General features: G+C 37.2%; 3 protein-coding genes and 1 non-coding gene across 4 annotated transcripts in view; 3 read left to right on the top strand and 1 right to left on the bottom strand.

Moving 5' to 3' along the window:
• Window positions 1–11,065, bottom strand: part of LOC145772575 (fibrinogen-like protein 1) — a 17,898-nt gene extending 6,833 nt beyond the window's left edge. Inside the window, exons 1-2 of the mRNA XM_082584437.1 lie at window positions 11,012–11,065; window positions 10,370–10,487 (exon numbers count right to left, since the gene is read on the bottom strand). Of these exons, the coding sequence (XP_082440563.1) occupies window positions 10,370–10,487; window positions 11,012–11,065 (172 nt within the window). The remainder of the gene's footprint in view (window positions 1–10,369; window positions 10,488–11,011) is intronic.
• Window positions 11,066–27,680: 16,615 nt separating this feature from the next.
• On the top strand, window positions 27,681–51,032 carry LOC145772761 (heparanase-like). Its single transcript, XM_082584638.1, has 13 exons — window positions 27,681–27,803; window positions 29,941–30,050; window positions 30,603–30,745; window positions 35,391–35,534; window positions 37,185–37,352; window positions 37,810–37,984; window positions 39,954–40,001; window positions 40,503–40,578; window positions 41,098–41,222; window positions 41,459–41,579; window positions 41,702–41,844; window positions 45,278–45,427; window positions 50,755–51,032. Exons 1-13 carry the CDS (start codon window positions 27,720–27,722, stop codon window positions 50,930–50,932), a joined length of 1,665 nt encoding a protein of 554 aa, XP_082440764.1. The 5' UTR covers window positions 27,681–27,719; the 3' UTR covers window positions 50,933–51,032.
• Window positions 46,341–46,447, top strand: LOC145773061 (U6 spliceosomal RNA). Its single transcript, XR_014289479.1, has one exon. It is a non-coding gene; the product is annotated as a U6 spliceosomal RNA (small nuclear RNA).
• Window positions 51,033–58,272: 7,240 nt separating the features above from the next.
• On the top strand, window positions 58,273–64,914 carry LOC145771951 (uncharacterized). The gene is made up of 5 exons (XM_082583725.1): window positions 58,273–58,459; window positions 59,608–59,764; window positions 59,987–60,060; window positions 60,655–60,803; window positions 61,622–64,914. Exons 1-5 carry the CDS (start codon window positions 58,324–58,326, stop codon window positions 61,841–61,843), a joined length of 738 nt encoding a protein of 245 aa, XP_082439851.1. The 5' UTR covers window positions 58,273–58,323; the 3' UTR covers window positions 61,844–64,914.
• The last annotated feature ends 7,175 nt before the right edge of the window (window positions 64,915–72,089 follow it).

Below are 72,089 nucleotides of genomic sequence, written 5' to 3'. Positions count from 1 at the left end.
TTTATAAGTTTATAACACAAGATTCACTTTAGTTATAACTTAAGATTCACTTTAGTTTCCTTGTTGACTTGCGTAAGTAACTAATCAATGTTGTTTTATGAACTTTCATGCAGGTTGCTGTTTCGTTAGGGTTCTTCAGTTTTATAAAGTTCAGTGCTTAAACTGTTTTGTAATTATATTTAACCTAATATGTAACCTCTAACAAATATTCCAAACTATTTTATCACATTGAAAGATGTTTTTCTAGTAACCCATTGTTTTATACGTTCTATATGCCTCTAACTTTATGTAATGATTTTTCCACATCTAGCCTACTTATAACCTAATTTCATTGAGGTAAGGTATATTTAAACCAACAACTTTCTATGAGTATCAATCCACAACTTAATTTTTTCACTTCAATTCATTGCTGGGTGAAAGCACACAAGCAGATCTCGGAAACAAAAGATTATTTTATACCAATCCTATTACATTGTCTTGTATTCATCCAAACTTCAAAATTTATCTGTTACACTGATTGATTTGTATAAAAACGAACCCATAGTTTTTTAATTCCTATCAAATTCGTCTAACGAAGTGGATCTTACAACTTAATCACTTCCCTTAATTGGATGACACCCTTTAATAAACTGCTAGCATCTCCTGTTTGAAAAGCTTAGGCACCTGCTATGGCACATAATTTCATGATCACGAGTTTTCACAGTTGAATTATGACTTAAACGTCTTTGTTTTATCATAGTCAAAACATTTTTTAAATGAAATTGCAATAAACTGTTTTATGGTGTTCAAAACAGACGTAATATAACAATGTTTAGTTTGGTCATGCGTACTGAACACTAAGTTAAGGTGTTGATCTTAAAAACCAATGAACTAGAGTCCGCGTGGGATCGAATCCCACATCTAGTATTTCGATTTTGGGTTAATGTTTAGCACTAACTTCTGTTTGTTTTGTTTCTTAACCTCACGTCAGTTGCTTGTACACACGGTTGTGGTTTTTCTTAATCACAAAACGATTCACTTTTTCACATAAAAGACATAGAAATCTAAAAATTTGCCAATAAATCCCTTTTGTTTGCTCAGATACCAACATAAATAGATGAAAAATCGCTTTACCTTTGATCTGTTTTACTATTTTCTGACAAACAATCAGGTTTTAGCAACACTTTTGCAACAACTTATTAGGTTTTTACGTGTTTTCTGGATACAATCTACTTATCACGAGTTTACTTATAATAAAAACGGCGGATAAAAATAAAGAAACTCAAGTTAGAATGATGTAACCTTCGGGATTTGCGATAATTTTGTGCCTACAAAATGTCAATTTTGAAACTGAACCAAAGTTAAACACATATAACGATAACATTTTACTTGTTTATATACAGAAATACCAAAAGTATTAATTATTTCCAACCATATAACGCCATACATTCGTTTAGAATCGACATAACCCATTTGTTTAAACAAGTCTGAACACGATTTATATGAAATTAGCGGTTTATTTTAAATCGATCACAATATCGTTTCGAATTGATTTTGTGGCAATTAAGATTTTACTTTAGTTTTCGGTAAGTGTTTATTTATTTACATGATGTAAAGGTATGATTTTGTTTTTTCATTTTACTGTGTTATTGCTTGGTAAATTTTTGTTAGTATCTGAGCCTTTTGTGTAATTTTAAGTGTTTTATATGATCTAAACAAAAACCAAGCAATATGATACATTTCATGGTAACTTTTGAACAAGTCTAAACCGCTTTTGATGAAAATATGCTTGAAAACACATGATGATGCTTTATTAAATGACCCACGTGTATCACCACGAGCCAAACAAGTTGCAATAATTTTGTTTCACGACATCAAAAAGCTTTGTGTTCGTAGATTTTAATAATTGTTTGGTCTGTAATTGACTTAACCGGTTTGTTTACCATCAACTTACGTTTAAACATAAGAAAATTACTTGAACGCTCTACTTGGATACATAGTACTATAGCGTTTAAGCGTGATGATTACTTTTAACAACTGCAAACCAATGATGCCAATTTATTCTACAGATCCATTAAGTAAAGATTTGTTTATCATTATCCGGAACTATTTCTATTGTCTTTTCACCATTGAATCAGTTCCTTGGACTTTTTTTTTTGTCGTATGTTGTGTAATGTTTAATTCTTAAAAATATGTTATTTGAACATTTTCCGCTTTTATGCTTATCCTCATCTCAAACAGATTGCTTGTGAAGACCGTAGATTTTAATAGTTTCCATATTTTAGTAAAAATTTCCATGTTTCATTTAACTCTTTTATCTTGTTCCTACATCTAAACTTATTGTTTGGTTCCTCCTGAACTGTCTTTTGGTCACATGTTCCTGGTGCTTCATCTTTATTACCCTATCTCACTTAGAATACACTGGTTTGTGGTTAGTCTATGTAATACCGACGTATACACTTTGTACTCGCTTTTACTTCCAGACAGTAGATTTATCCTCTTTATCTTCACTTAATCTTACAGTATAACTGCTTTAATTTCTTCCAAACACCTCTTCTTTGGTATTTCTCTGATCATATTGGACCAAAACTTAATAAGTTTACCAACTAGTTTTTCTGTCTTTACATATCCATCGTATTTTACCACCACTCGTATGTTTTTTCACAGATATTAATCCAAAGGTAAAGATTTAATTTTGTGTAACATTTTCAAAATAACCTCAAACGATTATTTAAGACATGTACAAAATATCATAAAATTATCTTTCAACCTAAAAACAAGAAAGAAAGAACAAAAATGTATGTCTATGCAATACTTTTCACTAAACACAGATGCAAAATTGTTAAATCACTCAGTTTTGATGATCACTGTCTGTTACACAATAACAATATATCTTTTGCTTGAGAAAAACGTTTTTTTCTTTTAGATAAGTCACATATCTGTACACACCTTTCCACAGTGATTGTCTAACAAAGTGGTGCTCCTTCCACAACACTTACTCGAGATGTTTGTGGTGATGTACTTGTATTTAATATGATTAGGTTATGCTAACTGTAAGCCATCAAACAAATTCTAAGACAATGTAAGACTTTCACCAAAGCGTATTTGTCAAGAAAAACTAGAATATACTATATAGAAAAATACTTTATGTATTCTATATAATTTTTATAGGTATAATATGATATAATAGGTATAATATGGTATAATATGATATATATGTAATAATAATACAATAGAAAGATATAATTTTATAGGATAATTTAGTTATAACATTTTTCTGCAAATACGCTTTGGTGAAAGTCTTACATTGTCTTAGAATTTGTTTGATGGCTTACAGTTAGCATAACCTAATCATATTAAATACAAGTACATCACCACAAACATCTCGAGTAAGTGTTGTGGAAGGAGCACCACTTTGTTAGACAATCACTGTGGAAAGGTGTGTACAGATATGTGACTTATCTAAAAGAAAAAAACGTTTTTCTCAAGCAAAAGATATATTGTTATTGTGTAACAGACAGTGATCATCAAAACTGAGTGATTTAACAATTTTGCATCTGTGTTTAGTGAAAAGTATTGCATAGACATACATTTTTGTTCTTTCTTTCTTGTTTTTAGGTTGAAAGATAATTTTATGATATTTTGTACATGTCTTAAATAATCGTTTGAGGTTATTTTGAAAATGTTACACAAAATTAAATCTTTACCTTTGGATTAATATCTGTGAAAAAACATACGAGTGGTGGTAAAATACGATGGATATGTAAAGACAGAAAAACTAGTTGGTAAACTTATTAAGTTTTGGTCCAATATGATCAGAGAAATACCAAAGAAGAGGTGTTTGGAAGAAATTAAAGCAGTTATACTGTAAGATTAAGTGAAGATAAAGAGGATAAATCTACTGTCTGGAAGTAAAAGCGAGTACAAAGTGTATACGTCGGTATTACATAGACTAACCACAAACCAGTGTATTCTAAGTGAGATAGGGTAATAAAGATGAAGCACCAGGAACATGTGACCAAAAGACAGTTCAGGAGGAACCAAACAATAAGTTTAGATGTAGGAACAAGATAAAAGAGTTAAATGAAACATGGAAATTTTTACTAAAATATGGAAACTATTAAAATCTACGGTCTTCACAAGCAATCTGTTTGAGATGAGGATAAGCATAAAAGCGGAAAATGTTCAAATAACATATTTTTAAGAATTAAACATTACACAACATACGACAAAAAAAAAAAGTCCAAGGAACTGATTCAATGGTGAAAAGACAATAGAAATAGTTCCGGATAATGATAAACAAATCTTTACTTAATGGATCTGTAGAATAAATTGGCATCATTGGTTTGCAGTTGTTAAAAGTAATCATCACGCTTAAACGCTATAGTACTATGTATCCAAGTAGAGCGTTCAAGTAATTTTCTTATGTTTAAACGTAAGTTGATGGTAAACAAACCGGTTAAGTCAATTACAGACCAAACAATTATTAAAATCTACGAACACAAAGCTTTTTGATGTCGTGAAACAAAATTATTGCAACTTGTTTGGCTCGTGGTGATACACGTGGGTCATTTAATAAAGCATCATCATGTGTTTTCAAGCATATTTTCATCAAAAGCGGTTTAGACTTGTTCAAAAGTTACCATGAAATGTATCATATTGCTTGGTTTTTGTTTAGATCATATAAAACACTTAAAATTACACAAAAGGCTCAGATACTAACAAAAATTTACCAAGCAATAACACAGTAAAATGAAAAAACAAAATCATACCTTTACATCATGTAAATAAATAAACACTTACCGAAAACTAAAGTAAAATCTTAATTGCCACAAAATCAATTCGAAACGATATTGTGATCGATTTAAAATAAACCGCTAATTTCATATAAATCGTGTTCAGACTTGTTTAAACAAATGGGTTATGTCGATTCTAAACGAATGTATGGCGTTATATGGTTGGAAATAATTAATACTTTTGGTATTTCTGTATATAAACAAGTAAAATGTTATCGTTATATGTGTTTAACTTTGGTTCAGTTTCAAAATTGACATTTTGTAGGCACAAAATTATCGCAAATCCCGAAGGTTACATCATTCTAACTTGAGTTTCTTTATTTTTATCCGCCGTTTTTATTATAAGTAAACTCGTGATAAGTAGATTGTATCCAGAAAACACGTAAAAACCTAATAAGTTGTTGCAAAAGTGTTGCTAAAACCTGATTGTTTGTCAGAAAATAGTAAAACAGATCAAAGGTAAAGCGATTTTTCATCTATTTATGTTGGTATCTGAGCAAACAAAAGGGATTTATTGGCAAATTTTTAGATTTCTATGTCTTTTATGTGAAAAAGTGAATCGTTTTGTGATTAAGAAAAACCACAACCGTGTGTACAAGCAACTGACGTGAGGTTAAGAAACAAAACAAACAGAAGTTAGTGCTAAACATTAACCCAAAATCGAAATACTAGATGTGGGATTCGATCCCACGCGGACTCTAGTTCATTGGTTTTTAAGATCAACACCTTAACTTAGTGTTCAGTACGCATGACCAAACTAAACATTGTTATATTACGTCTGTTTTGAACACCATAAAACAGTTTATTGCAATTTCATTTAAAAAATGTTTTGACTATGATAAAACAAAGACGTTTAAGTCATAATTCAACTGTGAAAACTCGTGATCATGAAATTATGTGCCATAGCAGGTGCCTAAGCTTTTCAAACAGGAGATGCTAGCAGTTTATTAAAGGGTGTCATCCAATTAAGGGAAGTGATTAAGTTGTAAGATCCACTTCGTTAGACGAATTTGATAGGAATTAAAAAACTATGGGTTCGTTTTTATACAAATCAATCAGTGTAACAGATAAATTTTGAAGTTTGGATGAATACAAGACAATGTAATAGGATTGGTATAAAATAATCTTTTGTTTCCGAGATCTGCTTGTGTGCTTTCACCCAGCAATGAATTGAAGTGAAAAAATTAAGTTGTGGATTGATACTCATAGAAAGTTGTTGGTTTAAATATACCTTACCTCAATGAAATTAGGTTATAAGTAGGCTAGATGTGGAAAAATCATTACATAAAGTTAGAGGCATATAGAACGTATAAAACAATGGGTTACTAGAAAAACATCTTTCAATGTGATAAAATAGTTTGGAATATTTGTTAGAGGTTACATATTAGGTTAAATATAATTACAAAACAGTTTAAGCACTGAACTTTATAAAACTGAAGAACCCTAACGAAACAGCAACCTGCATGAAAGTTCATAAAACAACATTGATTAGTTACTTACGCAAGTCAACAAGGAAACTAAAGTGAATCTTAAGTTATAACTAAAGTGAATCTTGTGTTATAAACTTATAAACTACCAACCCTTGAATGGTAAATTTACGTCAATACTACAAAAGTTTTACCCGTCAAAGCATATCATCAAAACAATGCAACTCCGTGACTTCTTCTGTTTCTTAAACAATCTTGTGCAGTGGTTCTAGAGTTTGCAAAATGCAACGCCTATGTAGCCTACCAAAGACGTTTTTAATAAAACAGCATTAAGACTGATTTATGCAATACAACTTACCACGATTCAAAAATATTGTGTTGTTACTTCAAAACAGTTAGTTATAGGTAATCATTATCTTTACAGATGAATTGTACTTATGGAATAGGAAGAATATACATAAGTAATCTCTAAATCGCTAAGAATGAATGTGAAATTAAATTCCAGTTGTAGCAGGTAGAAAATATAAATCACTTTAAGTAATATGCTTCATAAAACTACTAGTATAAAATTTTTAGCATCTACAAAGTAAACCATGCGTGTGTTTAACAAAAATAACAGTGGTTGAAAATGTGAAAAAAATACTTGTGACCATAGTATAAACAAGACACTAATCCGTTTTAAAAATGTAAGCGTGGGATTGATCACGGATCCAACAGCTCAACAATAAAACCTTCAGAACCGAATGGAGGTGAAACCCTAAGTAAACAGTGTTGTCATTCAAAAGTCTCATGTGTGACACATCAAAAGTGTTTTATGCTTTTTAGATTAATATTATAAAAACAATTTAAGAGTTTGCAAATCATAAGTGTGCTTTAAGTTGCTGGAAATACGCTTAAGGTTGCTGGGAGTAAGCTTATGGCTGCTGGAAATACCTCATCTTAAAAAAAAAAAGAATATATAAGCAGATGTATTATTCTTGAGAGAAATAAAAAATTATTTCAACAAACAGTACACTAAAACTTTTTAAAACATTACCACGAAAACAAAATTAAGAAATTAAAAAGGTTAGTTCTGTAACTTACAAAACTGAAAAAAAAAAAAAAATTTAATATATCATAAACTTTTCATTGCAAACACCAACAACTAAAAAATACTTTTAACAAACTACAAACTTTTAAGTTCCATAATTTAAAACTGTAAACTAAAACTTTTTAAAACATTAGCACGAAAAAAAAATAGTTAAGTTTTGTTTTACAAACTAAAAAGTAGTTTTGACAAATTGTAAACTGAAAGTTTTGTTCTAATAACATATACACGAAAAATTTATCACAAACATAACTTTTATTAAACTGAAAAATACTTTTAACAAACTACAAACTTTTAAGTTCCATAATTTAAAACTGAAAACAAAATTATTTCAACAAACTGTAAGCTAAAACTTTTTAAAACATTAGCACGAAAAAAAAAATTTAAGAAATTAAAAAATGTTAGTTCTGCAACTTACAAAACTGAAAAAAATGATTTTAATAAATCATAAAGTTTTATTCTATTAACATAAACACGAAAAATTATTTTAAATAAAAAAAAAATAGTTAAGTATTGTTTTACAAACTAAAAAGTAGTTTTGACAAATCGTAAACTAAAAACTTTTATTCTAACAACATACACATGAAAAATTATTTTAAATAAAAAAAATAGTTAAGTTTTGTTTTACAAACTAAAAAGTAGTTTTGACAAATTGTAAACTGAAAGTTTACCTCTGAAAACATACACATGAAAAATTATGTTAAGTCACAAACTTAAGTTTTCTTTTACAAACTTAAAAAATATTTTTAACAAATTGCAATTTTATTTTTACAAGCTTAAGAAACTCCAACAAAATATCACAAGTTTCTGTTGCATAATTTGTAACGTTAAAATCTGTGTTCGGAGATTTGTTTCTGTGTTTTTATCAGCAGGTGTCATTACGTGTTGCAAAATTTGAGCTCTCATTCTGCAGGTTTGTATTTTTTCATGCTTGTCTTAAGGTAACAATTTGTGATATAGATTGTGCTAGGTTTGTTGATTTTTTTCCAGTCCTCCGATTGTAGAAGTATATGTTGTAACAATTTGCTCTATAGCTGTTCATTTGGTGTTCTCATTGTAAAAAAGAAATGTTGATTGTTTAGCTGGTATTAGTCCTCCGATTGTAGAAGTATATGTTGTAACAATTTGCTCTATAGCTGTTCATTTGGTGTTCTCATTGTAAAAAAGAAATGTTGATTGTTTAGCTGGTATTAGCATTCTCTAAAATAAAAATATAAAATTTATTCCTGCATGATAAACCTAAAGTTACGTTGTTTTAACCAAGCCATTATTCTTACAATCTTTAAGCGATACTATATCAACAAAAATAATTTCCAAGTTAGCTGTATTTATCAAAATTATTATCAATGATAAGATACATGGGTTTAAACTGAACACAACTAAAACAGGAGGTTCTACATGTCTTAATTTAGTGGCTGTGTATTGAGTTGTATCGTCATGTCATTATCATAGAGTGTGGTTTAGTTGTAATAAGCATCATAACACACAATCGTAACTGTTATTCCTGTATGATAAACCTAAAGTTACGTTGTTTTGACCAAGCTATTACTCCAGGTTATAGTTACATGTATCAAACGTTACTATAAAGGTTTAGCTGAAACCACTGTTTTAGCGAAACGTAGACCTAAAGAAATAAAGGTTTACCGAAACTAACATAAACCGAAACGAAGATTAACCGAAAAGATGAAAAAATGCAGTATTTATTATTGTTCAAGATGATTAAATGCAGTATTTGTTAAGGTTTTTGGACAAGTCATAGATTATAATAATTATAACCAACCCTTTGATCATTTGCCGTACAATGAACTAAAACCGATCCACAGATCAAAAAACTCATCAAAGTACAACGAAATCTTCAATCAACCTAAACATTCGAAACAACAGTGAAACCTCATATACCAATAAAATTACCAAAAGATCCCACCAATCAATGACAAGTTATGAAACTCGAAAGATCTACTGCCCATAAAAATGAAACACAGTATTTGGAAAGACCTGGAATCGAACCAGTAGACCTACTTACCAGAATCAATAGTGAAAACTCTATTCCTGCAAGCAAACAGCTTCACGAAAAAACATGGCTGCAACCAAACCGATAAAAAATTAACAAAACATACAGACACATACAGAACATATACAAAACATATACATACAGACAGACAGTTTGCTAACTTACACGCGATAAGTTCCCACTACGTATTGTACGAGAAGAAAAACCAACATTCGTTTATGGTATTGCGTTGTAATAAATTTGTTGAAGAGTCATGATCAGTAAGGGAGCCAATACTTTTTTTTATTTCTAGGTTCGCTTTTTGGTTAATGAATTGGATGTAAGTTTAAATAATTAAAAAACCGCCTGTTGAAATTTTTTATAAAGAATATACCTATCCACTTCATAAACTTTACAAAATGGAGCCCTCTGTAAGTAACATACCAATCAAATTAAAAAAAAATGAACAAAACAACTTACCATGATCATTTTTGACAGATGTGAATTCTACTTCTCACTAACTTTAACAGCTATCACACATAAAATAACTCGCTGGCTTTTTAATGAAATTAGCTAAACCAAAACCGCTATTCTTTCTAACCTTCTTTTTATACTAATTCAACATCTAATTAAAATCAACTTTGGGGATATGTTTCAGCTTTAATTATTCCATATCCAACTCATTCTTAAACTTTGCTAACATATTTCAGTACAAATTATCACATCTAAACTTTACTAACATACTCTGACAATCTAACAACACAAGAAAAACTAGATAATGTTAACTGGCTAAGAGTGCATTGTACCAACCGCTTGCTAGGCTAGTTTAAAAAAGTCAGTACAGGAAGCAGGCTGAGTTCGTGCATCCACAACAAAACTGCTTATGATAGACAAATCTCTGTTTAGTGGACTTTAAACCTACTGGGTTATGAGAGTTTTTACCACCAACAGCTGTGTAGAACAAAGCGGTTTCATTAATATCACTCTTAACAGATTCGAAAAATAAGAAAGGTACACATTTCAAAGACAATTATTATTTATCATATTTAAAAAAATACTTTCATAGAATGATGTCACGCGCCGAATATACCTATATAATATGTCAATACCCTATCTGTGGTGATACCACTTCCGTCTGTACCACTTCCGGTGATACCCTGCTTATGGTGATACCCGTCTGTACCTGGTGATACCACATCCGGTGATACCTGAGGCAATAAGTCAACATGATTAACTACTAACGTATAAAACTGACGGACAGAAATGTTTGCGTATAGCTGTTTGTTTGTTTGTTTGTTTTATTATCTTTATCCTGCATTGCGGGAAAGCGGACTTGAGCGCTATGCATCGGTGTACGCCTTCCGACGTACACCTGACCCACGCTGCAGCCGACGACAATGTCTGTTTCCGGTTGTCTACTCTACTTATGACTTAAATTTGGTACTACCCATTACTCGAAATCGATCACTGGGTAGAGGCAATTATCGTAAAGTTTCTTGCCCAGAGAAACAACAGCAAGTGCGGGTGGCTGGAGTCGAACATGCAGGCTCTCGACTGCGAGCCCAACGCGCTAACCACTCGGCCACTATTCTTGCTGAATCAACAAATAATGCAATGCTGTGCTATTTAAACCTACAGCTAGAAAAAAGTCCTGTTTTGTGACGTTGAAATAGAAACGTTATAGTTGCATCAGTAAGTCGTTCGTTAACGTAGATGCCATCTATGACGCAACCATGTAATCCAGTAGAGTAATCCAGTAGAGTAATCCATCACCAGAGTAATCCATGACGCAACAGATCTGGCACAATAAATTCATTCACACGCAAGTAATACTCAACAAGCACTGAAACAACGTTATGTCAATATGAACAATGCACATGGCTTTCGTTTGCAACAATTCATCAATTGGAAAGAATCAGATAACTCAGGTTATTTTTGATGCCTTGAAAGTTAAAAATAGTACAATTCTAGAAATACTGTCGCCAGTTTATGACTAAAAGGGCGCATAGACTCCCTTTAGTCTGAAAACCGTCAAATGTTAATAGACTTGTTTTTTCCTGGCATTGCAGACAAAGGAAAAAGTACGACCAATCACACTCAGGGCCGGATTTAGCTGATGGGGGCCCCCCCCCGTGCAAAAAATGTTTTCGCGCCTCCGGCGCGAAAAGCCACCTCTACGTCTACAGTAGCATCAGTCCAGTACTGCACAGCGTTTTGCAGAAACTTTAAAGGCCAAAAGGAAAAAAATAACACAAAATCACATTTTTTCCACATAGGGGGGCCCTTCAAAAGTCGGGGGGCCCGGGGCAACTGCCCCCTCTGCCCCCCCTAAATCCGGGCCTGATCACACTTGTTTGTTTGCAAAAGTGATGTTACAAGCAGTATTACTAAACTGCGTGTCAGCGTCTGGTTATTCAACAACACAAAATAGGCATTTCAAAATTTACACCACCAGCAATAACACTAGTAGGCTAAGCTACTATTGTTAGCGCCTGAAAGAAGTCTAGTTATTCAACAATAAAGTCAACTGTCAGACCGAAACTTTTCCTGCAACCTGGTTAAGATAACAGGCACACCTGTTTCACACTAAAAACTATCAAAAAAGTCTCGTGCCTTTGTACCAAACGGTCTATTTAAAAAAAAATGCTGTAACAAACCTCCTACTTTCAATACCTCCAGTATTAGCCAAACACTTTTTCCTTCAACAAAGGCTTAAACCACCTCCGCAGGTGGCTTATATCTTTTGGCTTTTAAGCCGAGTACCGTATAAGCATGGACTTCTAAATATTTAGAAGTTCATGGTATAAGCCTTGCTAAAGCGTAAGTCTGCTTTCTGAATCGCAAAATCGACGCTCAACGCCGACTTTTGTCCAACCAGACTTAAGCCGCCTTAAGTCTGGTTTCTGAATTCCGCCCTATGTCTCCCAAACAAAAAAGTATATCAAAATTTTTTTTCGAAAAATCTAATACTTAAACACTAAAGAAGCACCAAAAAAAATTTAATTTTTCATTTCAGGTCTCTTTTAATATGTTTTGTAGAGGCTGTTACTTAGCCTTGATAGCTGCCATAGCACAAACATATCAACAGCCACCGTTTGTTAACGTTAAATCTTACCGGTTGGTTATCTGAAGAAAATGAGCTCGTTATTTCATTTCAAATACTTTTGCGCCGCAGCTGCGTGCTACTACTGTAACCTATGCCTTTTATTTTGTATTTTTCTTTTTTTTTGTGTGTGTGTGTGTGTGTGATTTGAATATGGACATTCTTGTCTGATGCAAATAAATAATAAAATATAAATAGGTTATTTTGCCATACAGATTTTAATGCTGTACGAGTGTAGGGTATTAGGCTACAAAACAGCTACTATAATAAACTTAAATTGTTATTTGGACTTTGTCGTACATTTGCTTTGAATAAAGAATTTCCCCGCTTTGCACCCTTTGGATCCATAATTCAGCTTCTCTCTTGCACCGGTTGGACTGGGCGTGCAGTTGTTCTCCAGTAGGCCTACGTTGAATTGCCTACCTCATTACAGCTGTGTATTTTTGAATTTTAAATTTAGGCCTATTCATTTATTGTTTGTTGGCTGTAACTGTATAATAGGCCTAGATAGAAAAATCTGCAACCACAGGTATAAATTGATTTGCCAACCTTCATGCATCTGCCCACAATTAACAGTAAAAAAGCTTTAAGTCCCTGGCCACTTCAAGTTTAGCTGAGTTATACCAAGATCTTATGCTCGTGTTTTTGATTTTTCCTTTTTTGTACCGTATTGGTTGTGAGGTTCAGTCGTCCCCGCTTAGCTTCATCAACTGTCAGACCTCCAGTTGCTTTGGGTATGTGGAGCCAACTGATTCTTTCAACTAATTCATCTATTTTAAACTGTTAGGTTTGGTGGCCGTGCTTAACTTTACTTTCATCGACGTATGTTTAAATTTACATCGCATGCACGTTTTAAACTTCTGTGGTTTTGCCGCCGTTTCCTTTTGGTGGTTTGTTCCCGTAAACTATTAGCAACTTTATCATTGCTGTTGTTTTCAGACAAAGAAAAATAAATTGAATTGAATTAACAAGATGAGACAACCATTTGTCGAACTTTTAGTTCAGTTTTCCTCGATTTCAAATGGCAACATGAATTACCATGGCAATTGTTAGTGCCTCCTTCCTTTTCAAGTTGCAAATTCAAACATGCAATGCTTGCTGAGTTGCAGGTCTATGACATAACAGCATGCATAGACATATATGGAGGGAATCCAGTTAACTAGGGTACAGTATAAGTGAAGGAAAGGAAATGTCGTTGCTTGGCTTTTGCCTCACCAGTTGGCCTATCTATACATATAGCCTACATAGCCAAGACAACGATTAGCCAACGCTTCTGAAGAAAATTGTGCCCACAGGAATGCTCTAACTATAATAAATAAGTGTAGCTTATTTGGCAGTCAATTAATTTATAGTATTTTTATTAGCTTGCTGCATTTATAACCTTTATAACCAAACCAACCGTAACCTTGTCTGAACTGCCTCTTGTTATCTTTTATTTCGGATGTTCGGATGTCTTTTATTTGCTGGTCATTCATTTAAACCTGATTGTGTATTACGTTTTATTCACCGCAAATTTGAAAAAAAATGCTTAACAGTTTTATGTTGCAGTTACTTGAGAAAAATTGTTAATTAAAATCAAAAGCTGGCCTAATTGTGTTTAAACAAACCCCAAAAATGACCTGATATAAACGTGCTATACAGTAATGTTACTTGTTAGGTTGTTGGTTATTGCGGGAAAACTTTAATTGCCTGATACAAAGTTCATCATTTCCAAGAATCCGGTCATCTTTCTCCAGTTCTTGAGACAAATAAAATATCTTAAAAACAAATAGATTAAAAACCTCCATTGTTGAAAAAAAGATCTCCACGGTAAAAATTACCGACTTAGCGTTGCCAGATATCTCCAAAGCAGTCTACAATGTTTCGTTTGATTGCAATGAAAGCAATTGCATCGTCAAACACTGTTTTTGAGACCGATTGATTTATAGCTCATTTAGGTTTACTGGAAGATAATCTGAAGGTGTATAAGCTTATTACAACCATTCAGTTTATCAGTGTTAGGCTGCATGATTTCGGTTGTTCTCAAGCACGTCTTGACCTTTGCTCTGTTGACGGGCAGTGACGTACGCAACGCATGATTCTTTTGAATAAAACTCATCCTTTGAATCAAATTAAGTTTCACCTCATTTTGCTTGCTCGCTTTTCTTAAATTTAAAAGTATAAAAAATCAAATTTTATATGGCCAACTCATTAGCAAAATACTAAACACTACATCATAGCAAATCTGGCATCTCTGGTACGAAAACTGCCATTGGCCGTAATTTCAACTTTCATTATGTTTTTGGTAGTATTTTGACGTTTTTTTATTGCTGTCATCCAAAAAACAGCCAAGTCGTCAGTTTAAAATTTAATGACTTAAAATAAATTGAACATAGGGGAGATAGACAATGCCAGTGTACGCTGCTGGTGATACTGTGTTGTTTGTTTTCGCTGTGATGGTCCGAAATAAAAACAGCTAAACTAAATATTTCCTTTTTCCAAGATCTCTATTTAAAAAACACTGCAGGCTAACTTTGCATAAAAAGCATGGGCAACAATTGGAGTACCGAAACAAACAAAGAAAAGGAACGAGGTGATTTTATTGAAACATCTGATGGCGTTAAAATATCTTCAAGTCTACTTAACAAATTGATGATTGAGGGCTTACAGTCAAAACTTCCAAGTAAGGTGCCGGATCAAAACCGTTTTCGGAATGAAAAAATTCGAAATATGAAAGCAGAAGATGCAATAAAGTTTGCTGAAGATTGCCAAGCTATCTTGGACGCTCGTGAAAAGCAATTGTTGCTCTTGCGGGACAAATGGAGGAAAGAAATTGAGAATGAACGCGCAAAACATAAACATTTTTATGATTTGTCGGTAGAAGAATTTGAAAAAGCGGCTAAAGATGCCGAGAATAAGTTTTCGAAACCTTGTTTAAAACCTGTTTGTGCAAGCTTACAACGTTTATTGGTAGAGTGCTACAAAAGTAATCCTGGTAAACTACTACATTGCACACAACATGTCGAAAACTTTCAAAAGTGTGTAGATGATACTAAACAAGCGTATCTAAGACATTCTGAAGTACGGTATCGCAACTGAATTATAATATTTTAAAAACTAGTTTTGTGTTTATGAATATTTTTGCCTTACTTTGCTTAGTTTCTGTATAGGCTGTTTTATTTTTTATTTTCTACTTTTATCCTGTCCAACTCTCTCTATGCTGGAACAAGAGACGTTAAATTGTAGGAATAGAGATTTGATTTGGGTTCAAGGAACAAGATTAGTAGCCACAAAATAGGCACTTCAAATATGAGGTAAAGTCTCTGGGAAAGAAGGCATCAAAATAGTCTTGCTACGTTGCAGCGGCTGACGACAAACGTCATATGTGACGTCAAACGTCATATGTGATGTCATGTGGAGAATGTTTAAAATAGCAAGAAATTGGTGTCATACAGAATGTTTGAACAACCAACAGCCTCAAGCTGCGACAAACTATAGTAGACTATTTGCATTGGCCTACTACCGAGGATCATTGACTTGCTACATAATTGTTTTTGTGCAAAAGTTTGTTTTGAAAGAAACTAAACTCGCCATTGGGGTGTCGGTAAATACTTCTATAACTTAATACTTTTTTCCGTTGGCTGACTAATTTCTATACACATGTTTTCACAATCAACTTTTATAATTTTTAAGTCGATTCTATTGGAAATTGAAAGATTGTGCACAGTGTTGGGCGCGATAACTCATTTTTCAGTTAAGCGATAACGATAATCGATAAACGAAAAGTGCCTAAAGCGATAACGATAAACGATAAATCAAAAAAAAGTTAAGCGATAACGATAAACGATAAATTATCGCCGATAATGTCCGATAACGATAATTTTTTTTCTTGATTCGCGCTGCCCCATCCCATGCAGCACGAACTGTTTTCATCAACATGACGAAAAATCGAACATAATATACTGTAAAGGGACAAAACTTTTTGTAAGTTATGCATGAATAGAATCGCAACAGCGGCAGTAGGTATCGAATCTTCAACCTCTTGGTCCAAAATCAAACCACTGAGGTAACCGCCGTGCTTATAATTATACCTTCAGATACCAGTTGGATGCTTTTATCAATTGAGTTACAACGCCGCTTACGTGCAGTAGGCAAAATAATAAAATCAAATGAAAATACCATAAAAAATTCCAAACTTTGGATTTTGTTTTCTACGGGCTGTTTACAGCAAAGTCAGCAATAATTGAAAAAATTCCAAAAAACGCAAAATGCTTGAAAATTTATCAGTAATCTTAAGCGTTATTGGTAGTAAAAATGTGCATACTGTGAAATCCATCAAGCTTGTCAAATTAGTCGTGTTTGTTCAAGAACAATAACATATAATTATCGTAATTTACTGATAATTTCAGATAAATTTTTTCTGTTTTTTTTGTGAACACCATCATTAAAGCAATGGCAGAACGCTGAGTTGTGGAGATAAGAATTACAATATAGGCACTGTATTATTAGTGGGAATAAAGATATTTGATTGAGCGTTAGCTATGTCGCATAGGTAAATCGTCGTCGTATCCAGGCTTACGCCCGGTGGTTGAAGATTTAGATCAGGGGTTCCCAACCTGGGGGCCATGGCCTCCTAGTGGGCCATGAGCCTTTTTCAAGGGGGCCATGAAAAATTTAAAAAATAATAAATTTTTTAATTTGTCATCTCTAAGTCCACTCCATCATCATCATAACTATCACATTAACTGCATATGTAATAACTAATTAATGTACTGTCATGTTTATTATGTGTTGTATTTATACCATTATATCCTTTTAACTACCGGTTGTATACTGTATAAACAAGTTTTTTAGTTAAAATGACGTTTCTTAATTTTTTCAAAAGGTTGAAAAAATAGGGGGGCCATTGATTTTTCAAACTTTTCAAAGGGGGCCACGGTTTAAAAAAGGTTGGGAACCCCTGATTTACATTAAGTAGATGGGAAGGCAAGGAAGCCAATCTTCTTGTCCACTTTCAGGCATGCCTTTAAGTGTCCTGCGAAAGACAGTGTCCTGCCCTTTCGATTGCCGTTCCAGCGCTCTCACCACTCGGCTATGCAGCATAGGTAAATGAGAAAGGTTATACTGTATTTAGCATAATTTTACCACGCAACTCGATGCGCCTATTGTTATGCAAAAACTACTACAAGATGCAAAAAGTGTGAGGTCGGTCTGTATGTCAAATGCTTGAAGCAATATCGTATTCTGCAATGACTTGTTTCAGTGATGGTGGCGCGAAAGACCATGTTTCCGATGCAAAAGCGGCCTCGTATTGCGACAGTTTCATAAACCACTTTCTTTCGCTTCGCTTCAAAGGAATCTGTACCGCCTGTGCGCTTACATTTCAATTGTAAAATTCACTCACGATTGCCGATTGCAGCAAAACAACAAAAGACTTGTTGCATGCATTTCATTGCATTGCAATTTGCAACTCTAAAAATTATTGTGTTGTCAGGGCCGTCGCTGCAGGGGGCGTGCTCCTCCCATGACAACGACCTGTGCACACACACTTCAGGCACTGAAGAAGAACTGGTTTTAATTTTAGTTTCATGAACTAGGTGGCTAGTAAAAATATTAATTTTCATGGTCTTTCCACTTTTCCACTTAAAATTTATCGGCGATTAATTATCAGCGATAATCAAATATTGCCTTTGGCGATAACGATAAACGATAACTGAAAAATAATTAAGCGATAACGATAAGCGATAAAAATTTATCGCCGATAATTATCGCCGATAAATTATCGCCGATAATGCCCATCACTGATTGTGCATTACGAAGAGAGCTACGCCACCAGAATTAGTTTCAGAGTCTCTAAGATGGAGGGGTGATACTTTTGGGAATGGTGCAATTATAATGTACAATGAATTTGATTAGATTGTAGTTTCGGTAATGAGAATTATTGTTATTTATTTTCATCAAGCAAAGCTGTCCATATCCAAAACAACGAAATAATACGCAAACTGCAAATGCACAAAGAATCATTTTTGATGTCGTCAGTTTATGAGCTCACTGAACGTCTGTTGTTACAAATTCCAATACTGTGCATTATTAACAATGAGAGTTAGAAGAATTGAAAGTATTCAGAACGATAAAAACAATCAGATAACATAAGGTCTGATATGAAGCAATTTGAGGAGTGAATGCAACGGTGGATAAATGAAAACATGTTTTTCCTCAACAAAGCATCAAATGTTGTTGCGACATAGGTTATTCAATTTCTTTAAAAATGTCGTCTAGGCAGAGTTTATTTTTTCTCAGACTGCGGGTATTGGGTTTAGTGTTTTTCAACGGATTGCTTGCTTCTTGTACCAAAAAAAGTTGAATGTGGTTTCCCTTTGATTGGAAGCGAGGAGTTGCCAGCCTTTCTGATGAACTAATTGCACGATGCTTTTTAGAGGTCAGCGGAGAAATCAGGTCATTCCATAAATAAACCAAAATTTGATATAGGCTATAAAAACTAGCTGATATGTTCTTACGCAATACGAATGCATGCACGAGGAATAAACCACATGACAGGATACAGACAATACAAACAAAACAAAAGAGGACATATAAAAGTATATTTTACGAGTGACAAATGTGCGTACGGTACCACAAATAGTGGCGAACGCATGATTTTCTCAAGGAGGGGGCACCCGAAAAAAAATTTTCGAATTGAAATGAAAACGAATTGAAAAAACACCCATTTGCCAATAATTAACCAGTAGGCTAAGTCATATTGTGTAAGATTATCTTACCATAGCCTACTCAGCTTGCATTGATGGTAATTTTTTAGCTTGCACCAGCTAGTTTACTCATTTGGATAGATTTTGTATTGAAAAAAAAAAAGATGTGATATAACAGTCGACGTCGCATATAATGTTTTACGCATAGACGACGTAGCCTAGTTAGCTTACTCAACCGAATGAACCACTCGTAGACCTAAACGGATTAATAAAACTGTAATAATTCAATTGCCAGGAGTTGGTTAGCGCGTGACTTCGTGAACGAAAAAGCTTCAAGATCAATAGGGGCGCTGGTTCGACTGTCGGGGTGTGCGCTTGATCAACGCATTTTAAAGACTGCTCTCCATTCAGCGGCACCTAATGGATGGAATAATTTTCCGGCAACAAGACTTCAACAATCGGAAACTTCACTCTGTCAATCTCAGTAACCGGCCCCGCGTCAAAAGCCTCTAAAAGTATGAGAAACTACCATGAATCCCCTATCGAGGCTTTGTCAGTCCGAGGATAAAGATTCAAAACCAACCAACCAAAGTTTAAATATCGAATTTAATTTATTACGGTACTTTAAAAGAAATTATTGCTTTTTGAACATATAGGCTATAACGAAAAGAAGGCCTACCTTACAGAGCCGTGTGAGCACCATATTGCTCCCCTCTGAAATTCACTAGTGGGCATCTACTTTTTAGCAAATGTGCCTAAAGTGTTTTTCAAATCATATAGGTTATAAATTCGGATTAAAAGCATCAGGCTGACTCTCCAATCTGTTAAGACTTGATCTTTGACTACATAACAATGCAAAGTTTACCTAAAATAACCAAAAGATTTTCACCCTCATCATCATTTTTAGCCTGTGGTAGCCCAATGTTGAGTGAAGACCTTCCCCTTTTCTGGCCAATCTAGTCGATCGTGTGTTTCTTTATACCAGTTTGTCTTGAAAAAAAAAATATGCCACTGGGTTGTATGCTAAACAGCCTACTTCAGCAAGGTAGTTGCAAACATTTTGGCAGGTGAGGTTTCCTTCTGTATGCAAGCCCCCTCTTTCCTCCTAAAGCGTTTTTTTAATTAAAAAAAATCATCTCGAATGCATAAGCACACACTGAATACTCCTGGTCAACGCTTTTGGGTAGGTTATGAGATCGAATGGAATGGAAGACGTTTTTTCCATTTTCCTTCCTGAGATTGTCTTTCATTTCATCTCCATTCCATCATAGAAGTTTTCCATTCCACTTCTAAATTTCTTTCATTTTTCATTTCATCTTCCATCTGCAAATTTTATGGGTAAACTTCATTTAAAAGTTTTACAGCAATATTTTTCTAAGGATACGTACCGTTTGGTGTTAAAAGTTAGCTTACAACTACAAGAAGAATCCAGGGGCGTAGGCCATGGAGCAGTGACGATCGGTGAGGGAAAGCAAGGAAAGCAGTGCTTACCTGAGCGAAAACTATGCAAAATATAATGACTGAATTCTAGGTTTAACTTCTTATTATTTTTATCAAGTCTATTTTAACTTGAAAATTACTGTGTTCGTGACTAGAATTACTCGTAACGCTTGTGAGTAGTCTAAGTCCTCACCAAACCGCATGTCTTGCCTATAAATGCCAATTAACGCAAACGCTTTTGTCAGAAACCATCACTGAAGCTCCAGGGAAATCAACTTTCAAAGTTGCTTTCCCAGGTTCAAAAATGTCAAAAAACGCCTTCGTTTTATCCAATCCTCAATCGTTTTGCAAAACGTCACCAGCTGCTTAGCCAATCAGATGTGTTATGGTTATGGTATGGTTAGTTGTGCTTTCCCAGTGACGTCATGCGTATCTCATAGCGGCTGCTTTTGGTTTCAGACGAAAGGAATACAACCTCTACGCATGAGTGATTTGCGCGCTTGTAACTATAGGCTACCGAGTACGCTGAAAATAAAGCTGGTTCTCTTACCAAAAAAAACATAGATTCTACAATAAAACATGCAATTCCAAAGGGTACATTAACCAACCAGTGGGCTACTGAAACAGCACAAGTGTTTTTTAAATTCTTTTGGGTCAATAGACTGACATCACAAGTTCAGAGCAAATTTACTTGTGTTCTTCAAGAATGGACTAGCTTAATTTATAGGCTAATTATTTGCTCTTTACTAGTGCACCAGTCCAATGCATGTCTTAAATGCTTACAGATGACATTGACAATAAGTTTTTGTGCTCAGTCTAAAAACGTAGCCAACATTCTAGACTAGTCCCAGTTTGATTGATTGATTAAATCTTTATCCTCGGACTGGGAAAGTCCGCAGATTTTGTTTTGAAAATGCTCTCAGAGCACACCAAATTGGAAGAGTTTTTCAAAATTTTCTGGGGGAGGCCCCCCAGACCCCCCGCTGGAAGTGTTGCCTTCGGTAACACGCCTTCGGGCTTCGCCCGACGGTTACGCCCTTCGTGCCTACTACCTTGCTGCAGCATATTTCCAAGTTGCTTTCCCAATGGTTTAAGCCACCGAACGTCACTGCCATGGAGTCAGGCAAAAAATATACGACTCCGACTTTTCTTCGATGTCTTCGGGGGTATTGTCAACAAGTTTTTGCAGGTTAAAGTAGCGTAGGAGTGGTTGCTTTTTTGTTTTATTTTTGCGTTGATTACTGTCCGGTGTGTGTTTGAATTTACGGTAGCTTACTCACTCTTCTATCGCTTAATTTTATTTTAAGCTGGGCAAAAACTTTGACTTAGAAAACCTTATGCTTGATTTTGGTGACTCTACGGCAGGGCTTCCCGATTGGGGGTGCTCGCACCCCCAGGGGGTGCGAGTAGCTGTTTCTAGGGGTGCGAGAATCCACCCAGGAAAAACAGCTATACCGTATATAGAGATGGATTTTTTTTTAACGAGGGAGGTGGTGCTTATCTCTTAGAGCATTCTATGTTGGCCTATACAGCACAATGCACAACAACAAGAAAATACCACCCGACAAGAAACAAAAAGGCTGTGGTCCGAACGTCACGTGATTGGTGGAGGGATAATGCGATAATATTGTGTCAGCAATTTGCTCATTGTTGGCAATTTCTTATCATACGCATTGGGAAAGAACGCATTTTAAGCGAGAACGAAGTTTTTCACGTTATAGACTGTGGATTGACTTACGAAAAGGAAAGTGTCAGCTACTGCTGGTTGAACAGATAATTTCGTAAAGACAGGAGAAAGGTCATAGATCTTGATTAACGTCATTGTGTTCTCAGTTTGTGTTATTTCATTATTTATTCGATTTTGCATTTTGTGCTGTGGCGTAGCCAAAGGGGGGGGGGGGGGGGTTGGGGGTTACAACCCCCCTTTTGGCACGCGTGTGACGTCACGATATTGAAAACGATGCTTTCAGTCTCTTTATGCTTGAGAATGATGCTTTGAGTCTAAAAAAAAAATTGCCTAATTTTAAACAAAACTGCATTAAAAGAGCGAGTTTTGGCAATACCAAACATTCAAACATCTCAGCCAGAAATTAGCAACATGAAAACATAGAGACTTAACTTTATTTTCGAAAAATGCCGAAGAAAACATGATCTTATCCTTTTGCTATGCCACCAGATAGCACCATTTTACAGGAATATTCATACCCACATTTTTGTTTAAAATGCTCTCAGAGTGCACCAAATTCAAAGTAACTTTTCAACATTTTCTGGGGGAGTCCCCCCAGCTCCCCCGCCGCTGGGTGCCGTCTTACACGAACACGCTGTTGGGCTTCGCCCGCCGGTCTTCAAAAACCCCCCTCTCAAAATTCCTGGCTACGCTGCTGATTTTGTGTGATCGTGTTGTTGAAGGCTGCCCTTTTTCCTATTTATTAGCCATATAAAGGACTGTGAGCTGCTTTTCTGCGTGGTCTTCGTACATATTTTGAATTTCTTCTCAGAAACACTCTGCTTCAAAACAAGGGGTGCGAGATTGGCTTCATCAATCCCAAGGGGTGTGGGGCGATAAACGAATCGGGAAGCCCTGCTCTACGGTGTAGCTTCCGCATATGGATAAAAGTTTATGTATTTGATGCTCCGATTTGATGTAATAATTTTCTACCATGTAGCCTACCGCACCGGTAGGCTATGGGAAGCTATGCTGAAATGAACTTGATTGATTTTTTTATTATTATTGCGGTTTGCATTTCAGTTGTCAAAGCGCTCTGCATGCTGCCACATAATGTCATTGTTTCTCATTCTTTGACTAACTGTTCAAGTGTTCACAGAAGTAGAAGCATTCGAGAGTGAGGTTCTTCAATGTAGTGCTTAAATGTTTAAACTTGGTATGTGAAAGTATGTCATTGTCATGCTCACAAAGTGTGAATATTATCGACTTTACTTCTTTGAACAATCGTCTGCCAACAGTCGCGCTAGTTCAATACTAAACAAAACGACGTAGCCTATTTTTGTTTAAAAAACATAATCAAACGGAAACTTTTACTTACTTTATTTTACAATTTTTGTATGTCTTGAAATGGCGATGCATATTTAAAGATAGAAATGAAATAGAATGATAAAAGATTGACTTTCATCTCATCATCCAAATTTTTCATCCTTTTCTATTCTTGACATTTTTCATCTTCCATCCAGAAATGTGCCTTTCATTCCATTGCACCTACCATTCTATTCCATCCCATTTCATTACCTGCTTCTGGATGCTATTATTGAAGATCTTCGTCGTTTCACGAGCATTTAATTTTGGACAAGTCTTATGCTATTAACCGTTGAAGCACATTTTCTAAGGAAGCTATAGCGTAGTAGCCTATATTGTTTCTTCTGTAAACTCCAACAAAATAGCGTAGACTTTAATTGCTAGTTTTGCTGATTTAACATTGTCATTCAAAATGATGATCAACATTACAAAACCGATGGATGCAGCCTAAGCTGTAAGTATAACATGTCGAGTCTTCGTCGCAGTATTGTCATATTTTGTATTTAAAATTCTCAATAAATGTTGCACCTACTAAATATGAATATGGGTGGGCCCCTAACCAGAGTTTTGGAAGCGGTAAATAAAGAGTTTCGTGATTTGTGCTACTAAATAACTTCTGCAGCAATATTTACATCGTTTTTTCATTTGACATAGCCAAAAAAAGTAAACAAACTGAAATAAATGAGCTCCTAAACAGCCGTCCGCGTACGAGAGGAGGTAAATACGGGCCTGCTACCTGAGACCACTCTTGAACAATAACATGTTTGGACTACACAATCACATCAACGCTAAAAAAATTAACATTTTTTGAAGGGAGGAGGGGCAGTGGTGCCGAAGTTAGTTGAGGATTGGGGGGGATAAATCAAAATTTTATCAAATTTTTAGACGATTTTGAACATTGGGGGGGATGCTTATTTTTATAGACAATTTTAGTGGTAGGCTACTAGTATTAAGTTTATTAAACAATCACCGGACCTCGGTAAATTAGCTGCTAACAGCATAATATACATATAAGAAATCATGGAGATAAAAGTGCTCTTGTGAATGACTGCCGCAAGATTAAGAAAAAAGCAAAGAAAAATTGGTACCTCCAGCAGGATTCAAACCTATGACCTTCCAATGAATATTTAGTTTTTCCAAAAAAAACAAAAGGTATAGCCTACCTACTTTTCTTCTTGCCCTCTCCTTCACTAGAATCACAACACTTAGTGCACTATAGGACAAAGTCACTAGTCAGGAGACTGAAAACAATCGAAGCTACAGAAGAACATCTTCAAATTTATGGCAAAAATGACAACTTTCAAACACATCACAAGAACTATAGTTACAACCGAACATATTGCGTCTTACGGTAGTGCGCATTGAAAACTCATTAGCAATTAATTAATTAGCACTGTTATTTATGATGATGTCATTAAGAATAGGCTATTGTCGTGAATGTTGCAAACAATGCTAGCATTCAACCTTTCCTGTCCCAAAGTATTTCTCAGCCAGGTTTTCAATCTACGAAGATTGGAAAAACACCTCTCACAAGCAGCAGAGCTTAACGGCCAAACTAAGAGGATCTTAATCAGCTGGAGAAATTGAGAATAGAGAGGTTTTTCCAACTAGGACAATACCTGGTAAGCTCTTTTAGCATCGTACAGAGATTTTACTCCTGTTGCCTTTCTGAATGAATCAGTTTGATAACTCATCGATTGTCTACTGTTTATTCAGCTCTAGGTAAGTTTTGACCATTTCAGGAACTAAGCCGGTCTTGAAAATACGTGCAAGTTCTTTATACTTTTCCGAATCACAATCCAGGCTACTTTCAAACCGTTCGGTCAGTTCAGAGATAACTCTGTCCATGAACTGATTGTAAAGTATTTTGTAATGCAGTTGAGTGTCTGCAGTAGCTCGTAGCTGCCATCGAGCTTCCACCCAATCTCTCTGGGACTCTTCTTTGCCGTGGTGCTTGCAAAGGCGTGATAAAATTAGCAGCAAATTTTTCCAGAAGTGAAACTGCATTTTTGTAATTGTTTTCAAACTCAAAATCACGATATTTCACTCGAGTGATTTTCAAGGTTTAAAACAGCTTTTCACAAGAGTCAATATCAAGCTTTTCTCCTTGCAACATGATACTAAATTGCTCTATAAGTGCCAAAGGCTTGAAAATCAGCACAAGTCCCAAACATGTTTCTGCAGTTTCTTAATTACTGCAGTACCGTGGCCAGTGGCCTGGTCCAACTCGTCCTTAATACCTTCAATGAAGGTCCTTCATTGTCTAGCGTCAAATCGAAGACAATTTTGAACTGTGATCAAACATCAATAAAAGAAAAACAACAGCTGTTCCAGATGCTTAAAAACAACTAAATCGAAGTAAAACTTCATAGCAAATTTTATTTTTTCTGATTATTGGGGGGGATGCTTCCAAAATATTGGGTGGGATATATCCCCCCCATCCCCCCCTACTTCGGCACCACTGAGGAGGGGGCATGGCTCAAAGGCCACTCCTGCGTACGCCACTGACCGTAAACATACAAATTCAAGTAAGTATGCATAGATAAACAGATCGAGCGCTGTCTGTTTGACACAATAAGCTACCTACATTGCTTCATAAATAGGTTGCAGGTGACTATATAATCTCTGTTTGTGGAAGTCGCAATGATAAAGCTTTGGTAGAGAGTTTATTCGCAATAAATGCATCGAAAACTTCGCTTCCTTATTGACTAAAAATGCAAACAACACATGTTATTGAATGTTTGTTTGAAGGCTACATCAATAAGGAAATCGATTGCATAGAGCCGCAAACTGACTGTTGTGCGGTCTTCTGCAACAGAATAATCATTAGATTCCGTTTCCAGAAATGAAGCTTATACGACGTGCTTATAGAAAGCTACTTCTAACTTTGACTTCTTTTTTTTAAACAAATGATTATTATTAATTCACGTAGGTTTATTGACCGTGAGGTTATTTTCGTACAGTCTAGAAAGTCTAGAAATTATTGCTATCATTTCATGAAAGGATAAAATCACAAACAAAAATGTACTATTTAAAATAGCCTACAAGCCAACATGGAAATTCTACAAACAATTAAATCAAGAAAATTGAAATATTTTGGCCACGTGATTCGCAATAATTCTATTCAAAGACAAGTACTAGAAGGAAAAATGAAGTGTAAACGAAATAGGGGCAGACCACCAAGATTTTGGACTAATGATATTGAAGGCTGGTCAGGACTTAATTATAAAACTTCAGTAGAAAAATCTCACAACAGAGAAACTTGGCCGGGCGCCTCATTGTCTCCAACCCTCGACGAGAGGAAGGAACTTAATGATGATGATGTAACCTTCTATGCTCATAAGTAGTTATTTAATACGTATTATGCTATTTGTTCACACCAAGGACTTGAGCTTGGTAGGCTTAATCCTTACTTAGCGCGCCTATAGTTTAGAGACTTAAAACACCAACACGTAGCAGCAGCCTGAAGCACTGCATACGGTTCTAGTTTGGTTTACCCAAAGCCTGTAAAAATTTCACTTCATAACAATTATAGGACAGCCCATTATGTAATATAACCTTGTAACTTAGTCCAGGGACCACACAGCCTACTAGGCTATGCACGTCGTAAGAAAGCGAATATTCGTGATTCAGCAATTTGGTACACTGCGGTCTTCTTTATGAATATTCGTACGAAGATATGAGGGGGCTTTTGAACGACGGCGGCCTCCCAGGCCGGGGTATGGGGAGCGGTTAATACGGTCTTGCGTACAGCTCATGCATAATCACAATGGGTAGACTGGCGTTTTAGAACTACGGTAGGCTACAGCAACAACAGCTACGCTTACGCTACTGGTTTTGTTGCATTTCAATCCAGTAATAACATAGTTTAATTGCTTCCTGCCAATGATGCATTTAAAAGCAACATAATGCAAATTAAGCAAAGAATTATAGTTCCTGGAAGAATAATCGCTTATTAAGGTAGCCCTAACTTTAGCAAGACAATACATTTATTGAGTTCCATTAAGGATAGGTGATTTCTATTTTATTTGATTCTATTTTAATAAGACACTAATGATGCTCTACAGTAGTAGAGCGAAATGCATATGCCATAAATTGGGCACTGCTGATTCTCCATGCAATTTTAATAAAAACTACTTTAGCAAGACAAATAAGACTTGAAATTGTTTGTAACTGAAGTATGTATTTAAAAACCTTTTGCAAGGTTTTGACTTACACCTTTCTTCAAGAATTTTTTAGACCTTGTCTTTGCAATGGCTCTAAGGTAAGAAGTGAATAAATAGCAAACTAATACAATATATAATGTTTGTTCTTTTTCTTCTTTTGTTTGAGACAGGATTGTTCAAAATTCAGGGCAGGTGATGGAAGCCAGGTTAGTGTAGCTTCATCCATTACTGCTATATCATACATTCCCTTTGGTGCCTTGTAAATGGGACATTCAAAAATGACATGATCAGCAGCTTGTTCTCCCCGCCGCATTCGCAGGCCGATGATGGAGCCAAACCCCACTTGTACATGTTGGAATGTAAGCGGTCGACTCCTGTTCGGATTCTGTTAAGCTTAACCCAAGTTGGCCGGGTCAGGTCCATACCAGGGGAGCGTGCCATCGGGTGAGGTATAAAACCATGAAATTTGGTGTCGCCGGCACACCATGTTGCATTACAAGTGTCTTCCATATAATGTGCTGCACTGATGGTATGATCGTTGAATGGTTGTAATAATTCAGCGGCAGCTGTTACAAAAGGGTGTATTGACTTTAGCGCCGGGAGGGTTCCTGAGGTAGGACATTAAGTTTTGCTTGGAGCAGGTGGTTGGAAATCTACTGCCCGGTGAACCAAATGTATAACATTTAGCTCACGGCAGGGGCGTATAGTATTCAGCAGTGAAATGAACCAGAGCCAGGGTTGCAGTGGGCAAGGTGTGGTTTTTCTGTAATTGTTTAGAAAGTTAGAGCTTTTGCGATCCTTAGGTTTACAAAGAATTTCTTCCTTCATTCATTTCAATATTTCGTTATAATTACAGTCATGGCAATACTGCCAATTAGCTGTTGACTAACGTTTGCATTTCTAAATTATGCACTTCATGAGCTGTCTTAAAAGAATTAAGTTGAACATTCATAGCCTGATAACAAAATTTCACTCTTTTACATAAAAGTTGTTTGCTTAGGAGACCACCCCTTTGTGCGATGTCTTTTGAAATTTCAAACGAAGCACCAGGGCGTCGCGACGCACAAATTGAGAATCACTGTAAAGTAGCACACAAATACAGCCCAATTCATGCTTAAATGCCGTAATTTATCAATCATGTTGCAAATCCAAAAACTTTCACGGACCCATGGTTAAAAATACTGCTCTACTATAATACCTCCTCCAGTCCTACAGGCTAAGCTTCCAGAGGTTCCCAACCTGTGGTACGCGTACCACTAGTGGTACGCGAAGGTTTTTCAGGTCGCGGGTATAGCTTCAGTTTTTTCATAAAAACCTGGATTCACTACTTTATATTTTGTTTATCTGGTTAATTTGTTTACAAAGTAAAAATTCCCAAAGCCTATTTTTATTGTTACGTAACTATTCCTGTTGTTTCGTAACATTTCGATCTTCAAAGTACAGGTCATGTCAATTGTCAACAAGGGGCACAGTTGCTTTGAAAAGCCGTACGACGCTGTGGAACAGTGCTGGGCGTTAATTATATCAAATGATTGCTCTTGATCAATATCATCTACTGTTTTATAGCTTAAGCTACAAATAGCGTTGAATAATGCTAGTTGTAAGCTAAAAATAGATCGGAATAAAATGTTCAACAACAGTTACAAGGAATGTTCTCCAATAAACTTCTGGCTCAGTATGGCCTCCTAATATTCAACGTTAGCTTCCCATGCTGTTCCACAGCCACTGATTTTCCCTTCCACGTGGGAATGCCTGAATGCGAGCAGGGATTTTCAGTCATGATGAACATCAAGTCAAAAAATCGAAACCGACTAGATGCGTCCGGAAATGGCTTTCGATGCGTTGTTGGCAAATTTACACCGCGCACCGACCAATTGGTTGACAGTAAACAAAAAACTTAAATCTCATTAAATTTAGTTGTGGTGCTTTAGTGTTATTTTAATACGCCAATATTATTCTTCTGAATAAAATATGACTCGATCAAATTAGTTGTTCTGCAAGAAATGGTACACTTGGCAGTTCAGAGTGTCCAAGTGGTACGAGACCGTAAAAAGGTTGGGAACCCCTAATAGCCTGTATAAAAGGAAATATTTCGTAAGATTTTGTATACTTTTGTGGGCTTGCACACACATAATTTCAGTTAAACAAGCTATATAACAAAAAAAATACTGATGATAAAAATTCGTTGAAGTTTTGCCCTGGTTTTGCACTTGAACTTAAGTATTTTTGTTTCAGATGGTTCTGACAATTGATACTACTCTTCCCATTCAAACGATTCATCCATTATCGCCTTCGGTAGCCATGGGAGTGTCTGTTGTCGAAAATAGATGGATCGATTATTTCAAGTGAGCACTATAGGCTAGCTAGCTCATTTTAAAGATGGTCAGTGTTGTGGTATGATTCACCTGAGGACAACTAAAGACGTTTATACTACGTAGGTATATGGATATTTTTTACACAAATCGTTTTACACAAAACTCATAGAACATTTTTTGGCCATTTTTAGTTGCTCTAATTTGAGGGTCCTGTGCAAGTGCATTGTTTGCCCATCCCTAGAAATTTAAATCAAGGGGATGCGAAACTACATCCGCTTTTGGCTTATCCGCAACACTAGAAAGGTTGCGGTTTTTCTGATTTACCATATTTTATGTACATTTTATAGGTTAGGCCTATATACTGTAAAAGAAATGAATCTGAAAGCAAGCTATAGTAGTGAGGTGCAAATGTCAAATTTTGAAAAGCGGAGATGCGCGTCCCTAAATGTAGGCTAATGCCCCCAGCACATCCCAAGGCCGTTCTTGTGTTATCGTAGTGGTTAGCTTAAATTGTTATGCCTTGTATTTATAGGCTACTATTGCTTCAAACCATGAGTATAACCCTATTCTTCACTTTTTCAGTGATTCAATATTCATGACTTTAGCGAAAGGACTGTCACCAGCTTTTCTCAGAGTCGGAGGAACAAACAACGACTTTACTCGTTACTTGCCAGATGAAGTGGATTACCAATGGCTGGCGCAATGGAAAAAAGCATCACTGAAAGGTAAACTTGACACACAAGCACTATATTAGGTTATGCAAGAAACTAATAGTACGGTATGTTACTTTAACTTCTTAACAACAATCTTCTGGGAATCGAAAAAAAAACGATTTGAGGTAAAATTTCTGAACAACTACAACAATTTCGCTTAGTAAACCAAATCATTAAAATTATTTCTGCTATTTTAGAGTTAGATCTCAGCGTTTGGCTCACTGGAATGAGCGGTGCCTCTAAATTTGTAGCCTACTAGGCTATATTATTTTTAACATATATTTTGCTGTTGTCATCAGGGCCGGATTTAGCTGATGGGAGGCCCGGGGTACTTTTAGATCGGGGCCCCCCGTGCAAAAATCACCTCTACATAAACAGTAGCATTAATCCAGCACTGCACTGCATTTTGCAGAAACTTCAAAGGCTGAAAGAAAGAAAAAAAATAATAACACAAAACCACATTTTGTCCACGTAGGGGGCCCTTCAAAAGTCGGGGGGCCCGTGGCACCTGCACCCTCTGCCCCCCTAAATCCGATCATGGTTGACATAACATATGCAGCATTCCATTTGGTTTCCTAACTCAGAGGTGTGCAACCTTTATTACAGGAGGGCCAGATATGAATAACTGGGTGAAACCGCGGGCCGCACGTTTATTTAACATATGATTTTTAGTAGTTGCAGGCACAAAAGAGTATTTTTTTTGTTATTCATATTATTCTTATATTAGGGGTTATCTCCTTCCAGAAATAATAAGTTAGGACGCATACATTTCTGAAGAAAACTCGTATTCAAATTTATTGTCACACCGTCTTTAAACGAGCTCAGTGAGAAGTTTGCAGCTGGCTTCTTTTCCCGACGGCTTTTTCCAAATTTACTTTAATGGATACTATACTTTACTTTAATACTTTACTTTAATGATCGCAGTTTGCAGCTGGCTTCTTTTCCAACGGCTTTTTCCAAATTTACTTTAATGGATACTATACTTTACTTTAATACTTTACTTTAATGATCGCAATTCGAAGTCCATTTTCCAAGTGTTCGTCTGTCAGAACCGATCAATAGGGAGATTTCATGACGCCCGTTTTAGAAAAAAATGTTCGCACAAATACGTTGAGCCAAAAAGTGCCATTTTTGAAGCCATGGATTTTTCAAATGTGGAAAGTAATCTTAGTTGAAATGCTTTCGGTAAAAATCGCCAAGATTCATTTCTAAATACTTTGCTTTCAAATCCGTTTTCTCTTGAAGATCAATCAGTTCAAGTTATATCTTCTGGTGCTTTGTTAATGTCTGTGTTGAATGGCGAAGCGAATATAACAAACAAATGTTCATGAGATTTGAAGTCCTTGAAACGAGCCAAAAATTCATACAACAATTTTTCAAGTTGGTCAGCAAATTCAGTTTTCTTCTCAGGATGCATTCCATAGTCTCTTAAAGTTGGAAAGTGGAAAAGATTTCCTGTCTGTACGTGAGCTTTCCAAAGTCGTACTTTGTTCATAATGCCTTTTATGTGACCATACATTTTGACGTTCCAAATAATTAAATACAATGGATTAGCGGTGGCCGGTGGGAGACTTCTAAAATGGTTAACAGAAGATGCGAAATCTACAATAATCCACTCCACAATGAATTGTTCACACGTACCAGACTAAACTAAATTATAAACACGTTTCGCGGGCCGCACACAATTCAAAATTGGCACATCTTCGCGGGCCACATAATTTTTCTTCGCGGGCCGCATTTGGCCCGCGGGCCGCACGTTGCACACCCCTGCCCTAACTCATTGAAGTACCGCCAGTAGGATACTTTGCGTAGATTTACTAAACGTCAGTTTTTGTTTGGGTTACTTGATATTTTTAACTAATAGGCTATGCCGCAGGGGTGTCCAAAGCCCAGCCCGCGAGCCAAATCAGGCCGCAATACGTTTTTGTATGGCCAACGACTGTTATTGCACAAATGTTATTTCTGGCCCGCAGACGCACAGAAATTAAGTTTAAATAAAGTTATTATTTTTGAAATAAAGTTAAGCTCACTGAGTAAGCTTGACTTTACTGAAAATTTTTCACTAATTCAACACGAATTAAAAAAAAAAATCAATTAAAACAGCATTTTTTCAGACAAGAGAAAAGCCGGCAAAAAGTTGGTTGGTTTTTGAATCTTTATCCTCGGACTGACAAAGCCTTGATTGGTTATTCCTGGTAGTTTCACATACTTGTAGAGGCTCTTGACGCAGGGCCGGTTACCGAGATTGGCAGAGTGAAGTTTTCCGATTGTTGAAATGTTGTTGCCGGAGAATTATTCCATTTACTAGGTGCCGCTGAATGGAGAGCAGTCCTGAAAGTGCGTTGCTCAAGCGCACACCCTTAGAGGCGAAGGTAGCATCATTATTGCGTCATAATCGCAAAATCAACTATTGTTCTGAAGAGTATAAGTAGCCTAATAAATGTGTAATAGTCTAACAGAGTGTGAAAACAGACGTAGACGTAGTTGTGCTTTTTTGAACGAAAAAATACAAATGAACGAAAAAAAGGGATAGGCTATAGGGTACTTTAATCAATTTATATCAGGTTAAGCGATTGTAATGTCAGAATAGCTATGAGGGCTGAGATTTGCTAAAATGTGGCCAGTGATGCCAAAGTCACAATGTTAATAAACTAAACTTAAAGGTTGAAGGTTAATTACATGAGGGTACTGGACTACACTGTAGAGCAGTGGTGGTAAATTACCACCGGGGGATAACTTGCCTGTTTTTAAATGGTAACGAGACCCGATTTAAAAACTCTGAAGCAAGTGAAGGTTGTGAACTTTATAAAAGCGAAGCGGCTGAAGTCCAGGCCCAACCTTCGCATTGAATGCTTACCACGCATTGTTATCTTGTATTCAGTATTGTAATTCGATTATCATAGTTAGCCTTTTGAAATACATAGCAATAAACACTTTTTGTTTTTGAAAAATTAATTGTGGAGGCAGTGCCGGTCTTTGGGGTGTGCAAACCGTGCGATCGCACAGGGCCCGCAAATTAAGGGGCCCGCAATTTACTCAGAAAATGCAGTAATTTTTGTCATTTCCAATGGAAAAATTCAACAAAAAAATTAGCAACAAGAAAACATAAAGACACAACCTATTTCGTCCCCTGAACATTTCGTCCCCTGAAAAGATCGAGAGAAAAAAACAACAGAGCCGAAGTCGCTGATCGGAGTTGCGGCAAGCATTTCAAAATTTCTCTCGATCTTTTCAGGGGACGAAATAAGTTGAAATTCGATTTTGTTGACACCGGACAAGACCATTATACAGCAATATTCATACCCAAATTTATGTTGAACATGCTCTCAGAATGCCCCAAATTCAAAGTAATTGTTCAAACTTTTCTGGGGGAGTTCCCCCCAAACCCCCCGCCGCTGGGTGTCGCCTTCGGCGAACACACCATCAAGCATCGCCCACCGAACGTCAAACCACGCCCTCCTATTGCAAAATGCCTAGCTACGCTATTGAATCGGATCATTGTCATTGGGGCCCTGCAAAGCATATTCCGCACAGGGCCCGAAATATCGTAAGACCGGCACTGGTGGGAGTAATTGGCTCACTTCAGGTTGGAGATTAGGGTAAAAGCCCAAAAAAGGTTGGGAACCACTGCTGTAGAGTATGACACAAAAGTGTAGGAATGCGAAACCGCAGTCGGTACAAGTGGTAGGCGGGCATTCATTCATTTCCTTGCTAACGAATTCAACAACCGCTATTGGGATTTTTCCTCAACTTAAAGAGAGCTTACTGCTATTCACTTTTTTTGCGTGAACTCTCCTGGTGAGGCTCCGTATCACTTGCGCATCACGTATCACGTATCAATTGACCTTCAATACAACGCCTAGTGCCGAAGTCGACAGCAGCAACTTTCCCTTATGCTTTTTTACCAGCAACTGGGTAAAAAAAATTGGAACTGCGAACGTTTTACAACGAAAATGTTGGGCTTGTTCGGCTCAACATATTTGTGTGAGCAGACGTTCTCGGTTATGAAGAACTGCTTGAGATCAAAACTTAGCGATTCTCGCATACGTGATCTTTTATGCTCGTCTACCACTAATCGTAAACCAAATTTGATCTGGGCATTGGCGTAGGAGCCAGGGGGGCAGGGGGGGCAACTGCACCCCTAAACTTTTTAATTAGTCAAAAATTTAGACAAATTTGATAAAAATTTGGGCAAGAAATTCCAGCATATTTCAAAAAATTCATTAAAGTTGAACTTATTTTTGATTTTTTGCTCAAATATTGATCATGAAGATGCCAAATAAAATGGAATTCCACCTCTAAACAATTCAATTACTCGAAAACTTGTGGATGTTTCAATTTATAGTTTAAAAGCAGATAACTTGTAGCCTAACTCATCACATAACCGTGATATGTAACCACAGAACAAAATACTTGAGTCTGAACATTGCTTTGCTTAGCTTTGTTGTATGAAAATGACATTTAAGTAAAATAATATTATTATATAATGCACCTTACTTTGAACAAAACAAGATTATCAAAGTTTGTTAGGCCACGGGCAGTTCCTCATCACCAAATTTGGCCCGCCTGAAGAAAAGTTTAGACACCCCTGAGATATAGCAATGACGAAAGAGAAAGACATTTTCAGCAAAACTTTGCAAATCATATGTTTGTTTAGAAAATCGACTTGATCAGTGCCATGCATCAGAAAGGAACGAAACTGCATTTCAACAGCACGTGTTCTGGTTGCAAAAACAGCGCAAAAGTTTTGAGAAAAGTCAACAGTTTAATGAAAGATCAAAAAGACCGATTCTCTTAACAGGTGAATGTTTGGTTAATGCTTTCAAATACAGTAAAATAGTGATTAACATGAACTATACGGCTAGCGAAACGAGGTATGCTGTTGTAACCTATTGAGTGAGTGATCAGTAAGGCAAGTTTTTGTAACTTTTTTACAGCTTTAATCCAGACTTGGACAACTAGATAATTCTAGTCGGCTAATTCGATAAATTAGAGCAAAATATTAGTAATTCTAATCTAGTTTGATAAAAACATGTTTACTCTAATTCAAGTTCAAATCTAATCTTCAGTTTTGCAAAATATTCTAGTTAGTCCAGCAGTGTTTTTCAGCAAATGAAAAGAAATTACGCTCTTAGCAACTTCATGGAAGCAAAATGCAATAAAACGATCAAGATCAAAATGTCATTCCATCGCTTAAGCAGCGAAGTTGTTAAAAGCTCGATTAGTTCATCAATTCACCTACATCACAATGTCTATTATGACGTAAGTGATTTTGGCGCTGTGATGGTGGAAGGACACTTTGATCTACAGTAGCCTACTGTAGCCATATTGGCGTTTTTGTCCAAATAGAAATAGATATAGGACAATTGCGCAAACTAATTCTAATCTAGTCTAAATTCTACTCTGATTTGTGAAAAGTTGGATTAGCTCTAATTCTAATTTAGTCTAATTTGTAAAAACCTGAATAGCTCTAATTATAATTCTTATCTAATTTTAAAAAGCTAAAAGAATTCTTGTTGTCCAAGTCTGCAGTACAATCTGCTTCCGACATACACAAGACAGTAACATGTTTTCAGTTATTTCCAAAATTTTCTTAATGCAACTTCTTTTTTATTAAATGCAACTTTTAATTGCACCTTTTTCTTAGCGTTGTGCCAAAAAGAAAACTAATGAAGACAATGCTTTTATTTTGACTTTGACAGAAATCAGGTTGCAAAAACTTGTGTTTGGCTCATGGGCTTGAAATGAGTAGCTTACTGGCCTTAAAACGATTGTAGAAATGTGAAATGTCCTGGCCAAACAGTAGGCCTATTCCAGCATTAGGTTATATGCAACATATTACGTTGGCAAGCAACTTTGTACAGTGTTGTGCGACGCTTCAGCAATGCACGCTAGGTAAACGACCGTCAAAGATCGTCAGTTTTCAACGGATAATATTTGGCAACATTTGGCAGTGATGTATGCAGTAGCGTTGACTGGGGATTTAGAAAGTACTTTTGAGCCTGGGCCCAGGATAAATTTAGAGGCCCGTAAACTTTCCAAGAGGCCCGTAAACTTGAAGAAGTCTTCACGTATCGATTTTGGCTCCGAGGATCTCATTGGTAGCGGACCCAAGTTTGCCACCCAACGGCCCTGATTGCATGTGAATAAATTACATGAATAAAGTATTGTGGTTAAAATACTCAATTTTAAATGCTCTCTTATCTCGCGACTTTCCTAAAAAATAAGTGCAGTTTTCTCTTTTTTTACTGCAACAAAAGCTCACAAACAATAATTAGAATTGCTTTGCTTGAATACCAGCCTTTTGCATAGAAAGAAAAATATAAAATGCTAAGTTTATCTTTTAATTTCGAGCAACTTATATTAGTAATAAAAGTTCAAAGGGAAATAATTTGTACAAAAACAAAGCTTTAAACATGAATACTGAAACGTGATAGTTTTTATGTTGCAGGATCTGATTGGAGAAAGTTTAACAAACTATGCGAATGTGTCGGTTGGAAACTTATTTTTGGGCTGAATCTTTTGATGCGTAACGGATCAGAATGGAACTCGAGTAATGCCGAACAACTTCTAGGCTTGACAGAAAACCGGTATCACGTAAACTGGGAGCTGGGAAATGGTGAATGCACACTAGCTTACGTTTATATTAATTTAATGAGATGCAGAGTTAGCCTACTTACAGAGCAACGAGTGTAAACGGCAGACAACAGTGAGCATTTTTGTTTTCTTTTAAACTATTTCGACAATTAAAAACATAAAAAAACTACTTAAGCGACACTTTTGAAATTTTGCGCTATTGTTAAAATTCCATAATGAGAGTAAAAAAGCGTCGTCCATTGTCAAAGTTAATTTCGTAAATGGATTGATTTCGTCACACTAACGACTATAACACTTACAATATTTATTAACAGATGGTTTGCTGTAGCTTTGCAAACTTCAACCACTTTTCTCAATATATCTTTTTTATTAATTTAATAGTTCTTTAAATCAAGTCTTCAATTACTAGTGATATTTTATTAGCTCACATCTAAGCTGAAATTTTCGACGGACTTGAAAAACTGATTATTTTGCTTCAGAACCGAATTCCTATTACAACACAGAAGGATTTAAATTGACACCGGAACAAGTGGGAAATGGATTTTTAAAGTTAAATAAGCTTCTTAAAAAATCGTCGTGGTGGAATTCCTCCCTGTTGTTTGGTCCTGATGCTAACGATATTGGACCAAAAAAGACAGGAATATTCTTAAATAGGTGAGCAGTGGCGTACGCAGGATTTTCTCAAGGAAGGGCCATTGAAAATGCTTTTGAATCGAAACGAAAAAAGTTAAAAGACGCTCATTTGGTAATAATAGCCGATAGCAGTGGCGTAGCCAGGAATTTTGAAAGGGGGGTTTTTGACGGCGTCTTCGCCAAAGGCGACACCCAGCGCCGGGCGGTCTGGGGGGCCTCCCCCAAAAAATTTTGAAAAATTACTTTTGAATTTGGTGCATTCTGAGAGCATTTTCAACAAAAATGTGAGTATAAATATTCCTGTAAAATGGTGCTGTCCGGTGGCATAGCAAAAGGATAAGACCATGTTTTCTTGGGCATTTTTCGGTAATAAACCTAAGTCGCTATGTTTTTTTTTGTTGCTAATTCCTGGCTGAGTTTTATTTGAATGTTTGGTATTGGCAAAACTCGCTCTTTTAATGCAGTTTTGTTTTAAATTAGGCAAATTTTGTTTTAGAGACATAGAGACTGAAAGCATCATTCTTAATATCGTGACGTCACACGCGTGCCAAAGGAGGGTTGTAACCCCAACCCCCCCATTTGGCTACGCCACTGGCCGATAGGTTATTGGCATAGGTACTCAGCTTGCATTGACGATAATGTTTAAATTTGCAACAGCTAGTTTACTCATTTGGATAGATGTTGTATTGAAAACATACGATACGACATAACATTCTTAACGTCGCATTTAATGCCTTACGTAGACGACGTAGTTGGCTTACTAAACCCAATGAACTACGCGTATTGAGGGTACGTTCAGTGGCGTACGCAGGATTTTGTTCCGTGGGGAAGGGGGCATTCGATATAATTTGACTTTTTTTTATCAAGAGTTGCCTTATGCTACTCTATAGTCTGACCAAGGTTTAAGGTAGCTTATCTGTTGGTGAAATATAGACTTGCACGGTCTTTGCGTATGTCACTGTACAGATACCGATTCTGAATATGAAAAGCATGATAGTAGGCCTAAACGGAGAAGTAAAAACCATAATAGTTCGATCATGATAGGCAACGTCATTACCTTAATTAAAGCACAAATCGAACTACTCGGTGAAAGTTTAAATATCGAATGCAATTTTAACTTTAATCAAAAATTACCGCATTCTGAACTATAGAACGAAACAGATGGCCTACCCTAAACCACCCTCAAGCCAAGGCCTATGAGAGGGGGGTACGGAGGGTAGGCTACGGCGTAACATCACCTATAAAACAACATTGTCAACAATATCATCTATAAAACAACATTGTTAATTGCTTTGACAGTGCAATCCAATCCAAAACATATGCCTTAATCTACGTCGTTAACTACGAAAACATTTTTACGGGGGGGGGGGGGGGGGGGCAAGGCCCAATGACCCCCCCTGCGTACGCTAGTGTAGGTGAGCGTGTAAAAGGTAAAGGTGGTCCCATGCTTGATTCGAGTGTTCGGTATGAGAAGATAAGGTTCTCATTGTACTAAGCCTTCGGCACTAAGGAGAATAGGGTGGCCAGTTCCTTTCTCTCGGCCGCCTTTCCTGCTGCAATTAAGCCCACCCAATTTATTAGGCTACGTCCTAGGTAGAGGTGAGCGGTGTTTTCAACAACCAGCTGAAGCCGGAAGTCGAACCAGGATTGCATTATTGGAAAGCCAACGCTTTACACGTTGCGCCATCTCACCGCTTTAGACGGACAATTTATATTAATACCGCGTGAGCGTGTATTAATATAAAATATTTAGGCTGAGCCTACAGCTTAAGCCTATATTGCCCGAGTGGGGCTGATCCACGACCAAGCACTTTAAACTTGCTGTGGTTGCTTAAACTGTAAGGCTGAAAAAAAAAGCTAGTGAAAGCTGTAAAGTAGAAAACATTCTCGTTTAGAATGATAGGACTATGTAAAATCAAAGTTTCGTTCTGGATCTATAGGCCTATATTTAACATGTACGTAATTCGTTGATTAACTTCTTTTTTTACAGCTTCCTTAACACAGCTGGAAACGTGATTGATGGTGTAACATTTCATCAGTGAGTATCAGTGTTTTTACAAAATTTCCGAAAAAACACATCCATTCTTTGGTAGAACTCATTCATGACCTCACAAAAATCTTTTGAATAAACATGAAACAGATATGCCGCACGGTAATGCTGATAATAAACTTGAGGTTTTCATGCAATAAGCTTTAACTATCTGTTAACTTCGGTGACCGGGCCTGCATTAATCGCATAGTAGCCTACTACAAGACCTACGAGTATGCGAAAATGCTAGGATTTAGCATCTTAAAAGGAATGCTTAATTCGAAGATAAAAATAAATGCTTTTTCAATCAATCATTGTTGTTTTGCGAATTTCATTAACTGTTAGGCTTGTGACATGCCCAATGATAAAAACTGTAAAAACGCTGTAAAGTTTGCATTGGAAATAAAACTTTACATAAGTTTTCATTGCTTCGGTTCCTGTTTGTTCACTTTAAGATAAACTATTTATTGGTTTGCATAGCTTAGCTGATTCAAATCCTTTTTTATTCAGCTATTATTTGAATGGCAAAATTGCAACCGCAAAGGATTTCCTTAACCCCAGCGTTATGAACGCAATCATGAAGCCAGTGAGTGAAGCTTTAAATTCGACCTATTCATAAAATAAGTTTCCAGTAGATATAAGACTTGTACAGGCCTAGTTCGCTGTCGTCTAATTGGAAAACTCATGCAGTTAGTTTTCATGAAAGAAAATTTTCACTCATCTGAAGTCCAAACATTCCACCATAGTTCACCCTTTTGCGTGTAAGCTATAGCCTACTAATCAAACATTACAGTAGCTTTGTACAAATACGGCGATCGTTAAACGTAATAATTTTTAAAAAGATCTAAGTCTTTTGAACTTGGATTTCGAATGGTGGAAGCAATTGCCATGCAATATTATGTCAAATATTCGTTGTCGGCTGAATCTTTTTCATTTTGGTCAAACTTAAGGCCTGCTTGTTTAGGAAGTAAGTTATAGCAACTCCACAAGAGTCCACATAGCCTACTTGGCAATAACCAGCGATATTCTCTTGTTAGGGTTAAATGTGTTCATTAATTTAATTGCTTGATTAGCTTATGCGATAAAATCACAAATTTCTTGATAGCTCGATCAAATGAAAGGTCTTGTAAACTCCTCTTCACGAGGTCAACCACTGTGGTTGGGAGAAACTTCTTCAGCATATGGTGGTGGGACACCAGGATTGTCAGATCGATTCATAAACGGATTTCTGTGAGTATAAGCTGGAGAAAATTTCAAGAAGAAATCACTGTGTTTGTACAGTTGACTTTAAGATTAGGTTAATGTGTAGCAAAACTGGCTTGTTTTGACAGCCATTTAAGTAATATACTGTTTGATAAATACGTATAATACAACAGTTAAGTGAAACACAACACGTTGGCCTACACTGCAAATTTATTTTACTTGGCAAATGAAGTTATAGGTATCAATTAAATTTATATCAACAGATGGCTAGACAAGCTTGGGATGACATCAAGGCATGGAATTGATATGGTTATCAGACAGAGTTTCGTACAATCTCATTATGAGTTGGTAAACTTGCTTGATGATCAGCTAAAACCGCTACCGGTAAGTGGTTATTTGTAAATAGATTTTCAAGCAATAATGAAATGTTTAGCATAAAACAATTTGAAGAAAAAGAATAGTCATAATAACTAAAAGCTAGTAAACTTTGGATTTTTTTCCAACAGGACTACTGGCTAACTTACATTTTCAAAAAGTTAGTTGGTCATCAAGTGTTGATCGTTGATCTTCAGAAATGTTCCAGTTCAAAATGTTATCCTCTTGTTAACAGCAACTTGAGAGTGTACGCTCATTGCGCAAAATCTACTCCGTAAGTTGTTTGAGATCATACTGTAACCTAACGCAACATGTTAAAAGTATCCAGATATATTTGTTGGTAATCTGTTTTGTGTGTTTAGTGATACAGAAATGTAGGCCTACAACAGATAATAATAATTTATTTCACACCATTTGAGTGCAAAATTGCGTAAATAAATAGTCTCCATAATTGGTGATTTTGAGCCAACTGTGGCAGTTCTTCTGAGCTGTGTTTTGTAAGAGATCAAGCCCTTCGCATGAATGTTTCTGCTGGTCTTTCTTGATTTCGTTTGTCTTTGCTCAGTTTTAATAATAAAGGAGTTCATTATTATAGACTGAGTTTTATTGTTTGCCATCAATGTCCTTGTATGCATAAGATGTCCAAGGCTTGATCAGCACCAGATAGAAGTTGATGTAATTTTCCACACGTAGGCTACATTGTACGCTACAATATAAAAGTGGGTAGTTGCTTCCGCAGTTTCTATGCGGTCTGTGTACTTCCTTGACGGTTTTCATCCACAGACGTCATAGTAGTGGGGTTACGACGGGAAGCAGACCACCAATAGACATATTTAGTTTGACGTTTTGTAATCGTAATTTTCCTCTAGCTGGTGATTGGCCCTATAGTAGATCGGCCATGAGTAAAGGTTGGTTAGTTTTGAATCTTTATCCTCGGACTGACAAAACCTTGATAGGTTATTCCTGGCAGTTTCACATACTTATAGATACCGGTTACTGAGATTGACAGAGTGAAGTTTCCAATTGTTGAAGTGTCATTGCCGGGAAATTATTCTATCCACTTGATGCCGCTGAATGAAGAGCAGTCTTTATAATGGGTTGCTCAAGCGCACACCCCGACAGTCGAACCAGCGCCGCTTGATCTTGAAGCTTCTTCGTCCACGAAGTCAAGCGCTAACCAACTGAGCTATCGGAGCGGACTTATGTAATAGTATCGATACGCTCCATTAGGCAACACGATATATGTTTGGAAAGCTTTTGCAGCGTCCTTTAGTAGGTCTACCCTATTTTTACGCAGTAAATTCAAAAAGTTAAAGAGGTTTTCTTGGTATTGTTTCTGGTTACTTTTTTGATATTCTTATTTTTAATTCGCCGACCCACAAGTACATGAACTGTATTGATTTATTATTTTCAATACTTGCGATAGTTTTGTAGCAGCAGATCAATAGGTTGTAGCATTTTTAGTGGTTTTTTAAAGTTTTTTGTTTTATTAACTGAACATGCTCACAATATCTCTCACCATGCTCCTATCTAAAGCTACTTATTTTTCTAAATAAATTCAAATGTAGCCTTTTTCTGAATACGATTATTAAAAAAATGTAATAAAGATGGTTCTGGTTTAATCTTTTATCCTCTTTGGATGTCAAGCACCATTAACGTTTGCGTTAAGTCGCTTCTACCCTTTTTCTAGATCTTTGCTGTGTTGGCATGTAAGCTATTATTTGTGCTGTAATGAGCTATGAAGTGGTGGGCGCGTTATTAATAAATGACAAAAAGTGCATTAAAAATGATGTTATTAAATCGATTTCTGATTTTTTGGTTATTTACCCGTCTAAGAAAATATGTTACACCTCACTTAATGTAGGCTTAATAATTTTCAGACCTTAACATTTTTTTTTAATTTTATGGTTTTATTTTTCATATAACTTTATTGGAATTTTAAGCCAAGTAATCCCGAAATCAGAATTATAAAATGGGAAAATCCCGAAGTTATAGCATTCGAAGCCCTAGCTCTATTTGAAACCCTGAGACTTCCCTGTGGTGAACAGATGCAAATAGGCTCTTGACAAGCGATTAAGTTTCTATAAGTGTCCGACAAATTGTTCGTAAGCAATTGTTCGTAAAGCAATTGTTCGTAAGCAATTGTTCGTAAAACAATTGTTCGTAAAATTAATTCTTCGTAAAAAAATTCTTCGTAAAGCATTTTTTCGTGCATGCAGTTAAAATTTGATGTATACGAAGAAATGCTTTACGAAGAATTGTTTTACGAACAATTGCTTACGAACAATTGCTTTACGAACAATTGCTTACGAACAATTTGCCTATAACCGTTTCTATAGTACCGGTAGCCTAAGTGATAACAACGCGTTGGTGCTTGTCTGGGCAAACATTGAGCATGGATTTATAATCAAACTAGTAGTTTACAGAAGAAACCGGCTCTGTTGAAATGTCCTTTGGAAAAAAATGAATCGAGGATTGATATCTGTTCAAATCGATTTAGGCTATGATCGATATTTTCCTCTTTCATTCTCACAATCCTCTTTTAATATCAAATCCAACAAAATGAAGTGCACCGTCGCCCCTCAAAGCAATATTTATAAGGTAGAATAACCCAGAGCAAACGTTAAGCATCAAAGTAAATGTTGAAGTAGATTGGTTTGGTTGGTTTGGTTTGGTTTTTGAATCTTTATCCTCGGACTGACAAAGCCTTGATAGGTTATTCCTGGTACTTGTTCGCATACTTGTAGAGGCTCTTGACGCAGGGCCGGTTACCGAGATTGGCAGAGTGAAGTTTTCCGATTGTTGAAGTGTTGTTGCCGAGAAATTATTCCATTCACTAGGTGCCGCTGAATGGAGAGCAGTCCTGAAATGCGTTGCTCAAGCGCACACCCCGAGAGTCGAACCAGCGCCGCGTGATCTTGAGCCCGACGCGTAACCACTGAGCTAACGGGGCGGATAGATGCCCCCCTGCCTTGCCCTTCCGCGCCATTGTTCTTTGTATAACGGACACTTGTATCATTACTTGATAATGAGCTGATAGATGAGCAGTATATCTATATTTTATCTTAAAACTTAAAAAAATAGCCTTTCAGCAATAAAAGTGTCATTTTTTCATAATCCTGCCCCCCCCCCCGCAGTCAAAAGTGGTTCCGGTTCCGGCCCCCCTGTGTAAATCACATAGCAATTAAAAAAAGCCTCTCTATTTTGTATTTTCACTGGCATAGGTTAATTCAACCGTTCTTTCAATGTAGTTGGGTGAGAATCTTTTACTTTCAAATCTTTGGATTTTTTTATGTACCTAAAAACGGTGTCCGACGTTTTCTTCGTAAACAATTCTTCGTAAAATTAATTCTTTGTAAAATAATTCTTCCCAAAGCATTTCTTCGTGACAATTTGCCTATAACCCTAAAAAACACACAACCAAGTTTCTTCATCTGTAACCTGCTCCTGGCTTGAGATACAGCCTACTTGTCTACAAGCTTACTTGTAGCTTACATTGTTTGATATGCGGTCATCAGTGAACACAATTTGGTTGAACACACCAGTCTGAGGAATCACTTTGGATAGCATAAATTTTCAGTTTAAACTACAGTATAATTCCAATCACTATCTCTTTAGTTGTTTTTATGTACGGTTAATCTTCTAGTTTATGAGATTTCAAATAATTGAACCAGAGATTAAATTTTATTTAAGTTTTTGTATTTTAGAACTACTTACAAAAAAGGAGCGGTGGTGGTATACTTCATCAATTTGAAAAGTAATTCAGTACGACTGAGCATAAAGCCTCTTCATGCCGTACCTTTAAAAACTGACATGTATTTACTGCAACCAAGCATTTCTAAAAATCTCCTTTCAAAGTAAGTATGTAAGCTACAGAATCACACTGCATTAATGACTCTCTGTAGCCCACTCAGCACACTCCAACTATCAGCTTAGTTCTTTTTTATATTGATTTAACGTCTGCAGGCGTGGAGTAAACGTAGAAAAATGTACTAATTTGCTGACCGGGGAAGTATAGCCTGCTTTAATAATGTTTATTGCAGAGTATGAAACAAAAGTGATTAAAGTCACAAACATAGGCTATACACTATACCAGGGGTCACCAACCTTTTTTGCATGTGGGCCACTTTGGCACTAAGGAGAGCTGTGGTGGGCCGCACTAATAAAATTTTAGGTAGGTTGAATCTTATGCTAGAAAAGAACGCATTTCGTATCCAGTAGGCTATTCAGCGTTACATGTTGTTCATATTTGTGTTAGAATACCGCAGCAACAAAATTAATCGAACAACGCTACTGTCAGGCCAAGATCCTTTTACAACACTTTTGACTTTTTTTAACAATGCCTAATAAACGAGGCCACTTGTTTTGCGCACTTATAGCGAGGCGAGCGGTTTCATCGGAATATTCATCGCCAAGCAAGAGTGGTGTTGTCACTTCGCTTCACAAAAAATATCTTGCAATTAACAATTTCAGTATACAAGGAAATGTTTGACACTTCGCAATACAGGCAACAATAGTGACCTGCAAACACATCAGCGAAAAATAGGCTCCAATAACAGGAAAAAAGAAACCAGGCACCATGAAACAAACGCTTGTGGAAATCGCCGAAAAATCGTAATTCATGAGCAGTCTTCCCTCTAAAAAAGCAATGAGTTGGTTTTTCATCGTTTTTGTGAGAGTCTATAAAACCTTCTTTCTTTTATTATAGACAACTGTCACTTGCGGTGCTCATCTGCGTGGCAAGAATTTGTTGATTAACAACATTTTGCAGTACTTGCTTCGGCAGTACATATACTAAAATTGGAACGATACAGAGAAGATTGGCTTGGTCCCTGCGCAAGGATGACACGCAAAATCGTCAAGCGTTCTATATTTCTTTAAAAAAAAAACGTTTTGCAGTAGGCTACTAAGCTAAATATTTTCATAATACAATCAGAAAAAGTCTTTAAATTTATATGTAGCCTAATATTGTGCCAATTTATTATAAATTGGATTGGCACACCGACCTGTTTTGCCAAGAAAAACTTGCATAAAGAGAACACTGCTCGTGAAACACAATAACGGTGAAACACACACTAGTGTTTATCATGACATTTGCAAACTTAAAATAAGCAACCCTATGCTCACAGACAATTTTGAAATTCGAAAACAAACGTTTTAATCAACCACAGGGACAGTGTGGCTGGACATCGCATTGGAATACCTTTAAGCGACCCCCACCTAGAACTATAATCTGATTGGTCGGTCGGTAGAATCTTATGAAAATATGCTTCCTGGAAAGTATTTTTTGCTTTCGTGCTCTTTAACTCTTCAAGATCCTCGAGAGACTCATCTACGCCCGTGTCGAACCAATAATAGATCCGCAGCTTCCCCGTGAACAAGCTGGTTTCCGACACGGCGATCAACCGTAGATCAGGTCACACTTATGACCCAAGATATTGAGGACAGCTTCTCGGCTGAGAAGAAGGCTGGCGCCGTGTTTGTTGATCTCACGGCTGCCTATGATACCGTATGTCATAGCGGCCTTACCTGCAAGTTACTCCGTCTGCTCCCTGACAGACACATGGTCCATATGATGGTGGAACTTGTGCAAAACCGCAGTTTTACCTTCACAACCGGTAGCGGTCGTCGAAGCAGACTATGCCGACTTAAAAACGGCGTCCCACAGGGCTCAGTCTTGGCTCCTTTCTTGTTCAACATATACACCTACGACTTGCCCCCCACCATCTCCAGGAAATATGCTTACGCAGACGACCTGGCACTCCTGCACTCAGCAGGAAACTGGCAGTCAGTGGAGAGGAACCTCAGCCAAGACATGCAAACACTATCAGCATACCTCCAGAAATGGAAGCTACAGCTCAGCAAGTCAAAGACAGTGTCGGCGGCCTTCCACCTTAACAATCGGGAGGCACAGCGTGAGATAAACATCAACATTGATGGGGAACGCCTGCCCTACTGTGCCGAACCTACATACCTCGGCATAACCCTGGACAGGTCACTCACGTACCGCCGGCACTTGAAGTCACTGCGCAAAAAACTATCTACACGCGTCGCACTTTTGAGGCGATTGGCGGTTGCGGCTGGAGAGCTGGTGCTGAAACTCTTCGTACAGCTACCCTAGCCCTTGTTCATTTCACCGCTGAGTACTGCGCGCCGGTCTGGTGTCGTAGTTCTCACACCCATCAGATTGATACCGCCATCAACGACGCACTGCGTACTGTGACTGGATGCCTGCGTCCCACTCCAACGGACTGCCTACCCATCCTAGCAGGCATCCAACCCGCTGAGCTACGCCGTAAAGGAGCCACGATTTCTCTCGCTCGCCGCGCTTTGGACCCCGACCATCTCCTCCATGCAACATTCAAGAGACCACCACCTATAAAGCAGCGGCTGAAATCAAGACGCCCCTTTGTGCCTGCCGCACAACAACTACTTAAGAACGCAGAAGAACTTGGTTTAAGTGCGGCACACTGGACGAACCATATGTGGAACACGGAGTGGCAAAATCACACCTCCACGCTCCGTGACTTCATACCCGACGCCGATCCCCGTCCACCAGGGATGTCCCTCGCAAGGCTTGCGTGGGTCAGGCTTAACCACCTGCGAACTGGCGTCGGCCGCTTTCGTTCGGGCATGCACAAGTGGGGCCTGGCTCCTTCATCAGAATGCGAGTGTGGTGCTACGGAACAGACCGCAGACCGTGTCATCCACCACTGCCTAACCCACCGGCCTCCACACGGTGCGCATGGTCTGAGGGTCCTGGACGACGAGACTGCTGAGTGGCTGAAGATTTCCTGCCCTCCAATCGAGCCTGGAAAGATCGCTCATACACCATCATCATCAACTCTTCAAGAAAAGTATTTTTGGTTATACTTGTACGCTGATACCTTCCGCGGACCGCAGCAATACAGCGTGGCCGGCTGCCAGTTGGTGACTCCTGCACTATACAGTTAAAAAAAAAACTTGTTATCTGAAGGTGGATTTAAAAACCTGTTAAGCACTAGCAGAATATAAGCGGTAAACAGGTAGCCTAAGCTTCATTGAACAAATAGGCTAAGTTTTTAAATAACTTACATTAATCTCATTTTCAAACTAAAGTATTTATTGGGGGAAAGGGGGGTAATTTGATACACCGTTAACATTTTTGCCTGTTAACTGAAAATTACGTGACACAAAGTATTGGTTTTAAGCTGAGAAGAAAGTCTTATCCCTTACACACTTTTAAAAACATTTTCACTTTTCTATTTTTGTTACTTTGTTTTTATTTGAAATTTAAAAAACGTCACTCAAATGTATCAATTTACCACCACGGAAGGTAAATTGATACACCCGGAAGGTAATTTGATACAGTAAAACCAACACAGAAATCCCCTTTGACAGCAAAGTAATAAATGAAAATTTAAAAATATGTGGTTAGCGTGCTTGGGTGCAAAGATGACTGTAGCCCATGTGTGCAAAAGCTTCTGATGCGGGATGGACATGGGAAAGATGATTAGCTGGAGTTCTTATTCAAGGGGCGTGCCTTACGCTGTTCTCATTTTTTGACAGCAAATAGTGTGTAGGCCTACGAAAGCCTATATAATAGTTGTTTCCCAAAATAGCAGGTCTAGTTAAAGAAGAACAACTAATTGTTTAAATCAACTAGATCAATGATAATATTTATTACAGTCACAGAAAAGAATTTAATATACTGTGGTAGCCCATCAATTTACCTTCTGCACATGTATCAATTTACATTTTTCAAAAAAAGTTATAAAATTCGGATTTTTGTATGCTTGGATACACATTGGAAAAAATACGTGACATGGCCCTTGAAGCCTTAGGCCAGGGGTCACCAAGCTTTTTTCTCTGAGGGCCGGATTGCTGCGAGATTAACAGCTGCGGGCCGAATGCAAATTGCGAAAAGATATACAACTATTGAAACTTTTCAGTATGTACATTCCCCTTTAACTTCGAATATTTTGGCAGATGCATGGTTTCATAGTGCCGACGAAGATTATACTCTTTCAGAACAGCAACACTTTCGTTACATATCAGGCAACTAGCTGTACCATTAATTGGCTTCCACAAAAAGTACTGTTCTTCCCATTTTTCTTTAAACACCCGACACTCAGAATCTACTTTTCTTTCTTTAGTAGTCATTTTGGAGCTGGTAGGCTATAGGCCTACAAGTTCCCCCCTTGGTAACTCATGACAAAGAGGAATTGACCAAACCTTGCGGATTGAAGTGTGTCAACAGTAAAGCAAAGGTAAAGTCGTTTCACCCTATATGTTTGGTCGAGTCCTGTTTTTGTCATGAGTTACCAAGGGGGGGGGGGGGACTTGTATACCAGCTCCAATATTTTAAAGAGTAAAGTATACAACACAACCAGTTAGTTATAATTATTTAACACTGGCACTGTCCAAATCCTTCTGCTTATAATGTCGAGTCTGGCTGGTATGATTTGCCTAAACAGAGATATCGCACTGATGAAACATTGGTGTTTTGAACAACATAGCTGGTAATGTCATAAGAAGAAACAAGATGGAGAAATCATTAGCAGGTTGCGTGTAGCTCAACAGCAACGTCAGTCCTTAAAAAAAGTTTGGTAACTTTTTTCCTCAGTTGTAGTGCAGCTGCTATTTCCACAGCACGTGACGGGCCGGATGAAATCAGTTTGCGGGCCGGTTCCGGCCCGCGGGCCGTAGTTTGGTAACCCCTGCCTTAGACTATCAATGAACTGTCAAATGAGCTTGGTTTCATCTTTATGGAACTTTTCTTTAATTTTCCAGACGAAAATAATCATGAGTTAAAAACTTTGCAAAAATACTCAAAAAACACACTTTTACAATTTTATGCTACAAAAGCACAAGTTAGCTGCATGGTATCATTTCTGTAAGCATTATTTTCACAGATCTTCCACTTGATGAGAATATTTTTGACTAGTTTTCTTTGTAGCCTACATTTATGTAAGAGGGGTGCATCAAATTACCTTCCCTTAACCTGTACAACTTTGTACGGGTACGGTACTTAGGCTAGCCTATTAAGTTTATGTTTTCGCATTTACATGTTATTGCTGTTTATGCTATGTTGAATAAATTGTTTCTTGTGTTGTGTTTGTGATAAAGCTTCAAACAAATTGTTTTTTTCCATTTTGTAGTTACTACAGCACAAACTTTGCAAAAATTAACATTTGTTTTTCAGTGGGACTTTGTTAAATGGCGAGCTTCTTCAACTGACTAGCGACAATGAGCTACCACTTATTCGACCACGAAGTCTTTCTCCCACCGCCGCAAGCAAAGGAATTTACGTGCCAAGTCACGCGTTTGGGTTTTTTGTTTTGAAAAATGCACAAGCCACTGCTTGCATGAAACAATTTTAAAATTCACTTCATTTCAGATGATACGAAACCAAGGAAGTTTCCAGAAATATTTGATAAATATTTGATAAAACTACCATTCAACGTTTTAAAGGCAGAGAAAACTTGCCCATAAAACTCTGCCTATAAAACGTTGAATGGTAGTTTTATCAAACACTTCATTTCACATTTTCAAAACTCACTTCATTAAAGCCGCCATTATGGCAACCCCAATACAAGCGTGCACAAAAGCGAGTTGTGGACTTCACAAAGGAAAAAAGCAATTGGTTAGAAAACTGGTGGCGTGAACGTCTGGCGCACAGCGGCACATACATTCTTCACGCTTGAATAAGTTGCAGGCAGATGTTTCAACAGTTAGTAGGTAAAAACAAGTGCTCAGCATGAGCTATAGCCGTTTCGTCAGCAGTTCGTGAGTTTGCGGCTTGTTAAGCTCATGCTGATCAGACTCGTGAGGCTTTCATGCTTCGTGCTTTGTTAGCATTCTGCGTCATATAGCAACTGTCAGCAGAAAGGTGGATTGAAGTTTCTACGATACATTGTGGCCTGTAATAAAGGTTTAGTGAGTTCAGTGCCAAAAGGTCGATTGCGTAGCCGAGTGGTGAGAACACTGGAAAAGGTTTTGGTTAGATACCGCTTAAGGGCGTGCGACTGTGTGTTTGGCAGGACACTTTAAGTTTAAGACATGACTGAATGTGGACACAAACATTGGCTTCCTTGTCTTCCCGTCTACTTAATCTAAATCTTCAACCACCGGGCGTACGCCTAGATACGACACACACAGTGTCAAAAGAATTTGTAGGCCTTCTGCTTAAAAATGTAGGAAACGTCTTCCATGCCTGTAAAAACGAGTAAAGTTGATGTATCTTGCTATCTATCTTAAAGTAATAGTTATTGTTTGCATAGTTTTACATGGCTGGCAGTTTCAACACAGTTGTATCAGCGTGGAGCAGCTGAGTTGAAAACGAGACTCGTAGCTTATGTCTAGGGCCCTAGGCTACTCTACTGTACCCACCTGACATACGAGATAGGCTAAAGATGGTGAGGACCACTAATCAGACTGAATAGAGTTTTAATTTTCTTCTAATTTAAAAGACCAATAGCCTGTTTGAAACAAAGGAATTTTGAAATATTTTTATAATATATGTTTTCGAGACGAAATTCCTCGTTTTCGTTTTGTTATACAGTATATGAAGTTCATTGAGAATTTTAGGTGACATTTTAATTCAGGTTTAAACCTATGGTGATTAGTCATTTAATGGTAGTATGTAAGTAGTCGGTAATCTTGCTACCATGGATGCCCAATGCTTGAGTTGGAAATGTTAATCTGACTGTTAGTTGCAGTTAAAAAACGGTTAATTTTTATGGAAATTGTTAAAAAACTAATTAGAAAGGCAAGTAGACTAACTTTTTTAGACAACTGTAACTCTTAGAAACATCGGTCCTACTCTCTTCCATGGTAAACTCTAGAACAGGGGTCGGGAACCCATGGCTTGCGAGCCATGTAACGCTAGGGCTACCATACGTTCTCTTTAAAGAGGCTTTGGCCTCTTTTTTCAAGAAAAATGAATTGTCCTCCGAGGACAATGGAAAATGCTCAAATGTCCTCTTTTTTGACAGTTTGGGTTTTCATGCTTATATTTTCAATGGGATTATATTGCTTGATGACGTTTCAGCGACGGCTTGTAGGCTATTTGTTTTCTAAACATTTTGTACCGGTATATCAATGTAACATGCTGATTTATAGATTTTACAAAAAATTAGCGCATTTTATAGAACTGTTGTTGAACGTTCATTGCCTGGTTTATTGTGAGATATTAAACGACATTTTAAAGGCCATGCTCACACTTTAACAAAAAAAAAAATTCTTTTGCCTTCATACGCTTTATGTGGATACAACGCTTGTAGACGTTGTTGCCACTGCCTAACCCACCGGCCTCCACACCGTGCGCATGGTCTGAGGGTCCTGGACGACGAGACTGCTGAGTGGCTGAAGATTTCCTGCCCTCCAATCGAGCCTGGAAAGGTCGCTCATACGCCATCATCATCATTACCAACTCAGTTTGGTTCGTTTGTTAAGTTACTTGAAACAAATCGAAACGAATGTCTAAAAGTACAATGTGTATAACACCTAACCTACAGCTAGAAATCGTGGCATGGATAGGCCTACAGCTTTGCAAGAAAAGGGACAGATTTTTAGTTCCCGCCGTTTTTAGCATCTTACTGTTATGTGCAGCCTACTGTTTTAATTCTATTTCTTGCTAGTAATTTAACAATTTCGTTAAGGCTGACCATTCCTTGTTGAAAAAAAAAATTAAGGCTTTAATGCTACCTGGAGGTCGTGCCTGATTTGTCACATTTTGCAAATTTTTGAGATCATTGCTGTCTGACTGAAACTGTCTAAAAATTAGGTCTTTTTTCACTTTTTGCTGACTTTTAATAATAAAAAATTTTAAATGAGGAAAAATAAGTTAAACGTCCTGTCAATCTGTTTTCTTGTTTTGTTATTTCTTTGGTAACTTGCTGCGTAGGCCTATACTGTTATGATCTAAAAAAATGTAAAAGATTCTTCAAGCGTAAAATTGTACTTGCTGACGAAACGTGTCCTCTTTTTAGGTGATGAAAATATGGTAGGCCTAATAAAGCATGCTTTTTCATTCGAGATAATTTTTTTTAATTAAAAAACTTTTTACGAGAGGGTTGAGGGGCTTGCATACGGAAGAAAACTCCACCTCGCCAAATTTTTGTAAGTAGGCCTACCTTGTTGTAGTAGGCTATTTTGTGTTCAACCCAGCGTTTTTATTTTATTTTTTCAAGACAAACACTGCGTCATTCTTTTCCCTAGTTTTGTGAAATGTAAAGAAACACACGATCAGTGGCGTACGCAGGATTTTTTCAAGGGGAGGGGGGCATTCGAAATTGTTTTCGAATCGAAATGAAAACGAATTGACAAATCACCTATTTGTCAATGATAACCAGTAAGTCATATTGCGTAAGATTAGCCTACCATACTCAGCTTGCATTGACGATAATTTTTTTTAACTAGTTTACTCAGTTGAATAGATTTTGTAGTAAAAACAAAAAAATGTGATATAACACGCTTGACTTGACGTCGCATATAATGTTTTACGTAAACGACGTAATGAGCTAACTCAACGTAGTGAAGTTAGCTCATTACATTGTAGTAGCATTGTGTAAACTGTAAACGGATAAGTGAAAACTATAATAGTTCGATTATTTTTAAATGATAGAAGAAAGTTGTAGATCCAGGCCCGGATTTAGGGGGGAGGGGCAGAGAGTGCAGGTGCCCCGAGTCCCCCGACTTTTGAAGGGCCCCCTACGTGGAAAAAATGTGATTTTATGTTATTATTTTTTTGTTTCAGCCTTTGAAGTTTCTGCAAAATGCAATGCAGTGCTGGATTAATGCTACTGTAGACCTAAAGGTGGTCTTTCGCGCCGTAAGCGCGAAAAAAATTTTTGCACGGAGGCCCCCGATGTAAAAGTGCCTCGGGCTCCCCCCATCAGCTAAATCCGGCCCTGAGTAGATCATAACGTTATCTTTGAAACGATTGACAAAATCCTATGAGTTTTGAAAAATATTGTCTGTGGAAATTATTTTCTAAGAACTTAACTGCAATATCTCGCGCTCAGTGGCGTAGCTAAGGGGGGGCGGGGGCGGACCGCTCCGGGCGGCACGTCTGGGGGGTGGCACTTTCAGACAGGACGTTTCGTTTTTTGTTGATAATGCAAAAGTACACAGAAAATAAAAGCAAACAGAATGGCAACGTTCAAAACAGTGGCGTAGCCAAGGGGGAGGAGGGGTTTGGGGGCAGAGATGGGCGTGATCTTGATCTTGAAGATCACTTTTTTTTGGTGATCTTGATCTAAGATCACTTTTTTTGTGTGATTTTGATCTTGAAGAACAATAAGATCAAGATCACTTTAAAATTGAAGTTTACTTACTAGAATGAGGTATTTTTTTAGAACTCGTACTGTACAAAGTAGTTAGTGGCAACTACTAATAATAAGCCACAGTTAATATGATATGTGTCCAACAAAAGACGATTTAAAGTTCATCTAATCTGATCACTGGTCAGTGTTGCCATTTCAAATTGAAAAAGTTTTATGTGTTGGTCATAATAAAGAAGTCAACTTCCGTGTATGGTACTTTATGTTGACTTATAATAAAAATGATTTAACTTTGTTCACAATTTTTATGTATGAATTTTAAAGAAATGTTTGCTTTCTTTGACTCAATTTTAGATGTTTCAAAAGTCTAGATTGGCGGTGTTAAAAAATCTGGACTCTAGCCGACTTTGGTCATGTAAAGTGGTTTATTGCAGCAAATCAACCAGACCAAGACTTGTTTAGGGTCTGAGTATGAAGTGGTTTGTCTGACCGCAAACCTCTGAACGTTTTTGAAAGCAGACAACAGTATCAAGGTTGCCAGATGGGTAAATGGTGCAATAAACATTGACTTAATACAGTGAAAGTTAAAACTACTTAGTAACACGAATAAAAACTCTCACACGGACCAGACAAAAATTTGGTAAAAAATGATGCAGTTCAAAATTTATTTTCGTTTATTTATTATAAACAAAAAGTATAAAACTAATTGCAAATTTTGTGACTTTTTCAGTACTACTGTAATTAACCGCAGCCTTGGGTGTGACGTTGCGATTTTACGCAAACTACGTCAACAATTAATAGGCCTAATAGCAACAGTCACTAATTGATTACAATTCTTAGGCTAGCGTTCGAGTAGTTAAAAGTTAGCAATACTAACTATATACTTTTACCCAGGTGGCTTATAGTAATTATTTTATGCAACATCATTGATCAAAAACTTGATTTTTTTTAAGTACACAAAAAGTGATCTTGAAAGTGATCTTGATCTTCAAGATCACGATCTTGATCTTCAAGATCACATAGTTTGGTGATCTTGATCTTCAAGATCACCTATTCTTGGTGATCTTGATCTTCAAGATCACCAATACTGGTGATCTTGCCCATCTCTGTTTGGGGGTTACAACCCCCCCTTTGGCACGCATGTGACGTCACGATATTGAGAATGATGCTTTCAGTCTCTATGTCTCTAAAACAAAGTTTGCCTTAAACGAAACTCCATTACAAGATCGAGTTTTGCCAATACCAAACATTCAAATATCTCAGCCAGGAATTAGCAACAAGAAAACACAGAGACTTAGCTTTATTAAGTTACCGAAAAATTCCCAAGAAAACATGATCTTATCCTTTTGCTATGCCACCGGACAGCACCATTTTACAGGAATATTTAGACGAGGGGATTTATACCCACATTTTTGTTGAAAATGTTCTCAGAATGCACCAAATCCAAAGTAATTTTTCAAAAATTTCTGGGGGAGGCCCCCCAGATCCCCCGCCGTTTGGTGTCGTCTTTGGCGAGGACGCCGTCGGGCTTCGCCCGCCGACCCTTAAAACCCCCCTTTCAAAGTTACTGGCGACGCTGCTGGTTCAAAACATACAATAATTCCACTTTAAGTCAATTAAAAAAGTTTCATTTTCACATGCTTTTTCTTGAAGGGGCGGCAAAATCTGAATCCGCCCCGGGCGGCACATTCCCTAGCTACGCCACTGCTCGCGCTTTATCGAAATCATCATTGATAGCTGTAGGTCCGTTCTGACCTAAAACCTAATTTAATCAACACGTATTTTTTTTAACTATTTAGAACAATCTGATGCAATTCCTATTCTAGTAACATCAAGTAGGCTTCCTGCAGCCAACTATAAAACACACGTGCGTAATGTCTCTTTGCTAAGTTGGCTCTATTTGCCTTGGTCTATCACTTTTTTACGCTAAAACTAATCATTGTGACGACATAGTTACCTCAGAGAGGGGTTGTTACTCCTAAATCTCCCTTAGGTTATTGCTTGTGTGCACCTTCCCCGTTGTTTCCACTTTATGAGCTCAACGGATTGCTTTTTTTTAATTTTTTTTTATATATGTTCACATAAACCATTTAAAAATGAAGAATTTGAAACGTTTTTGAAAGATAGGTCTACTGTAACCACTAACCAGTGACGTTCGGTGGCTTAAACCGTTGGGAAAGCAACTTGTAAATATGCTGCAGCAAGGTAGTAGGCACGAAGGGCGTAACCGTCGGGCGAAGCCCGAAGGCGTGTTGCCGAAGGCAACACTTCCAGTGGGGGGTCTGGGGGGCCTCCCCCAGAAATTTTTGAAAAACACTTCCTATTTGGTGCGCTCTGAGAGCATTTCCAAAACAAATCAAACATAAAAATCTGTCAAATTGTGCTTCGCCTATGTCGTGATCACTGATCATACATCCATTTAATATTTAGAAGTCATGAACAATCTTAATTATAACGTTGCAGGACCAAAATCCAGTGTTAGATATGGAATAATAGTTGTCTAAACATTTAATTCGTCATGAATGTTCATTCTCAGATATTTAGTTAGGCCTACACTACAAAAACTAACACTTAGGCCTAAACATTACAACCGCAAGCAATTTGTACAAAAAGCTGGATAAGTTTGCCTCCTGCGTATAGAAGCTTAACGAACTAAATATTGCATCCGCACCTGAACGTTCATTGGCGAAGTAACGTTATATCAACGCTGTAAAAAGGGCAAAGGCATGACTATGAAAGCTAGTAGGCTAAAGTACATGGCGAGGAGACATCAAAAAACAGCAACAATTATTTCGGCATTATGATGCTGTGCTGTGTACCGTGACGAGAGACCATTCTGACGAGTTAGTCTAGCCGCTCTAGCGAATGTATGCATTGACGTCACTGGGAAAGCAAGTCTCATCATAACACATCTGATTGGCTAAGCAGCTGGTGACGTTTTGCAAAACGAGTGAGGATTGGATAAAACGAAGGCGTTTTTTGACATTTTTGAATCTGGGGAAAGCAACTTTGATAGTTGCTTCCCTGAAGCCTCAGTGATTGTTTCTGACAGAAGCGTTTGCGTTAATTGGCATTTATAGGCAAGACATGCGGTTTGGTGAGGACTTAGACTACTCACAAGCGTTACGAGTAATTCTAGTCACGAATACAGTAATTTTTAAGTTAAAATAGACATGATAAAAATAATAAGTTAAACCTAGAATTCAGTCATTATATTTTGCATAGTTTTCGCTCAGGTAAGCACTGCTTTCCTTGCTTTCCCTCACCGATCGTCACTGACTGTAACTTATAGAAAAAGTTGTTGCGAAATACATCGTTTCATTGCAAAGAAAAATTTTTTGTCATATTTTTGTTTTGACTAAACTTCCATGGAAAAAAAATTCATGTTGTTTCCACCAAAAAAAAAACATCTTTTCGAACAGCGCTAGTATATAGTATTCTACCTTTGAACGAGAAATTAAAACACCTTACATAAGAAGATACTGATAATGCATTTCAACGAACTGTTGATTGAAATCGTCAAAGCTGCTCCCGCTATTTATGACAGACAGCATGAAGGGTACAAAGACCGGAAGCTAAAACAGAATTTGTGGGAAAAGATTGGAAAAAGCTTGGGTCAACCAGGTAACTTAAACTAGCATCAGGATGCTCTAAGGCAGGGGTCACCAACTTGCATCCAGCGAGCCGTATGCGGCCCGCCAGGCCGTTATGTACGCCCCTACAGGAGTCATCAACATTTGTTGATTAGTCACTATTATTGCTTGTATGGCGATATGTCAGAAAATGTCTTTGTTTATTGAAATTGTTAATTGCAAGGTATCATTTATGTTTTTTTTTTCAATTGTGTGAACCCCTGCCATCGATTAAATTTCTGTAAACAAGATTTCGTGCAAAACGACATAGTGACTTCAAAACACACGGACAGGCTTTGGAGCTGTGTATTCTTTTTACGGTTTGAAGCCGCGCACTTCATGCTATTTGATCCAGGCATAACAACTGGTGAGGTCTATATTATTCATCCCAGGATCGGTATATTGGTCATTGGTAGATGATTTGGTGTGTGGTCTGAATCACCCTGACAGTAATGGTGTCCATGAGACACATGTTCCTACTAAAACGGTCCACTTGAGATTGTAAACGATTGAGCTTCACCCATTCTCTTTGAGGTAGTTCTGCTCTGGGTAGAGCTTTGGTTCTTGAAAGGACTGTGAGCCAATTTTGGTTGCAACTTCGTTCAATTAGCTTTTTCAAATTTCTAAAGTATTAATGTTGACGTTGCGTTATCTGTGTGTTTTTGTATGAGTCAGATTAATTTATAAATGATGTTTATAGATTCAAGAAAAACAACCTCGCAAGCTACAAATGTTTACGTTTGAAAGACAATATGAGTTTTTTTTTAAGAAATCACCCCTAAGACTCCCCCTAGTTACTTTCTTAGTCTATATTAGATTTGGCCTATTAAAACTCATTATTTCGTTCACAACATTGAATCTTCGTCAACTCAATAGTAGCTTTTGTTTCAATATAACCTGGTCTGTGCTGAACGAAATATCTCGATCATTTTCAAAGATTTTCTTCTGCTTTCTCAGATTACCTTCTCGTTTCCTCTCGTTACTTCATGCGTAGACATTGTTAAATTCTTGTAAAGTACCACCGTAATTATACTGTAATTAGGCTATTAGCCTATTCAATAGTGGCGAAAATCTTAGTCTACTACTCTACACGCTTTGATGCCATTAAGCTATGTTTACGCAGTTAATTTCTAATTATAGCAATGACTTGTGCAACACGGTGGAAAAGTTTGCGAAATGCCTTCACCAAAAGTTTGGGTACTACCAAAAACCAATTCTGGAAGTCAGGAAAGCCTATTAAACCATTCAAATATTCTCGCCAGATGTCGTTTCTGAACCAGCACTTACGTGCCCAATTGTATGTATAGCCTATCTTCACAAAATCATTAGTATAGGGCTATAGGCCTATAAATTATGCTACTTTTAAAAATGAATAATTCCATAAAAAAGCTTAATTTTTTTTGCTGAGTGTGGCTTGCTAAGTAGAATATCTTTTATTTTTCACACTGCGAGTAATCGAACTGTCCAGTCATAATTTACAATTCTATCTTTGATACTGACTGGGCTTTTGTGTTTTCAGAACTGCCAACCACTGTGATTATTCTGGGTTGGCTACAACAAGTGAAGAGGATCAACTAAATTATGTAAAGCTTGGTAAATTCTATTTTATCTTATTATTTTAGATTATATTTGAATAAGGACCTTCTGATGATCCTCCTTTTAGGTGAAACAGGCTGTTAAGGCCTTAAGGGTTTGAAGTTTGGATAGTATTATAATAACTATATTTGATTTAATTCGCTCGGCTTTGCTTTTTGCTTGGCATTGAGCACTTGTTGTAGTATTAATAGTTTTCATTGTTTAAGCTTGGTAAATATTTTTCCGTTTTCAATATTTTGATGGACTTTTGTTGTTGTCGGTGGCTTTGAGGTCGATATCCTGTCCTTTCACCACCATGTTAATGATGTTACCATCGACTGCATTGCTCATGGCAACTAGAAAGCTGCTGAAATTAAAGAAAAACATTATATCTGTTGCATTTGATAGATGATGTAATCGTTGATATGGTCTGCGCTTTGTTGATCAGTACTTCAACCCTCCAAAAGCTTAATATTTACTTTGTTTTCCGCAGACTCTTAGTTGCTGATTGCTATGTTCCGTTAAACTTTAAACTTGTTAAACTTGTTTAATTAACAACTTGTTTTTTCTGTTTGGAGTTCATGACATTAATTTCTTGCCATTTGATTTCAGATATGGAAACAGTAGACTTTGTTTGGGAGAAACAAGAGAGCGTTTGCACCAATGATGCTGCTCCAAAAGAAGAATTTGAGAATCCAGACGTGCCGCTAGAGGGCAATGAAAATCCACTTTCTGAAACAGAAGAGCAACAGGATGACCTGGTGAGTGGAATAGACTAATTCATCTATAATTCTCTCACCCAGATCGATTTAGAACCACAATCTGTTTTTAACTCTAAAGCACTTTTTCTATTGAAAGTCGAAACCGCGAAATTAAGAGTTTAGGTTATTGTACAGAAACACCTGATTGTAGAGATTGTGTGAAGTTGTTCGGAGCCTCTTTCAAGCCCAAACATCACTTGAAAATGATCAAATAACAAAATAGACGATCTCATATTTTTGTAATAAAAGATGTCAATATATTTTAACGACAGTCCAGTATGTTTTTGCAATGTTTCACACAACTTACGATAAAATTAAATATAAGACTGCATAATGTCCATAGCGAAAAATCAAGAGTGTACAAACTATTGCCAGACAAACCAACTCCGACTTACGCTGCACTTTTTCATAGCAATACATGCCTCTTCATGGAACTCCCAACTCGTTTTCGGATTCTCGCTATTTTACGTTTTTTTCTCTTGTTGTCTAGTTATCATTTTTTCGGTTATTTTTCGTTTCAGGAATAATAACATATAGACTATAGAGATGTATCAGCCCTTGTTTTAGTGATTAGAGACGGCAAGTGATCTGTTAACAAACAGTCAAGATTAAACCACAAACATCTTTGCGATGTAGTTGGTGTTTTGTATCCGCGATTACCAGATGACCTTCTAACTCACTGCCCTTCATGTATGTATCAATGCACACTTATTGCACAGTATTAGTATTCTGCTCCCTTTGAAGTCACATAAGGTATTCAAAAGTCGCTTTCAAATATGTTTTGTATTGTTCATTAAAACGTCTTATTATATCACCAGGACAAAATGCTACAAGCAGTGGAAAAACACACATTAGCTGTTAAAACGGCGCAGTCTGCCTCAGCAGTTAGGTCACCAGCCTCATCTAACAAACCTGACGAAGCTGAACTCTTCGGTCAACTTATTGCGGCCAAAATAAGAGCCATGGGCCAACACGACGCGGAGCAATGCATGGCCAACATTCTGCAATGCATTTGCAACATGCATCACCACCGTACGTAGGTTACTCATTTTGTCGTTCGCTTGGGAGTGGAGACATTTGTCTTTGCATCGAAAACTTCTTTTCAAACAGACGTTGAAGCAGATTCGTTCACTGTGCATCATGGCTTAACTTTAAAGTTTCAGTATCTTGAAAACATTGCCGCCCATACTTCTATTTTGAAGTTGTGTTGAATAAAATAAATGAAAAACTGCTTCAGTTTCCCTGCACAGCCACGCCAACCGATGTTCAAAGTCGCGTTTTTGATAGCCTATCACAAGCCTCTGCATTTACTGATTGATCTTCACTGTGGTATAACAATTAGCTGCTATAATTTTGCCACTTTTCATATTTAATCTATTATTTGAATCAAATTGGGTTTATTTAAGAGAATAATTCAGTTGTAGTCTTGCTGGATTATTATAGCCTACTGGTCAACATACTTTGTACTAAATTCGTTAATCAGAGATACCACTTTTCTAGATGCATGTTTTGCAGTGATTTTGAGTCTGCAGCACGTTTTTATTCTACCACACCTGGTTTTAAAATACTTGCCCTTCAATACTTTGTGTAGGCCTATGTAGTAATATTTATGAATTAAGCCAAACTCTGTTTCGTATTGTTTTTTTTTAAATGCCCTATAAATTTTGTTCCGTAACTCCACAATACTTGTCGTGTACTGTACCAAAGGTTTGAAACAAAAAATTACAGTTTTAACCAAAAAAGTGTAAAAAAGGATTACCAATAAGTAGCTTAATAATTAATCGATTGCATACAGTTTGTACGTTGTACCCACTGCTTATCTTCATCTACGGCAGGGGTTCTTAAACTGGAGTCCGTGGACCCCCAAGGGGTCTGCGGACTAGTTTTAGGGGGTCTTGGAAGTGTAAAAATCGTTAATTTTATCAGAGCGTGTGCTTTGAACCATCAAATATTGAAGAGGTTATGTCAAGAAATGGGAGCGGAACATGAAGTTCTCCTCTATTATACAGAAGTTCGCTGGCTGTCAAGGGGACAAGTTTTGAAGCCCTTTTTCTTTTTTTTCTAAGAGATAAAAATATTGAACTGTCAAAGCAGTTTAACAGTGAAGAATTTATTCAAGGGTTAGCTTACTTGGCGGATGTTTTTACTCATATGAATGAGGTAAATCGTTCTATTCAAGGCCCTGCCGTTACAACTATGGACGCTTCTGAAAAACTTAAAGCTTTTTAGGACAAGTTATCTCCGCGGAAAAGGACATTGGAGACTAACACCTATTCTAATTTCTCAACGTTGGAAGAATTGGTGCTTCAACATAGAATTGCAGTTTGTACTGCTCTACCATTTTCTCTGCACACAGACATGTGCAGATATTTTCAAGCATTGCAAAACTCTTTCAGAGGTTCTGCTTAGCCGCAGAGGATATTAAAAATACAGCATGCATACTGGATAGGTTACCCTTTCCTCGTTGAACAGGAATCTATCAGTTATGAGGACCTTGCAAAAGATGAGTTCATTGAACTAAGGGCAATGGAATCAGCCACGTCTGCTTTGATCCCTTTTGTGATTACGTATTTATGTGAGTCAGGATTTTCATCCTTGGTAACTATCAAAACAAAGAGTCGAAACCGCTTGGATGCAAGGGATGACATGCGTGTTGCCCTATCAAGACGAAGTCACAATTTCATGTTCTTGTTGAAAACAAACAGCAGCATCCTTCACATTAATGAAATTAAATCGAAGATATTGAAAAACAATCTTCATTCGCTATTTCTTAAATTTAATAAAACATAAATTTTGTTACCAATTCATTTTAATTTTATTGCGTTATGTCCAATTCATGCTGATTAAAAAAGTTTCTCGGACTAGGTCACAAAGGGGTCCACGCAAACCAAATTTTTGTTTTAAGAGGTCCGCGTTAAAAAAAAGTTTAAGAACCCCTGAAGGCAACCGAAATTCAGTTTATATATATTTTTTTAAATGATTGTTGATTGCTCGTCCTTGAGATTAAATTGTAAAGCTGCTGCATACAGAGCAGAACAAGTCTGAACTAGTTTTGCACTTTTATGGTACGGTCATGAAACTTACGCGTAATTGCAAGTCAAGTCAATTTATTTGATTAATTGCAAGAAATGAAAACGAAACTCTGGAAATGCAATTGATAGTTGTTGCAATTGCATACTCGCAGTAAAATACTACCGTAAACTAACTAAAACAACAAACAACCTAAAATAAAACTTCTTAAAACTGGACCTAAAGTGTATCACATTTGTCCTCACGTAATTGCCATAGCCTATCAAACATTGGGCAAAACGTAACTTTTTTATTTGATATTCTCTATCAGTTTCTGTTTAGCAACAGAGCGGATGCTCTTATCAGAATGTTATGGTTAGCCTATACATGACAAAACATGGTGAAATCAACATTGCAGAAGCTACATTAGATATAGCTTAAGGTCAAATTTAGAAATAAAACGTGTAAATATCTTAAAAACGTGATGTTTTGGGAAAAAAGTAGGCTATACGCATGTTTGAAATCAGCGTCAAAAATACGCTTAGGTTCACAATCTGCCCATAAAAGTCATCTTTGTTAAAACTTTGCTTGCTCCCAGTGTTATTTGTGAGGGAAATGTTCTGGTAGGTCTACTGAACAAACAACGTCGTATTTCAAGTTTTGGTAACAAGTAACAACAGTACGTTTTTTATTTAAATGCTTTCGCATTTGAATGCTACTTATCGAATATGGCCGTTAGGCTATATGGCGTATATATTGGTGCTGAAAGTATAGGCTATGCGTGGCATCGTTAAGCATTACTGGGATGGATGCATGGACTTCAAAAAATTATATCCGATGTTTTCACATGACATAATTTTACATTGGAATGATGCATTTGTACTGAAATGGACTTTGTTGTCTCATCAGAAACCTTTTCAGAGGAGTTTCTACCATTGGCCGAGAGCCTAACTCGAAATTATTAAACTGTTAAGAAAATGGCTTAGGCTGCCCTTTCATTATCGCACTGAACAGTACAGTGAGCTTATAACCAATTAACCATTGATATAATAAATTTTCTAGTTTCAACTTGTCCAAATAAACTACGTGCAGATGCTTGTAATGTAGTGTAACATTCGTTGAGATCACATTTAGGTTCAGTGGTTACGCGTGGTTACGCGCCCGCCTCAAGATCACGCGGCGCTGGTTCGACTCGCGGGGTGTGCGCTTGAGCAACGCATTCCAAGGACTGCTCATGCTTCATTCAGCGGCATCAAGTGGATAGAATAATTCCCCGGAAACAACACTACAACAATCGGGAAACTTCACTCTGCCAATCTCGGTAACCGGCCCTGCGTCAAAAGCCTCAACAAGTATGCGAAACTACCAGGAATAACCTATCAAGGCTTTGTCCGAGGATAAAGATTCAAAAACCAAACCAGGTAGGCCTGTAGTAGCCTACTCATGTTATATTATTTGATAATATGTTTGATGCTATGTTTCGTTTCTTCATTTCGTTGGTGAAATGGGTTGTAGTTGGCTTGTTAGCTCTATTTTACAACATAATTGAGAGTCCCGGATGATTGAGTATAAAAGCTCTGTTAATTGCAAAGTAGCCATGGTAGGAATTATCAGGTTAAATATAAAGGTGTTGTGAAGTTGACATCAAATGCTGTTTGTTATTTTAATGATTTTGAGAAACTAGATCTACAAGAATACGTTGTAAACTAGGCTACTTGAAGGATATTATGAAGAACAAATTGTAATCGAAGTCTCCTAAACTGAATAAAAACGTAAATTTTTCAAGATGTCCGAATGACATCAAGCCTAAGCTAAATCAACTAAATAAAAAAAGTAGCCTATTGCAGTTAACAGATAAAACTGCTTATTTTCTGTTTAAAAATATTGTAAATAGTCTGTTGAAGCTTATGAGCTTTCTTTTTTAATCTGCAATTCATTGTTTTTCGAAAGTATTTTGCGTGATGTAAAGGTGGCGCCACAATTTTTGTTGTAAAATATAAAATTACTGTTGCATATTGTTACCCAGCTAAAACGAGATTACTATAACATTTCTGGAGATGAAACACGAATAATTACATCTGCTTTTGCACCTCAATTGCCTTTCTGCAGCATTTTAAGTAAAGTTTGCTATTAAAACTTCTAATCGTTTAAAAAATTGAGAAAAATTTGTCAGAAAACTGTTCGTGTCGGTAAGTTAGCCTACATCAAATTTCTTTGAATTGAGATTCCTTGGATAGACGCGTAGCGTGATATATAAATTGTACAGTGAAAGAAAATATTACCGTGCGCTAAAGTGGTGGATTTTTCCCCACACATGTGCGGCTTTATCAATAGCATACAATTTTACCCAATTTTCGTTTTAAATTCTATTTCTAGCTATGAAGCCATACACATACATTTTGAAAGTGAATTATATTCATTGAGATAATTTAGCATAATCTTATGTTGAAATAAAAATAACTCTAAGCCTAACTCATTCAAGCTAGTTTGTGTTTGTTCTATTTTAGTGCAAAAACAAGGCGCAAAAGTTTAGTAATTCTTGTAAAAGTATGGTTGGTTGGTTTTGAATCTTATTCCCAGACTGACAAAGCTATGATAGGTTATTCCTGATAGTGTCGCATAGCCTACTTGTAGAGGCTCTTGACGCAGGGCTGGTTACCGAGATTGGCAGAGTGAAGTTTTCCCATTGTTGAAGTCTTGTTACTGGAGAATTATTCCATTCACTAGATGCCGCTGAATGCAGAGCAGTCCTGAAATGCGTTGCTCAAGCGCACACCCGGGAGAGTCGAAACGGCGCCGCGTGATCACGACTATTCAGTTCACAGCGTGAGCCCTGAAAATTTATTGCTCCTAATTCAAAAATCTTGCAGAGGTTTATGTTCATTGACAATTGACATTATGTTAAATTCTGTTACATTCACGCGCTTTCAGCCTTAATTTTTAAAGCAGTCACTTTCCAACTTCAGTAACCTATCGTCGTAACAACACCACCCAGGTAGAGCTGAAATAATTATTGTATTGTCATGTTACATTTTTACACTAATGCTTTCAGATATGAGCATGCAAATTTCAAATGACTTCAAAACAGAGGCTGAATTGTAAAGGCTTTTGACCAGCGGTTTGCAGGTTGATAGTGGGACTATCATCGAGAACAGGTAGTTGTGTTTTAGCAGATACCCAATTGCGTGGCAAACATTTAACTTTCTGTATCGAAATCGATCAGGAATCACACTCTTACTTGATGTCGCATTCTATATCATCGGGATAAATAAACATTTCTTTTAATGTGATCTGTTAATCCACACTTATGCTTTCACCTCACGCAACTGGACAACTAGAGTTTTAACTAGGTTGTCTTGTCTCTTCAACAGCTCATACCGCTCTACCACTGCTAACGTCTTTCAGCTGCAGTTCTCTTCAATATGTGTCACATTTACAACGTCACTACCCAACTGATCCTCCCTCGTCATGCAAGAAAGAACACAATTTGCACCGATTTTAAAGTTTTTGTTGACCCGACCTGGAATCGAACCCAGACCTACTAGCAATACAGCCGAAGGCGATTACCATTTAGTCCCTAAACTTTAGAGAAAAGCAAAGTGTAAATCATCAACATAACACAATATACGCGCAGGCAACTGAAAACGATGATTCAAAATCAATCAAAGAAAATGCAAGCACGCAGAAACAAGATTACCTTAGGCTACATGGGACAAGTTAAAAGACAGGTACGGTAGATAAGAACGCAGGCGGTGAGGATAAGATGACGTAAAACATGATATGTGACGTCAGGTTAAGAGTGTTAGCCTACATCACATTTTTTTGTTTTCAATACAAAATCTATCTCAATGAGTAAACTAGTTGCTGCAAACTAAAAAATTATCGACATTGCAAGCTGAGTATTATGGTAGGCTGATCTGACACAATATGATTACTGGTTATTATTAGCAAATGGGTGTAGGCTATTAAAAAGTTTGAATGCCCTCCTCCGTGAAAAAATCCTGCGTACGCCACTGGGTAGGTTCATAGCAGTGGTTCTGAAAGTGGGGGTCGCGGTCCTTCAGGGGTCCGCGGAGAAAGATTCTGGAACCGTAAAGCACTCACGAAAAACGTAAAGTTTTTCTTGAACAAACGTTAGGACGTGCTAGCAATATCCAAGCTGGCAAACTCCATTTTTTTCTTTTTTTGCGCCAGACAGTCGCCATTTTACGTTCTTTTCATCATTGCAGATTGAGCACTGGACAGCACTTTTTGGCTGATGACATAAGCCTAAAAGCAATTGGAATCTGCTTTACCATTCTTGGATACAAGTCATCACATTCGTGATAAAAATTTCCGTTATTTTCCCAACCTACAGGATCTTCAAAAGTAGCTTCATCAACAACCCGTTTGAAACTAATGTTAGCAATCTTCTCTAGGAAGACAACTTAATTAAAAAAACAGTTTATTAGCTTGGTAAATGATAAGGATGCAAGACCTATTTTCTAGATGTGTTGTGAGTTTTGGATTGAAATAGCGCAGTCTTGGTTTTTGAATCTTTATCCTCGGACTGACAAAGCCTTGATTGGTTATTCCTGGTAGTTTCGCATACTTGTAGAGGCTCTTGACGCAGGGTCGGTTACCGAGGTTGACAGAGTAAAGTTTTCCGATTGTTAAAGTGTTGTTGCCGGAGAATTATTCCACTCACTAGGTGCCGCTGAATGGAGAGCAGTCCTGAAATGCGTTGATCAAACGCACACCCTGAGAGGCGAGAGTCGAACCAGCGCCGCATGATCTTGAGCCGGGCGCGTAACCACTGAGCTAACGAGTTTTCTCTTGATATCGTAAAGTTGACACTAACACTAAAAATGTTTTGTGATATTTGTCTTGACCAAATTATTTTCTCCTTTTAATGTTGCTCCTGGCTAGCGACACATTTGCTTTATGTGCTTCAGTAGATCAAGTAAAGATCATTTATTGGGATTGAATGAAGCAAGGGAGAATCCTTTATAAAGAAATCCTTGTCTCACTTGCTTTAGGAAAGATCACCTGGATCCACTAAGACGGTAAGTACCCTACTGTTTGCTCAAAATACGGTAAATGAAACTTCAAACACAACACAAACACCCATATAAGATAAACGTTGCGTTTTCGCAACAGACAAGTAGGTCACGCTTTGTTCTATTTCTAGGTCGAACTGCTTGAGATTTTGCGGTCAGTCCAGTTGCATTAGTTAGTTTAGTGCTGTAAGGGTCGAATGCAGAAAGGTAGCTCAAAATAAGCCTAGCTTAACGCCAAGCTCTTCTCAGGCAAGCGGAGTTTTAGTCAAGCTCGGTTTAAAACTTGAGCGCGATGCAGAAACTAATTTGCAAGGTCGCTTGGCCAAGCCACTCTTTGAGCTGCGCTTCATAATAAAACTGGTTTTAAGCCACGTTTTTGACGCAAAGTGTGACGTCACTCGACTTGCCATGGTGATTTTTGACAAAGCATGTTGACAGCAACTAGCAAGCATGTAGTGATAGACAACAATTTGTAGGCTACAAGTAGCAGTTGTTTTTTAACAACATTGTAACTGAAAAATAGCAGTGAACCAAAACTATCTGGAGGTTTGTCAAGGGGCTAAATAGGGAGGGGTAGGCTATTAATAAAAATTAAAAGTATTATTGAAGTCTACAAAATGGCGAGAGAGAGATGATTCTTTATGAGAGCCAAAAAATCAACTAGCAAGTATGAACAAACAGCAACTTGTACAAGTACTGTAGAGTTTTTTCTTTTATATCTACAGAACTTCGTTGATACAAAATGGTTGTAGAAAGGCAGAGCCTCATCTTACTGAATGTATAGCCATAAAATAGCTTACCTGCATGCTGTAGGGCAAAGTGGGGCGTGTTGTCACAATTTTTACAAATCAGCATATATCTCGTTCTGTACCAATGGTATCGAAATGCTAGATAGTGCAATTGAAAGAGGTATCATTCGGCTTCTTTTAGCTACAGTTAAAGTTTTTCTGGATTATTTCGTTTTTACATAAATGCATGTTTAATGCAAGTGAATGGACTGTGACAACACGCCCCACCCCGGGGCGTGTTGTCACAAAATTTCTGCACATGCTTTATGACTAAAATATGACAGAAACCAACAAAAAATGGTTTTAATACAGGCTGAACGAATAAAAAATATGCGAAATGCAAAAAAATTTAATTTACAACATATTGGTAAAAATTTTATGCCCATTATCAAAAACAATAAAAATGTCATCTTGAGAAATGTGTCACTATCGAATATATGTGTGTATCATTATCTAATATTAATTTTTATTTCCTAAAAAAGCGTTGTATTTTAACAAATACGCATATTACCTCGTTGTATAAGCACAAATAATTTTTTATGTTTCTTAATATTAAAAATGCACACCTCGGGGCGTGTAGTCACAGCTGTGACAACACGCCCCGTGGTATGAAATCAGGTGGTTTCAACAACCATGTGTACATCTCTACTTGCATGTCTTATCTGTTTGGTATGATGAAAAGAGCAGGCTTCTTTTCTGATCAGTTATGATCATACCTTAGTTTTCCAGACCATTTTTAGTTTAGTTATAAAACCTGATTTTGCCCAAAATTCAATGGCACTCCTCATAATTTCTGCTGTGGTGACAAATTTATTAATCTTCACTGCTTGTAGGAAAGAGAACTGAAAACTATGCCTTCCATTGAAAACTCGTGGTTGTACGCTTGGGTTATCACATGGAAATCGTGCTGTGACAACACGCCCCTGTGACAACACGCCCCACTTTGCCCTACTACAGCCTCTGCAGGTATACTTCGGAAATAGTTTTTACAACAAAAACATAAAATTGCCGAAGTGATAAGCATTGGTTAATCATGCATCCAATATTTTGTTTTCTAGCAAGAGGAGGATAACAAACGTTTGTTTATTTTTTACCAGAAAACGGTTTACTTTTTAGCAATAACATACGGTACTTTATGGATACATTAGACTTGCTTGAAAGATTCATTGAAGATGAAGAACCAACGGTTAACTTATCACGCAGGATGATTAGGGATGCACAAAATCCATTTGATTATTACGATGATGACCAGCTTCATGCACGCTACAGATTTAGCAAAGCTGTTGTAGTAGAACTGTGCCAGCAACTATCCGATAGTTTCACAGAGCGAAGTCAATCCCTTTCACCAATGCTACAGTTGCTTGTTACCTTAAGATTCTATGCAACTGGACATTTTAAACTGAGTGATGGTGACTTGATTCAATGTCACCAAACGACTGTATGCCGTACAGTCAGGCCCGTAGCCAGCCGGGGGCCAGGGGGGCCTTGCCCCCCTGGCAAAATCCAAACATTCTCGAGCAACAGCTACAGATATAATAACTTTGCCCATTTAAATTTTTTCGCCCCCCCCCCCCCCTAAAAAATTTTGGGCCCTCCTTGCTCTGCAGTCTGGCTACGGCCCTGCGTACCGGTACAGTAAAAAAATTTTCAGCGTACATTGTTGCAAGGAAAAACACATACATAAAGTTTCCATCATCGCCAGCAGAAATTCTAAATTCCAAACAGAAGTTTTATGGTATTGCCTATTTTCCTTGTGTGATAGATGCAATTGGTGAAAACGCTGAAATTTTCTGGAACAGGAAAGGCTATTTCTCAATAAATACCCAGTGCATTGTTGATGCAAAATTACGCATTACAAGTATTTTCGCATCATGGCCAGGAACTTCCACCGAACACACAACTTCACCGGAATCCTTTGAAATCCAGTTTGCAAAAATGCTTAAGTCAAGATCTGCCGCTGTTAAGTCGCCATTTTTGGCGACTTAAATTGGTGGCTCAAAACCTGAAATGAAACGAGTTTTAAGCTAAGCTTAAAGTAAGAATAGTTTCTGCAGCGCAAAACTCGGCTCAAGCCACTATTTAAGCCCGGCTTGCTTAAAACTAGTTTTGAGCTACCTTTCTGCATTCGACCCTAAGAGTCAGAAACAAGTTAGCTTATCTGTTTATTAGCCACACTGAAGTTTTAACATAGTTCTGAATTTGGACAAATTTTTGGAATACGATGGCTGCAAGAAATATTAGGTAAGTTGCATTTTTATATGACAAATTTACAATTTTTTTTAGTGTGTATCTTAATTTAATGTATTAGGTATTGCTTGGTTCACTTATATAAATCTAGCTGTATTCTAAGTAGAAGTGTTTTCGTGTTCAAAATGCGTGGCAATTTTTGTTGCGTTTTCGCAACGTTTGTCATCACAGATGCGCTGAACGATGCGTTTTCGCAACGTTTG

This window comes from Aplidium turbinatum, chromosome 6 (assembly GCF_918807975.1).
Source record: "Aplidium turbinatum chromosome 6, kaAplTurb1.1, whole genome shotgun sequence".
NCBI lineage: Eukaryota > Metazoa > Chordata > Ascidiacea > Aplousobranchia > Polyclinidae > Aplidium > Aplidium turbinatum.
The sequence above is the reverse complement of the archived record's forward strand: the minus strand, read 5'-3'. Positions and strand labels throughout refer to the sequence as shown.

Excerpts from the sequence above, each read along its gene's own strand:
- LOC145772761 (XM_082584638.1), top strand. The coding sequence starts at position 27,720 with ATGTATTTAAAAACCTTTTGCAAGGTTTTGACTTACACCTTTCTTCAA. Across the intron at positions 37,353-37,809 it reads AAACTGGGAGCTGGGAAATG|AACCGAATTCCTATTACAAC; the intron begins GTGAATGCACAC and ends ATTTTGCTTCAG. Across the intron at positions 45,428-50,754 it reads TCTAAAAATCTCCTTTCAAA|TGGGACTTTGTTAAATGGCG; the intron begins GTAAGTATGTAA and ends TTTGTTTTTCAG.
- LOC145771951 (XM_082583725.1), top strand. The coding sequence starts at position 58,324 with ATGCATTTCAACGAACTGTTGATTGAAATCGTCAAAGCTGCTCCCGCT. Across the intron at positions 59,765-59,986 it reads CAGCACTTACGTGCCCAATT|AACTGCCAACCACTGTGATT; the intron begins GTATGTATAGCC and ends TTGTGTTTTCAG. Across the intron at positions 60,061-60,654 it reads ACTAAATTATGTAAAGCTTG|ATATGGAAACAGTAGACTTT; the intron begins GTAAATTCTATT and ends ATTTGATTTCAG.